The 72,089-nt window shown below is 40.2% G+C and overlaps 1 protein-coding gene across 1 annotated transcript; it reads right to left on the reverse strand.

Annotated features, from left to right (window-relative positions):
• Positions 1 to 9,603: 9,603 nt before the first annotated feature.
• On the reverse strand, positions 9,604 to 44,134 carry LOC134670250 (mediator of RNA polymerase II transcription subunit 1). The gene is made up of 13 exons (XM_063527980.1): positions 43,730 to 44,134; positions 43,524 to 43,657; positions 38,097 to 38,220; positions 35,269 to 35,385; positions 33,980 to 34,118; positions 32,613 to 32,865; positions 20,945 to 21,083; positions 20,557 to 20,679; positions 19,615 to 19,795; positions 18,378 to 18,612; positions 16,844 to 17,031; positions 13,822 to 14,206; positions 9,604 to 13,088 (listed from the first exon to the last, which is right to left on the reverse strand). The coding sequence occupies exons 1-13, from the start codon at positions 43,886 to 43,888 to the stop codon at positions 10,532 to 10,534; spliced, it is 4,734 nt and encodes a 1,577-aa protein (XP_063384050.1). The 5' UTR covers positions 43,889 to 44,134; the 3' UTR covers positions 9,604 to 10,531.
• Between the last annotated feature and the right edge of the window lie 27,955 nt (positions 44,135 to 72,089).

Below are 72,089 nucleotides of genomic sequence, written 5' to 3' on the forward strand. Positions count from 1 at the left end.
TCTTATACATTTCATCTCTTAATGTCCAGCCACAATGTGTTGCATCAAATTTGATGCAAGTGGATTCTGCCGCACACTGCCACATTGAATTTATGAAAGCCGCCCGTAACAAGCCATACGTCAACAGGGTTATTTTAGCTATTATAATCCGTTTGTTTCATTCTATTTTTCGATGTGGTAAATTGTAACTCTCACGTGGTACCACAAAATTGGTCGGAGACAGGAACCTGCCAACACAGGATTTGGCCGACCATTTTTTTTTTACTGTCCTCAAAGGCAGCTATCGTACCATACAAGTTTCATACGATTTTTCGATATAAATTTTTTGATGATTTTTTCATAAATTTGGTCGGACTGCAAAAACTGCCAGGTTAAGGTAAGGCCGACCAAGACATACGTCAACAGGCTTATTTTAGCTATTATAATCCGTTTGTTTCATTCTATTTTTCGATGAGGTAAATTGTAGCTCTCACGTGGTACCACAAAATTGGTCGGACACAGGAACCTGCCAACACAGGATTTGGCCGATCACTTTTTTTTTACTGTCCTCAAAGGCAGCTATCGTACCATACAAGTTCCATACGATTTTTCGATAAAAAAAATTTGATGATTTTTTTATAAATTTGGTCGGACTGCAAAAACTGCCAGGTTAAGGTGAGGCCGACCAAGACATACGTCAACAGGCTTATTTTAGCTATTATAATCCGTTTGTTTCATTCTATTTTTCGATGAGGTAAATTGTAGCTCTTACGTGGTACCACAAAATTGGTCGGACACAGGAACCTGCCAACACAGGATTTGGCCGACCACTTTTTTTTTACTGTCCTCAAAGGCAGCTATCGTACCATACAAGTTTCATACGATTTTTCGATAAAAAAATTTTGATGATTTTTTCATAAATTTGGTCGGACTGCAAAAACTGCCAGGTTAAGGTGAGGCCGACCAAGACATACGTCAACAGGCTTATTTAAGCTATTATAATCCGTTTGTTTCATTCTATTTTTCGATGAGGTAAATTGTAGCTCTCACGTGGTACCACAAAATTGGTCGGACACAGGAACCTGCCAACACAGGATTTGGCCGACCATTTTTTTTACTGTTCTCAAAGGCAGCTATCGTACCATACAAGGTTCATACGATTTTTCGATAAAAAAATTTTTATTTTTTTTTTATATATTTGGTCGGACCGCAAAAACTGCCAGGTTAAGGTGAGGCCGACCAAGACATACGTCAACAGGCTTATTTTAGCTATTATAATCCGTTTGTTTCATTCTATTTTTCGATGAGGTAAATTGTAGCTCTTACGTGGTACCACAAAATTGGTCGGACACAGGAACCTGCCAACACAGAATTTGGCCGACCACTTTTTTTTTACTGTCCTCAAAGGCAGCTATCGTACCATACAAGTTTCATACGATTTTTCGATAAAAAATTTTTGATGATTTTTTTATAAATCTGGTCGGACTGCAAAAACTGCCAGGTTAAGGTGAGGCCGACCAAGACATACGTCAACAGGCTTATTTTAGCTATTATAATCCGTTTGTTTCATTCTATTTTTCGATGAGGTAAATTGTAGCTCTTACGTGGTACCACAAAATTGGTCGGACACAGGAACCTGCCAACACAGGATTTGGCCGACCACTTTTTTTTTACTGTTCTCAAAGGCAGCTATCGTACCATACAAGTTTCATACGATTTTTCGATAAAAAATTTTTGATGATTTTTTTATAAATCTGGTCGGACTGCAAAAACTGCCAGGTTAAGGTGAGGCCGACCAAGACATACGTCGACAGGCTTATTTTAGCTATTATAATCCGTTTGTTTCATTCTATTTTTCGATGAGGTAAATTGTAGCTCTTACGTGGTACCACATAATTGGTCGGACACAGGAACCTGCCAACACAGGATTTGGCCGACCACTTTTTTTTTACTGTCCTCAAAGGCAGCTATCGTACCATACAAGTTTCATACGATTTTTCGATAAAAAATTTTTGATGATTTTTTTATAAATCTGGTCGGACTGCAAAAACTGCCAGGTTAAGGTGAGGCCGACCAAGACATACGTCAACAGGCTTATTTTAGCTATTATAATCCGTTTGTTTCATTTTATTTTTCGATGAGGTAAATTGTAGCTCTTACGTGGTACCACAAAATTGGTCGGACACAGGAACCTGCCAACACAGGATTTGGCGGACCACTTTTTTTTTTACTGTTCTCAAAGGCAGCTATCGTACCATACAAGTTTCATACGATTTTTCGATAAAATATTTTTGATGATTTTTTTATAAATCTGGTCGGACTGCAAAAACTGCCAGGTTAAGGTGAGGCCGACCAAGACATACGTCGACAGGCTTATTTTAGCTATTATAATCCGTTTGTTTCATTCTATTTTTCGATGAGGTAAATTGTAGCTCTCACGTGACCCAATAAATCTGGTCGGACTGCAAAAACTGCCAGGCTAAGGTGAGGCCGACCACTTTTTTTTTACTGTCCTCAAGGTCAGGTATCCTACCATACAAGTTTCATTCTATTTTTCGATGAGGTTTTTTTTGATGAATTTTTGTCCAACGTTTTTGCCATTTGTACAAAATCTGCCAGGTTAAGCCTAGGCCGACCAAGTGCGTTGGAATCTACTAAATGTCAGGTACCTCTACAGGGTAGGTATATTCTATTTTTTGATGAGGTTTGTTTCATGCAGCCGGCTCCCGGACTATATTGAGGCATATTCAGACTTAAAAAAATTGGTTTCTATTTCACTTCACCTCACTCATCATTGGTCATCGTTTACGGTCAAGGCACCATGGTCTAAATCTGGGAACATTTTGAACTTGGGTTTAAATAGCTCCTATGATCTGCTCAATATCGAAGGGAACTGTTGGATGAGGGAGGACAGCGTGCGCCCCTTAGCTAGGCCAATCTGTGCGTGAAGTAGATTATCATGTATTTAATTAACTTAGGTAGTATCTGGACCCTATTATACATATCTGAACGGTCCAATGTTCGTACTAGGGCTTGCAATATCGGACGGTTTCCAATTCCGGAACTGATTTCCGATATTCGGTTCCAATTCCGGAATTCCGGAACTGGTTCCGGAATTAGGATTAATCATATTTTTATTCGATTTTTTAATAAAAAGCAACAAAAAATGTGAAATTCTGATACTTTACGTTTATCAAAGACTGTACTGTTTTGGTGGAATTTAATTTGAAGTACTATTAATCGAAAAATATTAATCAATTGAGTCACTTTTATTCACTTCAATGATACGGCGTATTTATTTGGGGAAACTACGACTGCTGGCAAACCATTTGATGCCTAATTTTATAGTGTCTAAATCCGTTATGGATTCGTAGCCTACCTAGGGGCTCTCTGTTTACGAAGATCAAGGTCCCGATGGGGATTCTGATCTCGGTAAGGGCATAGTTTGTGTTAAGTAACCTATAAATAACGATTATTTGTTGCCGAGTTAAGGTTGTTTTTTATGTATGAAAGTACCTATTCAGCTATACCTATTACATACTTAACCTTTAAGTATATAAACAAACGTTACGCTTTCCAAGTTGGGTTTTTCCTTACTAGTTCCTAATTCAGAATTTAATGTGCTGCTACACGACAAAAGCCGAAATCTTACATTGAGGAAACTTCTTTCTGAATTGAGAATAAAATATCCAACTTTTTAATTTTAATTCATAAGGTTCGTGTAGGAAGGATTCTGGGCAAGTAAATGTATAGCTTTGCTTTAGCATGTATCAAAAGTAAATAATTCGATGGTTAAGTTAATGAGAATAATTAGGCATGTTAATGCAGCATGCTGCTAGACTTCAGACTTTTGTCAGCGAGGGCTAATAACACCAGCATAATGTAGTTTATTAGCAATTTTCATGAGTAAAATCTAATAAAAGTACTTAAATCCAATTCCGGAATTTTCGATATTCAATGGTCTAAATTCCGGAATTTTAATATCGGAAAATTTGTCCGAGATTCCGGAATTTCGAAATTCCGGAATGCAAGCCCTAGTTCGTACTACCACCTACAGTTAATCCCAATAAACTGATAGGGGAGACTGGGGTTGATAGAATGGATTATTTGCAACTAGCTCGGCATCAGAATCTGCCAGTAAAACATGTTGTGTTTTGAAGCACGCCATATTACCCAAAATGTTGATCCCGAAAAGCTAGCCAGGTACTTATTTCGTTTAGTAGTAATGGGTATGTTATCCAAATAAGTACCTACATACCTATACTCGGTATTCTCTGTGCATTATGTACCTACGTACAAACAATGTACAAAAATATGCCATTGTTTAAGTAATTAAATCCCAACTTTTTTGACTGTTCGATCGGGAATTGAACTAGCAGGACTAGAAAGTGCTCGAGTTTTCTCACAATGAGAAAGGTATTCTGTTGTTGTCACGACGAGACATTCGATATTCGTAGAATGACTCATTATTTACTACTAACATATCACTTTCTACTAAGAACCCTAATATTTATCCCAAACACTAAATTGGTGTCGGCAGTAACGGACGCCTTTCTTCGACCCAAATCTTTGGCAATAAAAGCACTATCAGACGACAGATGTTTCCATTGTGTATTTTACATTGCCCGCGTTCACAAACAATTTATATTTTCACAGAAAAAATGAAGCATGCGGTGATTGTACTGTTATCATTGGGACTTGTCGGTGCACTCGCAAATACTATACAATCGGATAATAATAACAAGGCTCTACCTGAGCCCAGTGACTCAGAAACCAAACATGAAGATACTTTAAACAAAACGGAACAAAAGGACCATGTTGTTTCATTTGTTGATACAGGATTGATCAACGACGACGTGCGAGGTGAAGTTAGCATTACGATTGAAGACGATTTAGTACCCCCGCCAGTCGAAATAGCTCAAGATCCTCCCACTGAGGTATACATAACAGATATTCCAGAGTTTCCTATAGAAGACAATAATTTCGACAGAACTTTGCCTGTTGGCTACGAAGATGAGATTATGGATGTGGCAGCGAACTGGGTCCCGGTGCCGATATTCCGAAGGCAAAAGCATAAGGCACACAGACGATTCTTCGGCCCCAAACATTTCATACAGAATCCGTACCGACGGTTCCACTATTATCCGTACCATGCGTTTTACCGACCTAGGCCTTACTTTTTCTAGAATATTTAGTATTCTATTCTTGCCATAGTGTATTAATTTAATAAATTATTTTATTTTGCTACATAACTATTTTGTTATTATTATCAATCCGTCTAACCTTTTATTAACCGACTTCCAAATCTCAAAGAAGGAGGTTATCAATTCGGTTGTATGTTTTGTTAAGTTTTTAAGCCACATTTTTGTCAAGCTCGAGTTCTGATGATGGGATCCATGAGGAATCAAGGGAACTCCTCAAATCTTAAAGGCGCATGCGTATAGAGATTTTTGTATTTACATCAGAAAATCAAGCATTTTCATTAAAAACTGTTGCATTTGATGAAGTGGAACTGCTGATGATGATCAGAACAGAACTCTTAAACGACGCATAGTTCACGTTTGGCGATTTTTCCTTTTCGTTATGTTCGTTAAGCAAGTTAAGTTTTTAAGCCACATTTTTGTCAAACTCGAGTTCTCATGATGGGATCCATAAGGAATCGAGGGAACTCCTCAAATATTAAAGGCATACGTATAGATTTTTTTGTATTTTCATCATAAAATCAAGCATTTACATTAAAAACTGTCGCATTTGATGAAGTGGAACTGCTGATGATGACCAGAACAGAACTCTTCAATGACGCATGGTACACGTTTGGTGATTACGAATTTCGATTTTGACTTGGACTGGGACCCGGACTCGGACTCATACCCGGATCCGGTTCGGACCCGGACCTGGACTCGGATCCGGTTTCGGACCCGGACTCGAAACCGGACTCGGATCCGGACTCAGACCCGGTCTCGAACCCGGACACGGACCCGGACTCGGACCCGAACTCGGACCCGGACTCGGACCCGGACTCGGACCCGGACCTTAACCCAGAAAACCACTATGATACCTTAACTAAATAAACAACTATGATTATACCTACCATAAAATTAATGTAGGTATAAAGTACGATGATGCCAATATTACTTGCCCCTCCCGCTTAAACCCCCGTACACCGCACGGCATGCGCCATTAAGTGGATTAGGTTAGGTTTGAACTGCGATCCTCACAGAACCGAACAAGGATTAGGTTAGGTTAGAACTGCGAGCCTTACAGAAACGAAATGCTACTTGAAAAGTGGGTTTGATTAGGTTCGAACTGCGATCCGCACAGAACCGAACTGCTATCTGAGGAGTGGGTTAGGTTAGGCTAGAATTACGACCCTCATGGCTCCTCTTCACCATGGGCCAACGCCGGCCACTCCAAGGGACGCATTCATGCGTTAGAGGGAGCAAGTGGCTGCGTCCCTTGGAGTGGCCGGCGTTGGCCCATCCTGTACAGGAGCCATTATACAGAAGCGAAATGCTAGTAGAAAAGTGGGTGGTTTTACCTCCTTTTCTACATAGTGTACCATCTACAATAATCTTTCATCGGCCCCCATGGAAGTCGGTTTTTTTTCTTAAAAATTATATATATGAAATACGGTTGACATCACATGATGGTGTTCATGGGTTTAAACCTCGGTTGTGATGTTAAACAGCTAAAAAAATTGTTCTCGAATAAAATCAAAAAGATGAGTATAAATTCTGTCAGGATCCTTATCAAGTTATATCAAATACCTAGATCTAGATAAGAGGTTAATACCCGTTGGGTGCCAAGGATCTTTAGAGGTTTTATACCATTAGGTACATATTTACGTTGTCCTGTATAATTGAGATCTTCGGACGAAACCTTCGTATAATTAGGATAGAACTTCACTTACAGGTAAAGTTCGTTTAATCTATAAGCGCCACTTGCACCATCCCACTAACCTGGGGTTAACCGGTTAAACCGTTAACCCGGTGTCAAATTGTACTGGTAATCATGGTATAGTATGTAGATTTGTAAGTGGAGTGGTTAAGTACCTGTAAAAAAAGGGTGTCATCCATAGTCTAATAAATAATAAATAATAATAAAATATCTTTATTTCGAAGAACACAGGCTTCATAGTTGTTAGTAACACAGTGAAATGAAAACAAATAAATTAAACTTAAAGCTAGAGGTTAGTATTAGGAATAAGTACATAATTATTAATTAATTATCAATAAGGGCTAGTTGCCACCGCTTTAATTTGCCCAATCCAATATGCGAGAATTGGGCTATCATATTTGTCAGCAATGACATTCAGAATACTGTTGGGACTGCTTCTAACTCGACCTAGCAGAGATGCTATTTTCTTGCGCATGATTGCCGTAAAACCGTCTGTTCTAGCTTCGCAAAACATGCCAGATGCACTACATCTACTAGGTAAGCCCAACAGCATTCTAAATGCATTGTTGTACTGCACTTTTAATGCATTGTAGGCTCGTTTTGTATAGTTAACCCACAAGCCGCTCGAGTAAAAGGATTGGCAATATGCTCTAAAGAGCGTTACCTTGACATTACTGGAGCATCGAGCAAACCTGCGGGCCAACATATTTCCCCGAACTGCCAATGCCCTGCGTTCTCGTTCAATATCCTGGTCATCCTTGAGATCATTGGTGATAATATGACCAAGATATTTAAACTTGTCCACATATGCCAGAGTCATGCCATTAAGAATAACAGGCTGTGCGTGGTAAAGCTTGATTTTTCTTGCCTTAAAAACCATGACTTCACTTTTCTTAGTATTGTATTCGAGGCCATGGGATTTGGCAAACGTCTCGCAAATACTCAGCAACTTTGCGAGCGCGCCGACAGCCGGCGCCAGCAGCACCATATCATCTGCGTAACTGATGTTATTGGCAGACACGCCATCAATGTAACATCCCGCATGGATACTGCTGAGGCCCGCTATCAGCTCATTTACATAGAGGCTGAACAATTTGGGAGACGTTATTCCACCTTGCCTTACCCCACACTCCAGCCTGTATTCCCCCGACAGAGTATCAGCCCACCTCACCTGGTTGAGTTGATTGGCATACCAATATTTTAGCAACCCAACACACTCACTCGGCATGCCCGTTTTCCCCAGTTTCTGCCATAGTAAACTATAATCAACACGATCAAAGGCTTTTGATAGATCGAGGAAACGCATACACGGGAGTGTTTCTTGCGGTATAGTACCCGACAGTATGCTTCAGACTTAATATAGCACTTTCCGTAGACAACCCAGCCCGAAACCCGAACTGAGCGTCGTGGATACTAAGGTGCTTTTCTAAAAGCTTAATAAAACATGGTCTTCTCTTCCCAAAGTGACACAAGCCTACGTCACAATTAACATGGCCGCTATATATAGCGCTGTCGCATGATGACTTGCGGCGCGATTCGAACTTTAAGATATCGCGCCGTTAGACATTCACTAGATATGAAATAGTAAAGATATGCGACGTTCAACGGCAAAAGGTACCTTATGGCGGCTGGCGCTTACGCTTATCATTAACGTCGCTCCAATATTCAGTCGGGGCAATGGTACCTTTTGCCGTGGAACGTCACATATCTTTATTATATCTTATCTAGTGCATATCTAATTCATTTCCCGAATCGCGCCGGTAGGCTAGTGTCAGTCAGGTGACCTAGAAAAGACGGGAAGAGAGTACCAGGCGGAGTATATTATCAAGCCCGCTCCACACTCGTGCGCGAAGGCGCGAACGCGAGTCTGGAGTCGATTTCGCATATCAGCGAACTAGACTCCACACTCGCGTTCGCGGCTTCGCCCGCGATTCACGCGCATAGTCTGGAGGGCGCTTTATACCATGGTTGTCATCGAGATGCGTAACGAAGGTGCGTTATCGGAGAGCGCACCCACACTGGTTTTTTGAGCGTTGGACTAGCCCGCGCAAGGATTAGCAGTTCGGGGTCTGTTACGAATCTACGGACTAACTTCTGCAGGTTTAACCGGTTAACCCCGGATTAGTGAATCGTGCAAGTGGCCCTAAGTATACTCAGGCAAACCAATTTGGTCTGTAGAAAAAGGCGCGAAATTCTAATTTCGTATGGGACATCAAGACTTAAGCGCGTACATTTTTGGGGTTCCGTACCCAAAGGGTAAACGGGACCCTGTTACTAAGACTCCGCTGTCTGTCACCAGGCTGTATCTCACGAACCGTGATAGCTAGACAGTTGAAATTTTCACAGATGATGTATTTCTGTTGCCGCTATAACAACAAATACTAAAAACCGGGCAAGTGCGAGTCGGACTCGTGCACGAAGGGTTCCGTACCATAATTCAAAAAAAAAAACGGTCACCCATCCAAGTCCCGACCCCGCCCGACGTTGCTTAATAGTAGGTAGGCATCATTCGGTCGAATACCGAATATTCGGCAAAGTGGCCGAATAGGCCGAATACCGAATAGTTGCCGAATATTCGTGGCATCTCTAATAATTAGACCCAAGATCATGGACAAAATATCAAGCAAGTGAAGATTATCTTAATCAATTTCACATGTTTGAGAAAGTATTTCAGCGTTGTTTTAAGTATAAAACAACTACTTCTTTTTAAATAAAACGATATCCAAATAAATTATTTACCTTTATTTCAAAAAAATCTTTTCCAATTTTATTAATTAGCATCCAATACCGTCATTTCATAATTATTCGTAAACATTAATTATATATTATTACATTGGTTTGTATAACGTATGTACACTAAAGGTAAACAATTGGTTTACTAGTAGGTACGGCTCTTAGTTTAGTAAATGATGTACCTTACGCTAATTGTTTCAGTAACATTAACTGGTTCTTTGATTTGATTGACATTTACATGGACATATCAATTAATTGAATTCAGAATTTAGACGTCTATAATACAGCAAATTAAAACAGCTGAATAACATGTTCTAATTCTAAATATGCAAATCCCAAAATACGTCTCGGTATGATACATATGACATATAAACACGGAACACATTGATTAAACCTACCAGTTAAAGAGATACAATCTCATTATACTCTTACATAAATAAATATAACCTCATAAATTAGAAGGATGAAACAATAATTACAATTAATTTCTTAACAATAATATCGTTGAGTAAAATCAGCGTAGCAAAAGAGATTCAAATGTGAGGGAAGTTTACCTTAGGTTAAAATTTATGGCATTAGAAATTTGGAGAATACTAGACCGATTCTTCTGCATCATTTGCCATGAATCATTGAATCTCTTTCGCCAAACCGTTAGAAGCATGAGTAACAGGCGTCAACCGTCATCAAATAAAACTTTGTATATTCTGCCTGAAGTCACAGAATAAATAATAGTACTTACTAGGTACAGAAGACTCACTCTCTAACAAAATGTGTCTGTTACGATCAGGACAGATATGGCCGCTAGGTGGCGTCCGCGCCACGCGTGGCTTATGGCTAGCCACCAAAATTGGTGTGGAACGGATGTAATTGTAGTAAAGCGACGAAATCGCGGAGTGAGCCACGCCTGCTGAAGTGTACCGAGTTACTTGCCGGGCCCGACCAGGGCTTCATCCATGAGTTCGTCGTCGGTGATACAAGGCGAGTTGGAGTGCGGCGAGGGCGCCACCAGCGGCGACGGCGCGGGGCTCTTGGCCAGCAGCAGCGCCGGCGACGCGGGGTACACGGGCCGCACCGCCACCAGCCCCGACACCTTGCTGCCCGACGACGACGAGAAGTCCAGCAGCATCTCTGCAGCCTCCTGTGGCGTTGTCGCCCCGCTCCGCGCGATAGCCCCGCTAGCCGGCGGCTTCATACACGAATCCGCACCTTTCCTATCCTCCGAACCCTTCGGCGCGGCGAATCCTTTAGCTATCTCCGTTTTAAAGTCTAATGGCATCAGCGGAAATGTTCCCGCGTAGTCTTTCTCGTCTTTGCTGCGCTGGGGACTCTCGCCTTTTGATATACTCTCGGATACCTTGGAGTATTCTATGGGCCGTTCGGGTTCAATTTTACCGGGCGTAACTGTTTTCGGACTCAGAGAACCCATGTTTAGTAATGGTTTAGGGACGTTTAAGGGGTATGCTGATTTTTGCATAGCCTCGGGGGTTCTCGCGTTCGGATTGTCGTAGTGTGGGAACGGATATTTGCCCTGATCCAGATTACGAGCAAAATCGTTGACCAGAGATCGGCTGTCGTACTGGGAGACGGGGCTGTTTTTATCGGGAGTGTTCTGATTTTTTAACTTGGGTATTTGGAATTTACTGGTGTCGAGGGGCTTGATCAGACCTTCGACTAGAAAGTTAGATTCTTTGGCGGTAGCTTTAAACCTGTCGCCGTCAACGTCGTCTCTTGAACCGCTCGGACTGGAGTGGCGCTCGGACTTAGATGAGAAGATGGATTTTTCGGAATTGCTCATCAGTTTTGTCCGCGCCTTTTCTCGCTCTCGGTCTCTGATGATCTTTGCCATGTCGGTGCTGCTACTTTTAGGAGAGCCGGAGCTGGTTTTCGAAGCGGACTTGGATAGATTCATACCAGCGCTGGAGCTGGAAGATTTTGAATAAGGCACTTTTGGCACGCCGCCGGACCCGGCCGAGGAAGACTCGGAGGGGCTCGTGTTGGCCTTGGGCGGGGTGGAGCCAGGCGTCACGTTGCCCGATTTGGTGGATTGCATCACTTGAGTCTTCTTGGAGGCGGGACCGCTCATGACGCCAGGTTTCAGCCCTGTGTGCGTTTTCGGAGAACCCTGGCTAGGAGGCGTGAGTTGCGGCGAAGACTGTTTACTGGAACTCGAGCTACTGTAATTTAATTTAGAACTATTGCTAGAAGAGTCTTTAGTCCTCGTCTTGTTGATAGTGATCTTCATACCGTCTAAACTAGGCTTCACCATGTACTCCTGATTTTTATTTTCACTGATTTTACTACTGCTACTCGAACTGTTTTTTGATTCTGAGAATTTACTAGACGTACTAGAAGAGCTGGACTTGCTGCCGCCCATTTCGGTTTCGGCGCCGCAGTGCTGGGCGGATTTCAACTTGTCTATCACAGCGCTGAGAGAGCCTTTTCTGTTGCGCGCCTGACTTGGCGCGTTCGACTTGTTCACCTCGACGTTCGGTGGGGAAATGAGAGGCTCACTGACTGGTGTATCACAGGAGATCGGGGTTATCTCTAGCGCTTTGAGCTTCATAGGATTTTTTAATTTAGGACTACTTCTACCTGAGCTAGAAAAAGATAAGCCGGAATGTTTCTTCTCTTTGTCCCTGGAGGTGGACGAGCCGGAGCCGTAGCTGTCTTTGGATATCTTTTTGGAGAGATCGTAGCCCGTGGTGCCGGATTTTCCGGAGGGCGAGCCGCTGGTGGCGGACTTGAGGGCGGACATGCTGGGCTTGCCGGAGCCGGACGAGCTGTGCTTAGGGGACGATATGCTGTGGTTTTTTGGACTCGAATAGCCGGAGAGATGTTTGGGGCTGTTCTGCACCGGCGAGTGCCTCGGGCTGCTGTGGTGGCTCGAGGTTCCGGACGATTTGCCCATGCTCTTCACCGTGCTGGGACTGGGCGACTTAGTTATGGATACGGATCTACCGTGGGTGGGGCTGGGGCTAAATTTTCGCAGGAGCGAGTTCGGGGAGGTGGCGCGCATGGGGGACCCGTCGGTAGGCTTGATGCTCACCGACACCGGCTTGGTCAAGGGGTCCTGCTTCGGAGGGACTTTTTCCGGCGGGCCCATAGAGTCGTCCCGGCGTCGTTTCTTCTTTTTCTCCTTGCCGCGCTCCTCGGACCTGCTGGATTTCTTCTCGGAGCGTATGTCGAGCGACTTGAGCTGCGAGTTGGTGATGGGCGTGATGGTGATGGAGCTGGGCAGCGCGGCGGGCGCGGCGGCGGAGATGGGGATGATCTCGATGCCGGGGCGCCGGTCCAGGCACAGCACGGACGCCAGCGGCGCGGCGGCGGCGTTGGCGGCGCCGATGGGCGTGATGCTCACCGAGGACGGCATGTACGACTTGCCCTCCGTCAGGTCCAGCAGCAGCGACGACGCGCTTCGGCTACGATTTTCTTCTTTTTTCAACTTTTGCCGTTTGTGCTCAGACTTGTGAAAAGAATTCCTGTAAAACAATAATCAGTTTTAATTCTCTTGCATCTACATATACCCTATGATTGATATACTAGTATTTTTGGTCTAATCCAGCGGTCGGCAACCTGTTAGTAGCCAAGGGCCACATAGTAGTTAACGGAGGTGACGCGGGCTGTACTTTGTTAATATTTACGACTTTAGGAGACATTTTCGTTTGTCACTATTACATACAAAATAGCCCAGGCGGCACTCGGGCCGCAAGGGACAGTTTCACGAGCCGCATGCGGCCCGCGGGCCGCAGGTTGCCGACCGCTGGTCTAATCAATTGGTAACAAAGCACCATTAAGATTCCCTGTATCAGTTTTCTACAATGTATAATATGTAACGCAACGAGCTTTAGTAAACTGAATAAGACTTACTTGAATTACACACGCCAATTTCATTGATTTAATTGACTTACATACCCTATTAGGTAGGTCATATTGGACAACGTATACTAAGCAACATAAGAACGTCTTTATAACTTAATTGATCGAAATTAAACTTTCGTGAGACATTCAAGTGAGTGAAACCATTGTCATCTAAACAGTTTCAAAAATGTCTTTTCAAGTGAGTGAAACCATTGTCATCTAAACAATTTAAAAAATGACCTGTCACCTGTCGCCAATAGCAACTAAAAATTCAAGTGATGACCATTGTACTCTAAACAACTTAACTGATATATGATATTCTAAACGATTCGAAACGAACTATGACAAACATACCTCATGATATCCTCCACATCCCCATCATTCGAGTTATCCATATCGGACGACTGCCTCGTATCGGTCGCGAGCGTGTCCGTCGCGTCTATCCCCGACATCTCCACATCCGACGCGAACTCGTTCTGCGACACCGACGACTGCTCATCATTCGTCGAGTTACTATTCATCGTGTTATCATCCTCATTCACATCGGAGTTCTCACTCTCGCTATCCGAGTCTTGTAGTTCCCCCATATTGCCCGGTTTTCCTTTCTTAGGCCCCGTGTGCCAGGGGTCGGAGTCGGATTTTCGCTTCTTCGATTTTCGATCGTCCGCTTGGCTCTTTTCGCCGGAGTCTTGGCACATCATGGAGAGGTGGTGGTGTTGTTGCTCCGAGAGGTATGCACCTAGGAGAGAGAGATAAGATATTTTATTTGAGATAGTCGTATAATTTAGTTCTCTAAACAATGTTTGCGATTGTTTCTGGACCTCTACACCCTTAATTTAACTCGTCTAAGGTTGTTATTTAGGTTGCAGCTAGCTATTTTGAACTTTTTAGTTACTTAATTGATTGTAACATTTGTAACTAAAAAGTTCAAAATAGACGCAGACGCCTTAAACATCAATATTACAAGCGTTTAATAGTTTCAGAATATTAATAAATAAATTAGCAAAATTTAACTATCGAAGATCATCAAATATTGTCGTACGATCGGCCATGGTTCCCGGTTCGTGCTTGACGACGCCCCCAGTCGATGCCACAATAGTCTGTAACGCGGGGCAGTAAGGTCGAGTCTCACCTCCCTGGTGCGGATGGCTGACGTTGGAGGGGAAGAGCGCGCGGCCGGCCATGGTCCCCGGTTCGTGCATGACGTCGCCCCCGGTCGATGCCACAATAGTCTGTAACGCGAGGCAGTAAGGTCGAGTCTCACCTCCCTGGTGCGGATGGCTGACGTTGGAGGGGAAGAGCGCGCGGCCGGCCATGGTTCCCGGTTCGTGCTTGACGTCGCCCCCGGTCGATGCCACAATAGTCTGTAACGCGGGGCAGTAAGGTCGAGTCTCACCTCCCTGGTCCGGATGGCTGACGTTGGAGGGGAAGAGCGCGCGGCCGGCCATGGTCCCCGGTTCGTGCTTGACGTCGCCCCCGGTCGAGGGCACAATAGTCTGTAACGCGGGGCAGTAAGGTCGAGTCTCACCTCCCTGGTGCGGATGGCTGACGTTGGAGGGGAAGAGCGCGCGGCCGGCCATGGTCCCCGGTTCGTGCTTGACGTCGCCCCCGGTCGATGCCACAATAGTCTGTAACGCGGGGCAGTAAGGTCGAGTCTCCCCTCCCTGGTGCGGATGGCTGACGTTGGAGGGGAAGAGCGCGCGGCCGGCCATGGTCCCCGGTTCGTGCTTGACGTCGCCCCCGGTCGATGCCACAATAGTCTGTAACGCGGGGCAGTAAGGTCGAGTCTCACCTCCCTGGTGCGGATGGCTGACGTTGGAGGGGAAGAGCGCGCGGCCGGCCATGGTCCCCGGTTCGTGCTTGACGTCGCCCCCGGTCGATGCCGCAATAGTCTGTAACGCGGGGCAGTAAGGTCGAGTCTCACCTCCCTGGTGCGGATGGCTGACGTTGGAGGGGAAGAGCGCGCGGCCGGCCATGGTTCCCGGTTCGTGCTTGACGTCGCCCCCGGTCGATGCCACAATAGTCTGTAACGCGAGGCAGTAAGGTCGAGTCTCACCTCCCTGGTGCGGATGGCTGACGTTGGAGGGGAAGAGCGCGCGGCCGGCCATGGTTCCCGGTTCGTGCTTGACGTCGCCCCCGGTCGATGCCACAATAGTCTGTAACGCGGGGCAGTAAGGTCGAGTCTCACCTCCCTGGTCCGGATGGCTGACGTTGGAGGGGAAGAGCGCGCGGCCGGCCATGGTCCCCGGTTCGTGCTTGACGTCGCCCCCGGTCGATGCCACAATAGTCTGTAACGCGGGGCAGTAAGGTCGAGTCTCACCTCCCTGGTGCGGATGGCTGACGTTGGAGGGGAAGAGCGCGCGGCCGGCCATGGTCCCCGGTTCGTGCTTGACGTCGCCCCCGGTCGATGCCACAATAGTCTGTAACGCGGGGCAGTAAGGTCGAGTCTCACCTCCCTGGTGCGGATGGCTGACGTTGGAGGGGAAGAGCGCGCGGCCGGCCATGGTCCCCGGTTCGTGCTTGACGTCGCCCCCGGTCGATGCCGCAATAGTCTGTAACGCGGGGCAGTAAGGTCGAGTCTCACCTCCCTGGTGCGGATGGCTGACGTTGGAGGGGAAGAGCGCGCGGCCGGCCATGGTTCCCGGTTCGTGCTTGACGTCGCCCCCGGTCGATGCCGCAATAGTCTGTAACGCGGGGCAGTAAGGTCGAGTCTCACCTCCCTGGTGCGGATGGCTGGCGTTGGAGGGGAAGAGCGCGCGGCCGGCCATGGTTCCCGGTTCGTGCTTGACGTCGCCCCCGGTCGATGCCACAATAGTCTGTAACGCGGGGCAGTAAGGTCGAGTCTCACCTCCCTGGTGCGGATGGCTGACGTTGGAGGGGAAGAGCGCGCGGCCGGCCATGGTCCCCGGTTCGTGCTTGACGTCGCCCCCGGTCGATGCCACAATAGTCTGTAACGCGGGGCAGTAAGGTCGAGTCTCACCTCCCTGGTGCGGATGGCTGACGTTGGAGGGGAAGAGCGCGCGGCCGGCCATGGTCCCCGGTTCGTGCTTGACGTCGCCCCCGGTCGATGCCACAATAGTCTGTAACGCGGGGCAGTAAGGTCGAGTCTCACCTCCCTGGTGCGGATGGCTGACGTTGGAGGGGAAGAGCGCGCGGCCGGCCATGGTCCCCGGTTCGTGTTTGACGTCGCCCCCGGTCGATGCCACAATAGTCTGTAACGCGGGGCAGTAAGGTCGAGTCTCACCTCCCTGGTGCGGATGGCTGACGTTGGAGGGGAAGAGCGCGCGGCCGGCCATGGTTCCCGGTTCGTGCTTGACGTCGCCCCCGGTCGATGCCACAATAGTCTGTAACGCGGGGCAGTAAGGTCGAGTCTCACCTCCCTGGTGCGGATGGCTGACGTTGGAGGGGAAGAGCGCGCGGCCGGCCATGGTCCCCGGTTCGTGCTTGACGTCGCCCCCGGGGTCGATGCCCCCCAGGCCGCAGCTAAAATTTGAATCCAACGCAGAGTATCCTCCGTTCATGTCCTTCGTTGCAGCTTCACGCTCCCAGATTTTCGTCAGTGACCTGAGGGAATAACAAGCGAACATTCGTTATCTGTTTGTTAATTCGGAAGATGGCGCGTCTACCAACTCTGTTTTAAACATCGTCATACTCTTTTCTATTAGGTACATCGAGACCACATCGATACAGAAAAATGTTTCCACAGAAATGTTGACTTTGACCCAGAGACGTATCCACATGTTCCCTAGGCGCGGCGTTGTGTCCGTCAACACAGTTCTACAGTAACCATATTCTCCTAGTACTTTAAACGGCGATGCAACCACAACTGAACCATATGTAGCTTGAGACCTTGTCCGGGGATGAGGCAGCCTTCTTCATCTTGGCGGGTTTTCTCGCGGCAGCTGAAGATTTCGCGCCGGATTTCTTAGCCGCTGCGGGCTTCTTACCGGTGAATGATGACTTTGACTCAACTTTGTATGAGCCGGACGCGCCTTTGCCGTTGGTTTGAACGATTGCGCCGGATTAGACTGCGCTCCTCAGATATTTCCTGATGAACGGAGTCAGCTTCTCGGCGCCAACCTTGTAATGAGCGGCGAAGTACTTTCTGATAGCCTGCAGGGATGAATTGCTTCTCTCCTGATAACTCCTGTTAAGGGCTGATTTGGACGGCGCGCGAACTCGCATGCGATTTTAGTTACATTGCGGACTGTGGATTACGTCCAATTCAACCGACCTATCAAAATCCGCAATGGTATGAAACTCACATGCGAGTTCTCGCATCGTCTAAATCAGCCCTTACGATCTTGGACGTCGTCGGGTGGGTGGGCTTCGCCTTAGGCTTCTTAGCGCCGGCGGATGCGGACGCCTTAGGCTTCCTCGCGGCCGTCGGCGGCGCGTGAGCATCGGCAGCAACTGCGGTATCGGCCATATTTAAACCCGAAATAAGCAAATATGTAAGAGTTTAATAGGAGGTATTACTGCAATGTTCTGCCGCCAGAGTACAGCACTAAGCTAGTAGAGCACATACACTGTGCCTTAAACTGTTTTTAAATAAGTTTTCACAGACAATAAAATAGTATGACATTGATACATCAAGGCGATTTGTTAACAAGGGCCTACCGGGAAACGCGAAAATCGTAGTTTAGCTATCTTAGCCTCTTTATCGCTCGAATATGCAATAGTGCTGTGCAAGAGTGATAGAGGCTAGATAACGAAATTTCGATTTTCTTGACGCGGAGATTATGATAGATAGTGGTAGTGGCGCCCCCTACGCAGAGTTTTGCGTAATATTCCCTATTAATACAAAATATTCGTCGCACGAACGGCGCAAAGAGAACACGAACGCACGAACGTACAGCTCAACTGGGGATGATTTTCTACTAAAAGCTTTAAATTGATTGTAGGCGTACCTCAATGTGATGGGTATAGAGTGACTCTTCTGCAGCACCCTCGTGACGTATTCGTCCACGTGTTCCCGCGGCGGGGCTCCGAGCGTGTGCACGCTGGCGCGCGGCGCCGCGGCGTCCGCCAGCTCCAGCTCCACCGTCGCCATGCTCTCCTCCAGCGGGTGTTCGAGGGAGACGGATATATGCTCCCAGGTTAGCGCGCTCACTTCGAACATCACCACATTTTCTAGGTCCATTGCTGAAAGAAAACATGTCGCATTAGCAATGCCGAACTTAAAGTTGGTCAAGCAGATCTTGTCAGTAGAAAAAGGCGGCAAATTTGAAAAATGTAGGCGCGAAGGGATATCGTCTCATAGAAAATTTGAATTTTGCGCCTTTTTCTACCGACAAAATTTGCTTGACCATCTATATAATGTTTCACTGATTCACTCGCTTGAGCGGTTTTTTTTATAAATTTTAGTGTTATTAAGTATAAGCCAAGAGAATTTAGTATAGACGCGTATTGTCAGTTTTGTAGTGACAGTAAATTTACTGCCGAAAACGAGTGGTCAATACTACTAGATTCCCAATTTCTATCGCTTGTATTCAAAAAATAGCACTCCGCCGTTTTCCACAGATTTTCGAGCGACGAAATCGAGTGCTCGAAATACAAAAATCGGCCTGGAGCCATAGGCTTAATAGACTAGGAATCCTCTAGACGGAGCTTAGAGCAATTATTTCATAAAACCGATGCTGCCAAAAATACTGGGGTGCGGGGGACGAGGTGAGCGAGTCCTGTGCCGTGATGGGTCCGTTCAAAGACACGGACGTCACACAAAGACACTTGACTCGAGTGAAACTACCGTATATTTGTGACAGAGGGGGTAGCGCTACTATTCTCAGTCTGGAGGATGCATAGACTAAGAATCAACTAGACCGAGTTTAGAGCAATTTTTTCATGCAACCCATGATGCCAAAAATGCGGGGGTGCGCGGGGCGAGGTGAGCGAAGTTCCGTGTCGTGATTGGTCCGTTCAAAGACACGGATGTCACACAAAGACACTTTCGACTCGAACATGGAGTAAAATTACCGTATGCGTGACAGAGGGGGTAGCGGGACTATACTCAGTCTGGTGGATGTCTTGTCTGTGGGTTCCCAATTTCTATCGCTTGTATTTCAAAAAAAAGCACTCCGCCGTTTTCCAGATTTTCTTGTGCTCGAAATTCAAAAATCGGGCCGTAGGTGGTCGTCTGGAGCTCACCGTGTCTCGGCTGCGGGCGCACACAGCTGGCTATGAGCGCGTTGAAGAGCGCCTGCTGGCGCAGCGCGGCGAGCAGCGTGGGCACGTGCGAGGGGTGCGTGAACGGCACGCTGCGCACCATGCGGCCCGTCAGCGCGCCGCCCGAGCACAGGAAGTAGCACTGCGTCTGCTCCGGCAGGCTCTGGGGTAACGACCAAATTAAGGGCTGATTTAAGGTGACAGTCCATTTCCAACGACAGCTGCATTACTGTTCATTTTAGTATGGAAATTGACAATGACAGCGACGCGTTCAGTACGGGGAGTGCAGCTGCGGTTAGAAATGGAATGTTACCATTAGACGGCGCGCAAACTCTCATTCGATTTTAGTTACATTGCGGACTGTGGATTACGTCCAATTCAACCGACCAATCAAAACCCGCAATGGTATGAAACTCGCAGGCGAGTTCTCGCATCGTCTAAATCAGCCCTAAAATTATATGTCAATGGAAAGATACAGGATTTAATAATTGGTTACCCCTTTGAACGTCACGCCTTTCGTGCGCGGCGCGTCATCGTGAACCTTGTCGGAATGCATGAAGGTTGATATTGGGCTGTAGCTGCGCGCTTCAGTTGACGTCTTTAGCGGTAAAAGGGTTGAGCAAAAACATATTTCTTAGTTGTGATAAACTAAGAAATATGTTTTTGCTCAACCCTTTTGTCAGTGACATGCAAAGGCGGAAAAATCTGCAGCAGGACATTCTATTATGTCGAGTTGTTATGGGAGCACATCGGAATTTTTAGAGTTGTACCAATAACGTAAAAATTAACAGAATAAGGACCAAATGAATTAAGAAGCATAACTTTGGACTCTAAATGAAACCTTTATTGTGCAAAGCTTTGTGGTTGATTGACATCCTGGCCTGGTAACCTAGAGATAAAGAATACGTAGTAATTTCTGCTCACCACAAAAAGTCCCTTGCTGAGGTTAAGCTCGATGGTTTTTCCTGGCGTGAGTTTGTTGTACGCTTGCTGCGCCACCAGACCCAACATCGGTATCGGATTGGCCCAATCGCCCGCTATTTCCACCTGAAAACACAGCTTCATCAATGGAACTCTTATCTCTCTACAGAAAAAAAACAAATTATTAATTGAGTTTGCTGGTTTGAAAGGGTAGGTTTTGACATATCACAGCTTGGCTTGCATTAAAACCCTCAGAAAACTTTCGAGGGAATGCTGCTTGGAGTGTGTGGGTTAGTTAGATCGTTAGGCGTTTTCAAATAGGCGTGTATAACAGGGAATGTTGGTTGGTTGGTCCGGGGGTTACGTAATTTAAAAAATATCATGTAGTCACCTCCGTTGTGGCATGAATAAGCTTGGCTAAGCCAGTGCACAGCGGTGTGGGCTGAGACAGCTTGAGAGTAAAGCAAGCTGGCAACATCGCGCTGTTCTGAGGCACCAATTGCGCGTACATCGCGCCGTATGCGTTATTTCTGCAACAAATTCAAGTATATTATATACATACATATGTGCCAGAGGTATGGTACGGAGTCCTTATAGCTCTACTGCAAAGTCTCTATGGTTCTGGTTATAGAACGGTGACCATTGGAGGCGTCACGTCCAAGAACTTTAAGTTCCAGAAGGGGGTACGACAGGGATGCATTATATCTCCCATACTATTTAATATATATGGGGAGTATATAATGCGACACACCCTTGAAGGTTGGGAGGGCGGTGTGAAAGTCGGAGGAAAACTTATTTCGAACCTTCGCTACGCGGACGACACCACCCTCCTTGCATCGTCCGAAATGGAAATGGCGGAAATTCTCAAACGACTTGAAGAAACCAGCCGCAGAATGGGGCTCGAGATAAATGCAAGAAAGACAAAATCTATAATCGGCATGGCTAAGACAGCAATGACCCAATTCGGCAAAATATGGAGAGACAGGAACATTTCGAACCGAACTAAAATACATCTCGTCCGCACACTTGTCTTCTCCGTAGGGTTTGAGATGGAGCCGCCTGGTGATTTGAATTTAAACTAATCGCTACGACAACGTGTGCACCAGCCGGCTCCGTTCATATTGATCACTGTGATGCTAGTATGTTTAGTAAAACCAATTTATTGAACTTAGTTCATCAAAATATCCAAGGATTTACCTGTAAGGAACACGAAATTGATTTGTTTATACAGTACTCGAATATTGACATTCTCTGTATAACTGAGCACTGGCTTAAAGGTCATGAATTTATGTTTAATTTCAATAATCATAGTATAGTAAGTTCATTTTTTAGGAGATCTTGCAATCGCGGCGGGTCATTGATAATGGTAAAACATAATTTAAAAAGTAAGGAGCGTAAAGACATTGTTGACATGTCTGTGGAACGCCTTATAGAACTTTCTTGTGTTGAATTGGAACAATTTATAATTATATGCGTGTACAGGCCCCCATCGGCAGACTATAACTTATTCGAATCGGTCATAGATGAAGTACTTAGTAGTGTTTTTGGAAGTCACAAAAATATAATTGTATGTGGTGATTTCAATATTAATTTGCTAGAAAATTCGCCATTATGTGGAAGGTTACTAAATACTTTTAAATCCTTCAATTTAGTCAATTTATTTTGTGAACCCACTCGAGTCACAGCAACCAGTGCTACATGTATAGATAACATCTTTAGTAATAATGACGCGATTAGTAAATCTGTTATTAACAACCTAAGTTCTGACCACTGTGGACTAAAAGCTTCTTTCAGCGGGAAAACTGAAGAAATTCCTCAAGACACTTTGTGTAGGCCGATTTCTGAAAGTCGCCTAGGTTTATTCAATCGTAATATTACTAAACAATTATGTTGTCTTTCATGTACCCAGGAAAACCCTGACTGTTTGAGTTCCGAGTTGTTTAATTGTATTAAAAAGGAATTTGATGCCTGTTTCATTCAGAAAAAGGTGCAAGGCAAGGCTAAGACTAAATTTAGCGACTGGGCTACACCGGATATTCACGAGAAAAGACGCCGGCTCTACGACTTATATGATTTAAAGGCAACTGATAAAAGACCGGAATTTCTGGAGTACGTCAAAAATTATTCTAAATCTTTTAAAATGTTGTGTGTCGCCGCTAAAGCCGATTATTTGTCGAAAAAGATCCTAAATTCCAGCGATAAAGTCAAAACTGTATGGCAAGTTATCAGTAATGAAACTGGAAAACGTAAACTGAAGGATCCGCACTACAACCTACGAATTGCTGACACTTTAGTAAGTTCCGACCGTGAAGTGGCAGATCATTTTGAGCGGTTTTTCTCGAATATCCCGGTAGAAACAACAAGATCCCTTAATTCATCGCCAGACGTCGCTGAAGAAATTTTGAAGACAAATGTGGCAGAATGTACAGAAATCTTCAAATTTTCGTATGTCTCATCGAATATAGTTCTTAAGACTTTTAGGTCTTTAAATTTAAAGAAAACAGAAGATCTTTGGGGCCTGTCTGTCAAAGTATTAGATTCCATCATTGAGTCAATTACACCATACTTAGCTGAGATTTTCAACAGATGCATTGATGCTGGAATTTTTCCAGATATTATGAAACATAGCAAAATTATCCCTCTGTTTAAATCAGGAACGAGAACAGATCCCACGAACTTTAGACCGATTTCAATACTACCGGCATTAAGCAAAGTGTTCGAGAAACTTATTCTGAATCAACTATTGTCACATTTCAACAGAAACAAACTGCTTGACAGCAATCAATTTGGTTTCACCAAAGGTCGATCAACTACTGACGCCGGTGCGGTACTTCTAAAACACATCTTTGATGCTTGGGAAAAAGCTCAAGATGCTGTTGGAATTTTCTGTGATCTGTCAAAGGCATTTGATTGCGTTGATCACGAAAATTTAAAGAGAAAATTAAGCCGCTATGGGATAAAAGCTAGTGCCCTTGACCTGGTCTCATCGTACCTTTCGGATAGAACTCAGCGAGTAGTTATTAATGGAACTCAATCGGCGGGGTCCCCGGTAGCCCTCGGAGTGCCTCAAGGTTCAATTCTTGGTCCCTTCCTGTTCTTGGTATACATTAATGACTTACCAAAAGTTGTGCAAGATAGATATGATATAGTGTTATTTGCAGATGACACTTCCCTTATATTTAAAGTGGACAGAAAGGAAAATAGCTTCGAGAGCATTAATGACGCGCTATCTACCATTGTAAACTGGTTTACGGCAAACAATTTGCTTTTGAACGCCAAGAAAACCAAATGCATCAAGTTTACGCTACCTAACGTCAAGCAGGTAAATAACAGCAAGATTAAAATAAAAGGTGATACGCTGGAATTTGAGGACCGAACTGTTTTCCTGGGAGTCACTCTAGACTCCAAACTGCAATGGCATGCACATATAGGCACTCTAGCCGGAAAACTTAGTTCAGCAGCCTATGCAGTGAGGAGAATCAAACAGCTGACAAACGTAGAGACGGCCAGGCTGGTATACTTTAGTTACTTCCATAGTGTTATGTCTTATGGAATTCTGTTGTGGGGAAAAGCGGCAGATATTCAGACAATATTTGTGCTGCAAAAACGAGCTGTACGTTCCATCTATGGACTGGGCGCTCGAGTATCCCTAAGAGAGAAATTCAAAGAAGTTAACATTCTTACCGTTGCATCTCAATACATACTAGAGAATATTATGTATGTTCGGAAAAACATCCACGAATTCAAGGTTAACAGTGATATCCATAACTATAACACTAGAAACAAACATAAACTTGCTGTGCCCGCCCACCGCCTCCGTAAGGTTAGTACGTCTTTCGTCGGGAACTGTACACGTTTTTATAACAAAGTCCCCACTGATGTAGTGAATTTACCACTTCATAAATTTAAGTCGCACATTAAGCACTCCTTGTTACGTAAGGCGTACTACACTGTAAATGATTTTATAAACGATAGAGATGCTTTTAAGCCGGTAGCTTGATTTCATTAGTATAATAAGAATTAAATAAATATTGTTTTTTTTTACATTGTGAATTAAATATGCTAGTGTCCAGTAGAATTGACACATGAGACAATGATGTTCTCGCTTGATTATATTGTTTAATTTAATTTTAGTTTTGGACACTTGGAGACCTTATACATCTCTAAGTACATATTTATTTATTTGATTTTTATTTTTGATTGTACATACTTACCTATATTTTTAATGTTTCTGACACTTAGAGACCTTTACATCTCTAAGTCAACTTAGGCTAGTAATTATGTGAAGCTATATTACTGTCTTTTTATGTAACATATGAGCACAAAATGCCGTGTCTTACAGCTACATGTTATTACTATTTTAATATTAATATAGGCCGGTAGCTTGAACATGTCATGCTCGCTTAAAAGTCTTTGCTTACGGTGGCGTTGTTGATCGGGTCGCCACTTTCCCGAATGAAGGTTGAGGGAGGCGATGGCTGAGATACGCGTCATACTCGTGAACGGGTGCTGTTTGTGGAGACTGGTCTGTTAAGCTAACACGAGCTATTATACTTAGTAACTTTTATTAATTAATTACAGTGAGACGCCTCATTCTGTTCTCGTATGTTTCTTTTCTTTTAATGAATGTATTAATTATACAGGATATTGACTCTTGGAGACCTTATACATCTCTAAGGATAACTTGATAAACTATATAATCTTATAGTTCTGACACCTAGAGACATTTACACCTCTAAATATTATAGATTTTTTTTGTGTGTTTTTTTATCTGTATTTTGTATGTAATTCGACATTAAGAGACCATATACATCTCTTAGTAATTGTAATACGTTAGATTGAATTGTTAGTTTTATTTTATAAAATTGTTGATGTTATTATTTTTGCTTTTATGTAAATTCAATGTTGACGTGTAAAAGTGCCCTTGTGGCCTATTTGCTGAATAAATGTTGATGATGTTGATGATCATATTTCTGTATGGGGCCGAAACCTGGACGCTCAAAGCCGCTGATAGGCAGAGGATCGATGCTTTCGAAATGTGGTGCTGGCGCCGTATGTTAAGGATTCCTTGGACAGCCCACCGCACAAACGCTTCGGTCCTCAAAGAACTCAGAATGGAAAACACCCAACGTCTGTCCTCTATATGTCTACACCGTGTTGTTACCTACTTTGGCCATATCGCACGAAGAGGGGCCAACAATTTAGAAAAACTAGTGGTGACGGGAAAGGTCGAGGGTAAAAGACCTAGAGGACGAAGTCCAAAGAGATGGTCGGACCAGATCTCCGAACAGCTGGAGCTACCTGTTACCACCGCCCTCCATCAAGCATCAGACCGCAACAGTTGGAGGCAATTTATAATTCGCAAGCGGAGTCACGATCCTCAGCAATGGGGGGGCGATTAAGAAGAAGATGTGCCGGAGGTAGAAGTCTTAAAACTTGAAACAATCTTAAAGGCGTGTCTCCATATTGCGCGGCAAACTATCGAACATTGGCTTGCGAGGCCTTCAGTAGTACCGTAGCCGAATGCCCTATAGGCGTGTGTGAGGGCGCCACTAGCGACGCTAGACCGCTCGAGGCCGAAGCTTGCCCATACAAGTATATTCAACTTATTCTTCCGAGCGCTTATTTTAGAAATTACTTTAGGTGTCACACTATTAATATTTGACAAAACATACCCTACTACGCCTTTGCTCTCCCATTCGTAATGATAGGTGTTCACGCACCTACTAGCGACACCTAGCGGCGCTGCGACGACAACTGCCATACCGCCCCTCTTCGCGCTCATCTTGTCTCATTCATTCGCCTTGATATACGACACGATATACACGTACTCGTTACATTTAAATTTTGAGCTGTATAAAGCCACTTTTCATAATAAAATTAATTTTCTATAATATTAAATAAACGTCTTCATTGAATGGACCCTGGAAAACCACCGAATCCTGCACATAAATTGATCCTCGAGCCGGATACTGCGAGAGAAGTCAGCTCGTCGGGAAGACGAAATACCCTTGCGAGACGACACCAGCACCTCGGCAGCGTCTGCAGCAGTGAACGGTCAGGTCTACCAATCCCGTCTATTCCTTTCCTAATCGAACTGTGTTAAAACCGAGTTTTTTTGTGCATTCCAGTGCCGCTCGTTACGCAAGTCACGCAGCAGCAGTTTGCGATCTACCGTACCAGTTTGGAATTTGTGCATGTGAGTAGTTCCAATTTCTCTTAATCTTTCGAAATGGGTGAAAAGGATGAAACTAAATTGACTATTCCTTCTGGATCAGGGTCACCTAGAAAAAGTCAGGCCACAATTTCAGACCTTCGCAAGCTAAGGGGTAACTTGAAAGGCCGGCTTACGCAATATAAAAAATTCGTTGATTCTCTTTTATTGGTGACTCCTTCTAAGGTACAAATTGCTGAATTAAAATTACGTATGCAAGCAGCTACAGAGACTTTTAAAACTTTTAATGATATTGAAAGCCAAATTGAACTTTGCTCTCCAGAAACAGACATGTCTGCCAATTCTGAATATGTAGAAACTCTCGAGGAGTTATATTTTGGTACTATGGCTAGCGCTAATTGTTTAGTCGATAGTGTGGAGACAAATAACGTTGCTATTCCAAGTTGTGACCATGCCGTGAACAGACCGTTTTCAAAATTTAAACTACCCGAAATTAAATTGCCCTCATTCGATGGTTCGTATGATCGTTGGCTCGAATTTAAACATTCTTATGAAACAATGATCCATAAACATTCCGATCTCGACGCGATTCAAAAGTTTCATTACCTTCGATCATCACTAAGCGGTAGTGCATTACAAGTAATTAGTGCGTTAGAATTCACGGCTGCCAACTACATTCAAGCATGGGAATTGCTTGAAATTCGCTTTCATAACCCTAGGCTTTTAGTGCATAATCACATAAAATCGTTGTTCAATATTTCAGCCTTGAAACAAGAATCTTCGACTCAAATACGTAGACTGATAGACACCGTGTTACGTAATTTACGCGCTTTAAAAACGTTAGATGAACCTACCGACTCGTGGGATACGTTAATTATTCATTTTATTGTGTCAAAACTCGATACGACCACGGAGCGTAAGTGGGAATCTCACATAGGGTCTATCTCGGATAAGTCAATCAATAATGAGTCTAAGAAACTTAAGCTGGAAGATCTGTTATCGTTTCTCAGAAACCGGGCGGATACGTTAGAAATGATAAACTCGAATCATTCCAAGGCACCGACCGCGGTTAGTACTAAGCCTAATTACACGTCCAATAAACCTACGCAAGTAGTTAGTTGTGTCTCTGCTAGTGTCAGTGCTAATAAATCAAAGCCTTTAAATAATAAACGTTTTCGAAACTGCGCGATGTGTAACGAGAATCATGCACTTTATACGTGTCCTAAGTTTTTAAATTTATCTGTCCAAGATAGGTTAAACTTAGTTAATAATAAAAACATATGTAATAATTGTTTACGCGAAGGGCATTCCTTAAACGAATGTATATTCGGTCCGTGTAAGCAGTGTCAACAAAAACATAATAGTTTATTGCATACGGATAGTACTCGCGATGATAATGTGTGCGTGAGGCCGTCGAGTGCGCCTGCACACAGCGCGCCGTTATCAGTGCCGAGTACATCTAGCTACTGTGTATCAGCTGACCGCGCGCCTATGGCTGAGTGCGAAGGTGGCGCGGTAGGTGATCGGTTCACTCCCAGGCGAGGCTTACTTACTACTGCGTTAATAGAAGTAGCCGATGCGAACAATCAGTTCCATACGTGTCGTGCGTTTTTAGACAATGGAAGTGAACAATGTTTTATAACGGAAGAGTTACGTAATCGATTAAACGTGAAAAATATACAGTCCACTATTCAGATTTCGGGTGTTGCAGAAATAGTTACACAGACAAATCAGTCATGCGATGTAACTATAAGATCTAAATATTCGGATTATTCTATGTCATTAACGTGTTTTGTCTTGAAGCGCATAACGTCCAGTTTGCCCTCGACTTACATAGACTTAGATAGTATACGTATTCCTGATAATATTCAGTTAGCAGATCCCAATTTTAACGTGCCTGCAGAAATCGATATACTGATAGGTATAGAAATATTTTGGGATCTTTTAGACGGTGAAAAGATTCGATTACCGACAGGGCCGTACTTAATAAATTCGAAATTCGGCTGGTTAGTATCTGGTCCAAATAATATACGGAACTTGCCCATTAATAATCAAGTCCATTGTTATTTTACTCAGACGATTGACTCTCAACTTAGAAAGTTTTGGGAGATCGAGGATATCCCTCAGGTAGATAGTATTCTTACGCCTGACGAGCAGAAGTGTGAGGATATTTTTATCAATACGACTAAACGCGAAGAAGACGGTCGGTTCTCCGTCCGAATGCCGCTAAGAGAATCAGCTGATACGTTGGGCGATTCTTATACGTTAGCGAAAAATCGATTTTTATCCTTAGAACGTAAATTAGAACGTTTGCCGGAATATAAACGTTTATATTGTGATTTCATGCGAGAGTACGAAAAAATGGGTCACATGACTCGTGTTACCGATTATGGTACACCCAATTACTTCCACCCTCATCATGGTGTGTTTAGGGAGGGGAGTGCCACCACTAAATTGCGCGTCGTGTATAGTGGTGCTGCCCCCACCACCACGAATAAATCGTTGAATAGCATTCAGCTGCCGGGTCCAGCACTTCAAAACGATATATTTGCTATTCTAATGCGTTTCCGTCAATACAAGTACGTTGCTTGTGCTGACGTGGAGAAAATGTTTCGGCAGGTTTTGATCCAACCAGATCAGAGATCCTTGCAAATGATCCTCTGGCGTGAAAAACCTACCGATCCATTATACGTTTATGAACTCAATACGGTCACTTATGGGCAAACTAGTGCGCCATATTTAAGTCAACGTTGTATACGACAGTTAGCGTCGGAATGTGGTGATGACGTCATCGCGCGCGTTATCAACCAAGATATATTTGTAGACGATTTAATTACAGGAGATGATGATTTCCAAAATTTACTTGACATATGTCAAAAAACGTATAACGTTCTGCAATCAGGATGCTTTCCTTTACGTAAATGGACTTTTAACTGCGACGTTACGCAGGACAAGTCCAAGGAGCATTTTGTTGGTGAGCACACCCAGAACAAAACGCTCGGAGTAGGTTGGGATAATACGCACGATGAATTGTATTACACTACAAAAATCGCTCCCTTGCCTAACTCGTCGTACTTAAATAAACGAATAATGTTGTCGATTATTTCACAGATTTACGATCCGTTAGGCCTACTTTCTCCTGCGGTGATAATTTCCAAAATTTTGCTTCAAAAATTATGGTTAAGTCGTATAGATTGGGACACTCCGGTCCCAGAAGACATTAAATCAATGTGGAATAATTTCATAAATACTTTGAGCCGTTTAAACGATTTACGAATTCCGCGTCATGTAAGGGGTGTACACACTGGACATACGGAATTGCATATTTTCTCAGATGCATCGTTGCATGCTTACGGCGCGTGCGCTTATATACGAACATATGATGAAAGGTCAGATGTAACTGTCAGATTATTGTGTGCTAAAAGTAAAGTCGCACCCCTGAAATCTCTAACTATCCCCAAACTCGAACTTTCAGGAGCGCTCGTTGCTGCTAAACTTTACAAGAAAATAACTGATTCCTTAAGGTTAGTGTTCACTAAAGTTTACTTCTGGTGTGACTCAACTATCGTTATTTCGTGGCTAGGCATGTCTCCGCATTTATTGAAGCCTTTTGTTCAAAATCGCGTTACGCAAATAAACGATCTCACCGGTAATGCGACATGGTTGCATGTGAGAAGCGAAGACAACCCTAGTGATTTATTGTCTAGAGGCGTTGCTTTAGATAATTTAATTGATTGTGACTTATGGTGGTTCGGACCATCATTTTTGCGCGACCCAAAATCGGATTTTATTAATGACAATACGAGTAAAAATACGGCAATTGAAGATTTACCCGAGTTACGATCGACCGCGGTAAGTTTAGTTTGCAATCAACCAGATGAATTATTTAATTTCGATAGATGTTCATCTTACATTAAATTAATTAGAATCGGCGCGTATGTACTCCGCTTTATATTAAACTCACGCATCAACTCTGAGCGTAAACAACTCCGCCAAACCGGTTCATTATCGGTGGACGAGCTCAGTGCATCACGTCTTATGCTAGTTAGATTCGCGCAGATGCAATCATTTCCGGACGTTTACGATAATTTACTTAAAAATAAACCGCTTAAGACGAATAGTAAACAATATAACCGTATATCCGGTCTTAACGTGTTTTTAGACGATCGTAATAAGTTAAAAGTGATTAGAGTCGGTGGTAGATTGTGTAATTCCACAAGTTTCGATTACAACAAAAAACATCCCATGTTATTGTGCAGTAAACATAAGTTAACGGTGTTGTTATTCAATTACGAACACAAGCGGCTGCTCCACGCAGGACCGCAGCTATTCTTATCTACTTTGCGTGAATGTTGGTGGCCTTTAGGTGCGCGAAATTTGGCAAGGAAGATAGTTCGAGAATGCGTTACCTGTATTCGAATGAAAGGTAAAGTACTTAGTCCTATCATGGGTAATGTTATTTTGGATCGTTTAGAGCCTGGTTTCCCGTTCATTCGCACAGCCGTTGATTACGGCGGGCCAATTTTCATACTTAACCGAAAGGGGAGAGGAGCTCTGCTTATTAAATCGTATATTTGTTTGTTTATATGTATGGTCACACGAGCCGTTCATTTGGAACTTGTTACGAGTCTCACCACTGATGATTATTTATTAGCGCTTAAACGTTTTATTAGTAGACGAGGAAAGCCTCATATAATTTATTCTGATAATGGAAAATGCTTTGTTGGGGCCGAAAAAGAATTTTCCACATTTTTAAAAAACAATTCGAAGGATATAGTCGATTTCGCTGCCAATGATGGCATCAAATTCAGTTTCATTCCTCCTTATTCTCCCCATTTTGGCGGATTATGGGAGGCTGGAATAAAAGCGTGCAAATTTCATTTGAAACGTGTAGTAGGTAATGCTAGATTAACTTACCAGGAATTCAGCTCGGTTTTGACACAGGCTGAAGCCATCCTGAATTCCCGGCCCATGTCACCCTTGTCCACAGATCCTACTGATTTATCCCCGCTCACGCCTGCCCATTTCCTAATTGGTCGGCCGTTGACCTGCCCTGCTAGCGAGGACCTGACGGATGTGCAGCCTTCCCGCCTGTCTCGCTACGCCAGGATCGAAGCCCTACGTCAACACTTCTGGCGTCGTTGGTCCACTGAATACGTTACGGAGCTCCAGCGGCGAACAAAGTGGAAGACTCAGAAGGACGACGTAGCGTTAAACAGTCTCGTTCTAATCAAAGACGATAGACGACCAGCCTCCTCTCAAATGGCGGTTAGGCCGAGTCACGCGTCTATACCCTGGGAGCGATGGCGTGAACCGTGTCGCCGACATCCTCACGGCGACAGGAACAATACGACGCAGCTTTTCAAAGATCTGCCCGCTACTACCAGAGCCGGCAGACCTAGACGGATGAAGACTACTTTGGGAGATGGTGCTCCCAAGGCCGGGGGCATGTTCACGCACCTACTAGCGACACCTAGCGGCGCTGCGACGACAACTGCCATACCGCCCCTCTTCGCGCTCATCTTGTCTCATTCATTCGCCTTGATATACGACACGATATACACGTACTCGTTACATTTAAATTTTGAGCTGTATAAAGCCACTTTTCATAATAAAATTAATTTTCTATAATATTAAATAAACGTCTTCATTGAATGGACCCTGGAAAACCACCGAATCCTGCACAGCGACTGCAACTTGTTAGCCGTCGAGCCCTCCAGTAGTACCGTAGCCGAATGCCCTATAGGCGTGTGTGAGGGCGCCACTAGCGACGCTAGACCGCTCGAGGCCGAAGCTTGCCCATACAAGTATATTCAACTTATTCTTCCGAGTGCTTATTTTATAACTACTTTAGGTGTCACAATTAATATTCGGCAAAACTTACCCTACTACGCCTTTGCCCCCTCTCCCATTAGTAATGATAGGTGCGAGTTGCAACTTGTTAGCCGTGGAGCCTTCCAGTAGTACAGTTGCCGAATGCCCTACAGGCGTGTGTGAGGGCGCCACTAGCGACGCTAGACCGCTCGAGGCCGAGGGCTTGCCCATGGAGAGGAGCTCTACTGTGAGAGGCTGAAGACCGTTCTCTTTGTCGAGGAGCTCGTATGGTGATACGAAGTATGTGAGGCGCATGGCGTGCCCTGAAAATATATGTTGGATATAGACGAGTATTTATGACCTGGGTATGTCCTTAAACTACGTCCAAGGCCACCGGTGGACGGGCAGCAGCGTCCCTCAAATTCGGTGTACTCGACTGCGATCGCCAACCCGCCTGCCAAGCGTGGGGATTATGGCATTCACCCCCCCAAAAAAAGGGGGAGGCCAATGTTCAGCAGTGGACGTCTTATGGCTGAGATGATGATGATGATGATGAGACGAGTTTTTGAAGGAATAATATAATAATTATTACAATGGAATAAGGTGTTCTATTTCATAATTATTTATGAACTATTTACTATTTTATAGATAGATTGTGATGATGAATATTAAATAAATTGTGACACTATTGTTGTAATCTATGAATATTGTAGGTACTTCAAACTCATCTCAAGTACCTAGACTTTAGTTTTCTGGAAAGGGTTGCAGTATAAATATGTGGAAACTAGGCTATATGGTAATGTACCACTTTAGTCTTTACATAATATGTAAGCTTCACTTCAGGTCTCTAGAATAAAATAATATTTTTTATTATTTTTGTTTTATTTAGCTATAACATTATTAGGTCCCCAAATAATGGGAAAAGGGATGGAAGAAGAAGAAGATCATATTATCAGGTAGTCTATTTTTAGGGTTCCGTACCCAAAGGGTAAAACGGGACCCTATTACTAAGACTTCGCTGTCCGTCCGTCCGTCCGTCTGTCCGTCTGTCTGTCACTAGGCTGTATCTCACGAACCGTGATAGTTAGACAGTTGAAATTTTCACAGATGATGTATTTCTGTTGCCGCTATAACAACAAATACTAAAAACAGAATAAAATAAAGATTTAAGTGGGGCTCCCATACAGCAAACCTGATTTTTGACCAAAGTTAAGCAACGTCGGGCGTGGTCAGTACTTGGATGGGTGACCGTTTTCTTTTTGCATTTTTTTCCTTTTTTTTTTTGCTTTATGGTACGGAACCCTTCGTGCGCGAGTCCGACTCGCACTTGCCCTGTTTTATTTGTTTTCATTAAGTTAATGTTAGTAGCCATGACTATTAAGCCTTACAAGGCAAATTCATTACAACATAAGTTGTATTTGAATCAAAGTTTCTTACCTCCCCTCCTCTTTTGCAGAAAGCCTGTAGGACTCTTGTGGACCTGAGCCCACGGGTCCTTGTTCACACTCTGCAGTTGACGAAGGGTGCACAGGTCTTCTTCTAAACTCTGGAGTGCACTAAATGCTTTGCATTTTACCTGTAACCAATAAAAAAAATAAAGATTTTGCTGACAGACATTTAGAGTTAAAGTTAACTACTCAGTGTACTACTCAACAGCACAGAATAAATAATAGTACTAGGTACAGAAGACTCACTCTAACAAAACGCGTCTGTCACGATCAGCATAGATATGGCCGCTAGGTGGCGATAGCGCCACGCGCGGCTTATGGCAAACCCCAAAATTGGGGCCGAACGGATGTACTTTTAGCTACCTGTAGCAAAGCGACGAAATCGCGGAGTGAGCCACGCCTGTCAACAGTTGGAGGAGGCTTTTACCCAAAAGGAGTCTACAGAAGAGTAATAAATGAAATGTATTCTTAACATTTTAAAACATTCGTGAGGTGTGTCAAATTGTAAATAAAATAAATAATGGTTTATATCTATTATAAACTGAAATAAATGTCATATACTAAGAAAAAGTGACCAAGGCCTCCAGTGCCCCAGGCTGGAATCGAACCAGCGTCCTCTGCTATCGCGGCAGGTGCCTGAACCACTCGGCCACCGGGGTCACAGAGACGTTAGTCAAATTTTCCAAGTATATGCACTTTTTTTTACTGAAGGCTTGTGGCGCCCCCTAGAAATAATATTTCCTGGAAATAATTTAATTTGTTCAAAATACTTCATTGTATATCTATTATAGTGGAAAAAGCTCCAGTAAGCATTTAAGTTTGTTCCATACATGGAAAATTGGCAATCGAAAATGAATCAATGGTATTAAAAATAGAGTTGAATTTGTTTTGTCTTAAAATCCTAAGAAATTTAATTGGAGGTAATTTGTACTAGTATTAGGACATTGAACCCCAAGGGGTTAAATGAGGTACAGTCAGTGGGGAGACACTCCTGACTTCGGTCGAACTCGGCTCCGTTCGGCTCAGCATTCTCTGAGCAATTATTAGGGTTGGCACCACTTGACTTCCTTGTGCATGCACGACCACAGATAACATAATCACTTGAATTTTTACAACCCTAAATAGCCGAAACGGATAGTGCCATATATTAGAAAGGGATAGCATGATTCGACCCTGAACCGCTGTCAAACTTCGGGTTTGTAGGAAGTGTCCTTTCTGTACGGTAGTACTATTATTTCTTCTGTGGTACAGTATAACGTGGTTGTATTCATTACTGACCTTTTTCTCTGCATTTAGTTGATAAACTGCGGTGAGGCCTTCCAACTGAGCTGTAAAATCAGCGAAGTCCCCTCGAGATATGCAAGCCACCAGCTCTTCACAACTCTGTTGCTCTATCTGAAAATTCAATGATAATTATTATACTGCTGGTAGGTTGAATGCAAGTACACTTTGATAATTTTTAAGAAAAAAAAACCGACTTCCATTGGGGCCGATGAAAGATTATTGTAGATGGTACACTATGTAGAAAAGGAGGTAAAACCACCCACTTTTCTACTATCATTTCGCTTCTGTATAATGGCTCCTCTACAGGATGGGCCAACGCCGGCCACTCCAAGGGACGCAGCCATGCGGTAGAATGAGATAGCAATATCACTTGCTCCCTCTAACGCATAAATGCGTCCCTTGCAGTGACCGGCGTTGGCCCATCGTGAAGAGGAGCCATGAGGGTCGTAGTTCTAGCCTAACCTAACCCACTCCTCAGATACTTAGCAGTTCGGTTCTGTGCGGATCGCAGTTCGAACCTAATCAAACCCACTTTTCAAGTAGCATTTCGTTTCTGTAAGGCTCGCAGTTCTAAAATAACCTAATCCTTGTTCGGTTCTGTGAGGATCGCAGTTCAAACCTAACCTAACCCACTTAATGGCGCATGCCGTGCGGTGTACGGGGGTTTGAGCGGGCGGGGCTAGTAAGATTGGCATCATCGTACTTTATACCTACTTTAATTCTATGGTAGGTAATCATAGTTGTTTATTTAGTTAAGGTATCATAGTGGTTTTCTGGGTCAAGGTCCGGGTCCGAGTCCGGGTCCGAGTACGGGTCCGAGTCCGGGTCCGAGTCCGGGTCCGAGTCCGGGTCCGTGTCCGGGTCCGAGACCGGGTCCGAGTCCGGATCCGAGTCCGGTTCCGAGTCCGGGTCCGAGTCCGAGTCTGGGTCCGAATCCGGATCCGAGTACAGGTCCGGGTCCGAACCGGATCCGGGTCCGAACCGGATCCGGGTATGAGTCCGAGTCCGGGTCCCAGTCCAAGTCAAAATGGAAATTCGTAATCACCAAACGTGTAGGATGCGTCATTGAAGAGTTCTGTTCTGGTCATCATCAGCAGTTCCACTTCATCAAATGCGACAGTTTTTAATGTAAATGCTTGATTTTATGATGAAAATACAAAAAAATCTATACGTATGCCTTTAATATTTGAGGAGTTCCCTCGATTTCTTATGGATCCCATCATCAGAACTCGAGCTTGACAAAAATGTGGCTTAAAAACTTAACTTGCTTAACGAACATAACGAAAAGGAAAAATCGCCAAACGTGAACTATGCGTCGTTTAAGAGTTCTGTTCTGATCATCATCAGCAGTTCCACTTCATCAAATGCAACAGTTTTTAATGAAAATGCTTGATTTTCTGATGTAAATACAAAAATCTCTATACGCATGCCTTTAAGATTTAAGGAGTTCCCTTAATTCCTCATGGATCCCATCATCAGAACTCGAGCTTGACAAAAATGTGGCTTAAAAACTTAACTTGCTTAACAAACATAACGACGAGGACAAATCGCCAACCGTGAACTATGCGTCGTTGAAGAGTTCTGTTCTGATCATCATCAGCAGTTCCACTTCATCAAATGCAACAGTTTTTAATGAAAATGCTTGATTTTCTGATGTAAATACAAAAAATTTTAAACGCATGCCTTTAAGATTTGAGGAGTTCCCTTGATTCCTCATGGATCCCATTATCAGAACTCGAGCTTGACAAAAATGTGGCTTAAAAACTTAACTTGCTTAACAAACATAACGAAGAGGACAAATCGCCAACCGTGAACTATGCGTCGTTAAAGAGTTCCGTTCTGATCATCATCAGCAGTTCCACTTCATCAATTGTCACTTTTTTGGGTGTATATGCTTGATTTGTTGATAAAAACCCAAAAATCACTATATGTATGCCTTTAAGATTTGAGGAGTTCCCTCGATTCCTCATGGATCCCATCATCAGAACTGGGTTTTGACAAAAACGGGACCAATCTGTATGCATATACATTCAATCAAAAAAAAGAATTTTCAAAATCGATTTAGTAATGACGGAGATATGGAGTAACAAACATAAAAAAAAATAAAAAAAAAATAAAAAAAAACATACAACCGAATTGATAACCTCCTTCTTTGAGATTTGGAAGTCGGTTAATAAGAAAATACTGTACTGACATTCATTAAAAATTCAGTTTTTCCTTATAGAGATGTTTGAATTGTCACAAAGAAGAAAAAAATCAGTGAGTGAGTAACACTTTATTGTATGGAAGAGAGGAATACAGGTACATCAGATAGAACATAAATATAGGACAAGGGCGAACTTATCCCAAACAGTGTCTGTTGTCATAGTGTGATGGCTCCTCTACACGATGGGCCAGCGCCGGCCAGTCCAAGGGACGCAGCCATGCGGTAGAATGAGATAGCAATATCACTTGGTCCCTCTAACGCATAAATGCGTCCCTTGGAGTGGCCGGCGTTGGCCCATCGTGTAGAGGAGCCATGAGAGGTAAACCTTCACATAAATACCTCTGGTGTTGCAGGTGTTCTCGGGCAACTATAATCACTTAGGGCCCCCTCACATCTGGCGTCTTTCGAGCGTCGGCGTCTACAATTCTACGGCCGGCGTCGACGCAACTGCGCAGCGACGTCATTTTCCATAGCGCTGGACCGACGCCGACAGACGCCGACGCTCGAAAGACGCCAGATGTGGGGGGCCCTTACCCTCAGTCAATTTGTCTACATGCTTGCCTCCTATATCATAAAAAGCTTTAAAAAATAGTCTATAATTTTCTTTGTCTTTTACCTTTCCTTCGTGATGAATCTTGACATCCTTCACAGATCCCGATGACTCCACGAGTATTTCCAAATAAAACATATCTGAAGATATAAACATGTTGACACCTGAAGTGCCGACAACTAATTTTAACCTGCAAATTAAAAATGTTATTGATTTAACAGAAAGCAAAGAAGTGAAAGTATAATTATTAAAAATATAGGTTTTTTTCGACACACTTTCGACTGTGAAAAATATCTTCTTAAGGCTTAATCTATAATGATTGTATTTCGTTGTGGATAATTAGTAAATACTACTTTAACGGCCTCCTACCTTAGCCGGTAGTGACCCTGCCTATGAAGCAGGAGGTTCCGGGTTCGAATCCTGGTAAGGGCATTTATTTGTGTGTTCATCACAAAATATTTGTTCCTGAGTTATGGATGTTTTCTATGTATATAAGTATTTATATATAATAATACTAGCTGACCCGGTGAACTTCGTATCACCTATCTATACTATGTCTCCTTTTGGCACGTCACGGATTAGCCTGGCCGCACACGCTCGGAATTTTATGTAGGTACTGATTGACATGGTGTGTAAGCGAGACAGCACCATGCATTTGTAGAGCGACGTCCCGTTCCCACCTGTCATTCCGTACGGAAACATAATGAACATTCCGAACGCCTGCAGCCAGGCCTGAAAAAAATTGTTATCGATTAGTCCCTCTACTATATAGGGTGACTTCAAATCGGTAATACAAAATGAATGTTTTACATATATCTTCCCTTCATTAAGCCCCTCAATTAAGTCTCATGCTTTTAAAATAATTAAAAGTATTTTTTTTTTGTTTCATCCAATTTTTTTAGGCTTCACATGGTTATCCTAACAAAATAATTAACGAAGAAGGTTAAATAATTTCAAATGAACAATTGAACACTTTCCTCTTTGGTTATCAATCACCTGTCACAGTATTTATGAAGTAAACGTGTTTTGATCAGTAATTGTCACTTGTCAATTGAATATTAGATTTTCCGCAAAATTTGATTTTACAATAAATTTTTAAATAAAACAATACCTGAGAAACGTGTTTTCTACAAAAGGTGCAGGAGCAAAATTTGGAGAACCTCCATTTCCAGCAAGATTGTGCACCAGCACAGTTAACTCTAAGTGTGCGATATTATTTAGACCAAGAGTTCCCTGGCAGATGGATTGGACGCAACGGCCCAGTCGCATAGCCGCCTCGAAGTCCCGATCTTCGCACGGGAATTAAAAAGCTAATTGAGGTGTTCAATTCTGTGAAACCAATGAATTTATTCTTGGCAGACTAAATAATCTCAAGAGTATTCATAAGAATCAGAGTTATGTATCCAGAAAAGCGGTGGTCATTTTCAATACATATTAAAATACGTTTCGTTAAAGTAGGTGCACACTGATCTACTTATTGAAAGTGTTGAAACGTAGGTATTTTAAGATTGTGTTACATTCGGTAGATTACGTATATTAATAAATGATTTCATTTAAATTAATTCGCTTATTATTTACCATAAATTGTATCAGGGTACTTAAAACTAAACCGCTTAACTTAATGCCAGTCCAGACGGGAATAGTTTTACTCCAATCTGATTAAATTGTTTGATCAAATCAGGTGGTGTGGTGTGGTTGCAAACTCCATTTTGCTCGCTGATTCCCTTTTATTCGATTGTAAGATTATGACCGATAAAATGGAGGTGCTAACTTCAAAATCTGTTCTTATTTCTTGTACACATTACAAATGTAACCTGTAATGGTGTACTGATGTCAACTTTCTAGCATTAATTGTAGTTTCGGCTCTGCGTGATGATGATGAGTCAGTCAGTCAGTCATCCAGAAACGTAAATTTAACGCTGTTTTTTAGGGTTCCGTACCCGAAGGGTAAAAACGGGACCCTATTACTAAGACTTCGCTGTCCGTCTGTCTGTCTGTCACCTGGCTGTATCATCTCATGAACCGTGATAGCTAGACAGCTGAGATTTTCACAGATGATGTATTTCTGTTGCCGCTATGACAACAAACAGAATAACATAAATTATGTAAGTAAGGTCCTATACAACAAACGTGATTTTTTATGTTTTTTGCGTATTGGAACGGAACCCTTCGTGCGCGAGTCCGACTCGCACTTGGCTGGTTTTTTTAAATCCTGTTGGCACCTCAGACAGTGGCGAGACACTCCTGACTTCGGCCAAACTCGGCTCCGTTCGGCTCAGCATTGCTGCGAGCAGTTATAAGGGTTGCTACCATTTGACGTCCTTTTGCATGCACGACCACAGATAAGATAATGACTTGAATTTTGACAACCCTAAATAGCCGAACGGGATAGTACCATACATTAAAAAGGGATAGCAAGATTCATCCCTGAATCGCTGTCAAACTTCGGTTTTGTAGGAAGTGTCCATTATGGTACTTACGGTAGTACCAAAGAGTAAGGTAGTACTATTATTTAGTATGTATGTATTTGTTGGTTGTCATTTTGTTTATGGGTGCGTTCAAAACTGTTTGCATATTGCTGGCTTTAACAGACTACCGCACCGGACCGCGAACTTTGTGTGTCCCGGCGTACTTTCAATCGTGTGTCAGAGGGCCTACCGCGAACAACGTAGTTCGCAAATTTTACTCCTATTCGCGGTAGACCCGCAGTACGTTCGTTAAAGACCGTAACACACTATCGCACCGCACCAAGGTCATTGTGCGACGCACCAATAAGTAAGAGCGAGAAAGAGATATCGCTTTCTCGCTCTTACTTATGGGTGCGTCGCACAATGACCTTGGTGCGGTGCGGTAGTGTGTTACCACTTTAAAACCATACCGCCGGGCGCGGTGCGGTAGTCTGTTACGGCTTCATGACATCGGGCAGTTATATTCCGTTTCTGAACGCATCTATAAAGCTTGACAACCAACAATGACAATCTTTTGTGACAGGGACACTATTTGGTGTCATTTATGTGTCATTGCTCGCAATAATGTGGACATGACTCCAAATTTGATTAAATAATTAATCATTTAATTATTTTTTTACCTGAGATTTGATTTTGTTCTCTAGTCAATAAATAGCACTGAAATATATTTTTGATATTAAAAAATGAGTACCTACAAAAAATTTGAAAAACATACTGATATTTTAAAAATAAATTTGCATTATAAGAAATCTTTGTGTTATTTATTGATTAGAAATCAAAATTAAACCTCAGGTAAGAAATTAATTAAATGATTAATTATTTAATCAAGTTTGGAGTCATGTCCAAATTATGCTAGCAATGACGCCAATCTGTCCGATTTCTGTTATTTATTGCTTGCATTGTTAAAATCTAAATACGCGATAATTCGAATGTTGTGGATCTATGTTATCGACTCAAAACCCTTGATTTAATATAATCTTCAATTTGCGGAACTCCAGTGTACCGTACCGACAGGACAGCTATCATGTTTGACAGGTACGTTGGTAGGAACATTTTGTATGGGAATGATCATTCTTTCATTATTTTGTTTTCGTAAATTTTTTCAATGTTTTTAATAGTTATTCTGCTATTCTAGGCCGAGACTAATCCAACAAATCAAAAACCATGAAAATCGGTCCAGCCGTTCTCGAGTTATGGATGCTGGAACAAACACGACTTTGTTTTATATATATAGATAAGCCTTTTATTCAGACAAATTTTAAGTTTAAGAGTTTACATATTATTGTACATAACTTATCAAAATATATAATTTAACTTATTACTATTTCAGACAACATCGGTTTGGTCTGTATGCCGTTTGGCAAAGGCCTCTTCCATCCCTTTCCATTTTTCCCTGTCTCTCGCTAGTCTAGCGATTTATATATATGTGTATATTATATATATCGTCGTCTAGTTACCCACAACACAAGCCTATTGAGCTTACTGTGGGACTAGTAGGCCAAGCAATAAGAAGGTATAGAGGGAAATGCTAGGAACACAATTTTTGACTCCGTAACTTTGTTTGGAATAGTTAGGAGGTGAACATATCAAAAGTCCCCGGCCGTAGCCCCGGTGCTGGGGGGTAGAGGGGGGTAAGAAGGTCGAATTTTTCGGTTTTTCATTGATATCTTGGAAACTTTGCGTCTTAGCGACATGACTACTAAGACAAACCGAAAGCTTATAAAATTAGTTACAAGTTTTATCCAGTCAAGTTTTTCGATATCTTGAATGGTTTTTGAGATACCCATTCTTGAAAGTTTATTTAGGGCTTTCAATTTTATCTTGATATCTACATTAGTGAAGCTGCTAGGCCGTGTTTGGTATCATTTTCGTATAAATCGGGGGTGCTGAATTTATTTTTGGTATCACATTGACACCATTCCTAAGAAAAAACATATAAACTTTAAACAAATACCTTTTTCTTTTCAATTCCTCTTCACGCTTAAACCGCTCAACCGATTTAATTGAAATTTGGTATACAGATATTTCGAGACCCATGACAGGACATAAGATACTTTTTATCTCAATAATCATCCTTTAAAGTTGTGAAATGGAGTAGGGGGGAATTCAACTTCGTCGACGAAACTGAATTCCTGAAGTTAATACTGCTTAAGGTAAGGTTTGAAGTCATGTTTGGTATCATTTTCATCTAAACACAGATGTATACCATCCTAAATTTCATCTAAACCGGTTCAGCGGTTATTGACTCCCCATACAAACTTCCACCCCACTTTTCACACCCTCAAAAGATGCTTTTGGTTGTAAAAACTATCCTATGTCCTGTGTCGAGACTGAAACTATTTCTATACCAAATTTCAACGAAATTGGTTCAGCGGTTTAAGCGTGAAGAGGGATTTAAAAAAATATTTTTTTTTAAATTATGGTTTTACTTCGGAATAGTGTCAATGTGATACCATAAATGAATTCAGCACCCCCGATTTATACGAAAATGATACCAAACATGGCCTAACAGCTTCACTGATGTAGATATCAAGATAAAATTAAAATCCCTAAATAAACTTTCAAGAGCGGGGATCTCAAAAACTATTCAAGATATCGAAAAACTTGACTGGATAAAACTTGTGACTAATCTTATCAGCTTTAGGTTTGTCTTAGTAGTCATGTCGCTAAGACGCAAAGTTTCCAAGATATCAATGAAAAACCGAACAATTAGACCTTCTTACCCCCCTCTGCCCTCCAGCACTGGGGCTACAGCCGGGGACTTTTGATATGTTCACCTCCTAACTAGTCCAAACAAAGTTACGGAGTCAAAAATTGTGTTCCTAGCATTTCCCTCTACAACGTTTTTTGAGCATTCATTTCCTGACCTATAGGTCGATCTGTGTAAAATTGTCCTTGTGTAATATTTATTATTATTTATTTATTAGGATGGTGTGATGCTCGAGGCTAGGAAAAAAATATGGATGAGTTCAGCAAAACCCAAAGGACTCTAAAGCTTATGACTGCTACAAATTAGGCTACTTACCCTAGCTGTCTTGATAGACATTCCAGCCTCTCTATAAGACTTTGCAAAGAGCTGATTTTGATACAATGTTGCAGGCTATCCAGGCATTTTTGGAGGATCATTCTGTCTTGACTGTCCACTGCCCAGCGTTTGTCCTACACAAAAAAAATTACCAAGTTAAATTGCCAACAATAAATCTCAGATTTAATATAGGAGACAACACATACCAGCAGTGCCATCCGTACAGCTTTGGAAGTTTCAGACAAATTTTTGTACTGTGAAGTTTTTGATCTAAGTTTCTCCATCAAAATCTCCTTCTGCAGTTCTTTTGACTTGTCCACTAGGCCATTTACTGGCGCCATTATCTGCGGCTTGATGTCCGTCATTCTTATATGAGTAATAATCACAAAACTGAATCAAAATACGTGCGATTGCTGTTGATAACAACTCTTGACATACAATGGAACATCTGATACTTGGTTGTTTTGGTTAGTATTTGGACCTATGTTAATGTGATCTTCATTAGGAGCTTTTTAAAATGAACACATGAACTGGACTTATTACTATTTAATGTACTTAAATATAATTAAAATTAGATTTCACTTTGAGCAACTTTGCTGTCATTTTCACGCGATGCCATTTGCCATAAACCTAATAAAAAAAGCTAAATTGTTTCTTAACTTTTACAATTTTGTGGCGCTAGTGATCCCTTGAAATGCTTCAAGAGTAAAAGAGATAGTTATATAGTTTGATATATTTCGGTTCGACTCTTTAAATAAGTGGGATTATACCTAAAGGCGTTTTTAGACTTCTTAACTGTGCTTTTAATTTGGAGCATAAGTGGACATTTAGGCGAGACAATCTAATTAACAATTTGATTAGGAACATATCAGGGGGCCTCTGCGAAAACCGAAATTCGCAAATTGCGGGGATCTTTCGTTTTTATTCTAATGAAGGCGTAATAAGAGTGACAGAGAAAGATGCCTGCAATTTGCGAACGAACAACTTCGATTTTCGCGGTTATAGCCCATAAAATAGAAAACAACAAGCACACGTATTACACAATTTAGTCGTGATTTAATCAACGATATGAGGTTTATAGAACAGAAATAATATATATCTGTGGCTCATAGTGCTATATATCTGAGTATTAGGTTCTTTGGTACTATCGGTACCACAAAAATGCTGCAAATTATGGTTTTATAAGCATGCACGATTGAAGAAGCGCTGGTGGCCTAGCGGTAAGAGCGTGCGACTTTCAATCCGGAGGTCGCGGGTTCAAACCCCGGCTCGTACCAATGAGTTTTTCGGAACTTATGTACGAAATATCATTTGATATTTGCCAGTCGCTTTTCGGTGAAGGAAAACATCGTGAGGAAACCGGACTAATCCCAATAAGGCCTAGTTTCCCCTCTGGGTTGGAAGGTCAGATGGCAGTCGCTTTCGTAAAAACTAGTGCCTACGTCAAATCATGGGATTAGTTGTCAAGCGGACCCCAGGCTCCCATGAGCCGCGGCAAAATGCCGGGATAACGCCAGGAAGAAGGAAGAAGAAGCATGCACGATTGATTGGCTATGTGAAGAATCAATAAAATTTGACCCGTAGCATAAAAAAATTGGCTAAGAGCATGTAGGGCCATACTCAGAGTAGGGTTTCGTAGTTACCATTCTGATAAAATAGGCTAAACGGGGGCTATTAGGTAGGTATCATGTAGGTACATTACAAGCATAAGGTTACGGTTACTTTGTAGGTCTTTGTACGTCTTTTTACTAAGAAGAGAAGATATTTTGCAATAGGTAACTCAAAAACGGCTGGACCGATCATGTTTGCTATAGTTTCATTGAAAGCTTTTTTTTCAAGACTTCAAAAGTTAGAGGAGGGGGAGGAATTTTCTTTTCTTTCGAAGAATTTATTTTCGAAAATATTGACTTAGTCAAAAATGGTTGTTAGAAACCCTTATTCATTTTGAAAGACCCATGCAACGATACCCCACACGATAGGGTAGGTAGGTACGTAGTTTTGTCCACCACTATTTTCAGTGAACTGTAACATTAATAACAAAATTATACTTTTGCTTGCAATAATAATTTACGAAAAAATAGAGAATTTAATTATTATAAATTTACAAGCGCGTTATAACTTCTTACAAACGGCTGAGGGAGGCAACGGCAACCGGCGACCCGTCGCGCGGGCAGCTTTCTCGCGCAGAGAATTGCCATCGCAATCCAGCGGGGGAACGCTGCCCGCAGGCAACACGCATGTTGGGCACCCTCCCGAGGGCACCAAATTTTGATAGGTATTTTTAATTTTTAGTTTTAGTTATTTTAATTGTAATTCGTTTTAGTTTTATATTCCTGTTTATGTCTTTTAGTAATTTATATGAATAAATGCGTCCTTATGCTCTTACCAGTCGTTATTTCTTTTTCCAAATCATTATTATTCAGGTCCTATTGACGGTTTTTTGTAAGTAACTTTATTGCGCCATTCGCGACCGAACGCGCGAATGTCATTCGTTTTACATTCAATACATGAACTTTATGAGTTTTGTTATCGTCCAACTGAGCTTCGTATCGGGCTGTTAAGTAGTGTACATACTAAATGATTTATTTGGAGTTTTTATTTGCAAGATATAACTGTTTCTTTACGAATTGTTATCAGTATTTTTTACTTTACACCATTTAGGTACTACGCCTTAATAGCTAATGTTAAATACCTAGAGTCAGTATCAAGAGCTAAGTAGTAAGTTATATCAGTTGAAACAACGCGCCAAAAGTATATTTTGACTCTTTGACACCCTGGAATATTTTTTCAAATAGAGGTATACAGATTGCGTACCTATGGGCCGATACAGACGGACTGCAACCCGACTGCAATTTGTATGGGCACTGCACGCCGACTGCACGCCAACTGCAACGTCGTCGTAGCTTTAATGTCATCTATATAAGAAACGTCGACTTGTATGTTTTCATCTCTCTCTTATGAATACAATTCATAATATCGTACAAATCACGCGCGCGATATACTTATGGTGTCGCGGCGCACAATATGTCAGTTGGTAGGTACAGTCAACGGTAAAAATAAGGGTGTAGACAACTTACTCAAAAATATAGCTGTGGGACATATTTTTGAAACCGTTGACTGTACTACGAGATGACTACGAGTATGATAACCTCGTAGCGCTACGCCATATTATAGGTGTAGCAAGTACCTATTTCCCGCTTTGAGGCGAATATTTTCGTTAGAGGCGGAATGACTCTCGGTGCGATTCGGGAAATGACAGCCGTATTCGAACAATGAGATACGTCAAATACTAGATATTGAAATGTTATGGATTAGATATGTCAGTGTCAAACAAGTGTCAAAAGTGACGTATTTGACGTACTTATCTGATTGTTCGAATACAGCTGTGAATTAGAGATTCACTAGTCACGAGTCTCTGTTGTCACCGAATTTAGGAAGGTACCGACCGTAGTGATTTAATTCTCTTTGGGCACTGAGGAAATAATAGTACTAGGTACAGAAGACCCACTCTCTAACAAAACGCGTCTGTTACGATCAGCACAGATATGGCCGCTAGGTGGCGACAGCGCCACGCGGCATGGCTTTCCCCAAAATTGGGGCGGAACGGATGTACTTTTAGCTACCTGTAGCAAAGCCACGAAATCGCGGAGTGAGCCACGCCTGCTTTGGGTACCAACCAGGCAGGCACCAGGCCCCTATTTCACCACCGTGACAGGTCCGACAATTGTCGACATCACTGTTACTGACGTCACAGGCCTCCATAGGCTACGGTCACCGTTTACCATCAGACGGGCGGTGCAGTGAAATAGGGGCCAGGTATTTGTTTTTCCAATTTAACTTCAGCTTATTTTGATTGCGAGTTAGATAATACCTACCTACTTTCTTACAAAAGCTTGAAATGAAAAAAGTCACCAAGGTATAAGTACCTACCTACGTGAGGGATTCACAATGAGATGGTAGATATAATACATTTATACAGGTTGGCTGTTTTACGGAGTTATATTATTGCCATAAAAGCTTCATAATATGAGGTCTCAATTCTCAAAGTACATACGAATATAATTTACGTATTCCATACGCCATGTGACGCTCACGCCACTCAGTGTCATGTCACGCTTCGTACAAAGACCTTCGGTAACTGAGTCAAATGTTAACCAATTGGATTAGGTGGCGTTCACATGTCCTTAGTTCTTTCAAAAACATACAATTTAATTTTACACTTGCCCTAACGTACTTAACATTTTGTGTCAACCCTTAGGTACCTACATAAATACGAGTATGTCGTGTATAAAAATAACGAATTAGGGAATTGTATAACGATAGGTATACAAAATTATATTAAGTCAAAAATAGTTAATAATATGTAGGTAGTTAGTTAGTTAGTAATAGCCGCGACCACGACCAGTGAAACCTGTGTCCAAACGTCGGTAAATCAAGGTAATTGAATAAAATTCGCGTTAGACCCGTCTATAAATGTGAGTCAAAAATAGTTGTTCAAAGGTTTCAGCGGTTAGCGATCAAAATGTAAATTCCTAAAGATTAGCGTAAGAATAATTTATACTGTAATTTATCATTACGAAATAAATAAACAAAACTATCTGAAAGAAATTCGTTAGTATGGCCATTCGAGCTGTAAATTATGCAGCTTGTTTTGAGATATATTTTAATTTACATATTTTTAAATGTATGAAGGGTTTGTAATTTAACATTTTTGAGCTTTACCGATACAATTTCAATATTCTTTGATTTTAGTAAATTATACTTATTAGTAGGTAGCGAAGATATAAGGGTGCTATATTATCGTTATAGGTATGACGGGTGCTGTTCAAAGAAAATACAGGGTGATTTCGGGGTCATGGAGCAAGAGAGCCAGACATCATACAGAATCCAAAGATGAGCCTAATGATGTTGTTAATTATTGTTTATCACCAATAATGATGATTATTTTCCAGATGACATGTGGAAAAAACATTTTTGCATAGGGTCACCAAATTTGGTGACCCTACTCAATGTGACGTCTTGTCGCTTTCCATACAGCGTATGTCAAAAGACATAGGGTGACCATAATTACTTAGTATAACATTAATTTTACTTGAAAAATAAGAATAATTAAAGTAATTATCTTTTAATCAAATACTACCATATGATAATGTGGATCATTTACAGAGTCAGAAAAAGTGGTTCTGGATCACGACCCAGAAATCACCCTGTATATTAAATACTACTTTATTATCAAACTTCATGACAACAGTCTTCAAAATGTCAGTATTACAGACAACTATTATCAAGACGTTTTGTCTGATCATAACAAATAACAATTTGTTGAAAAACGCAAATATTTAAAAAGATAAATCCACTCCGGGTAGGGTAAAATCCCTCCGGTCCATATTGTTCAGTGTTTAAAAACGTCCAGTTCCATCCGAGTGTTTACTCATGACTCATGAAAAACCGGGCAAGTGCGAGTCGGACTCGCGCACGAAGGGTTCCGTACCATACAAGTACTGACCACTCCCGACGTTGCCTAACTTTGGTCAAAAATCACGTTTGTTGTATGGGAGCCCCATTTAAATTTTTATTTTATTCTGTTTTTAGTATTTGTTGTTATAGCGGCAACAGAAATATGGGGCATTATCTATGAAAAGGGACCTTATTGTCGATGGCGCTTACGCCGCTCAGCGTCGCGCGGCATTGTATTAATATCGGAGCATCGTTAATAATGGCGTAAGTGCCATCGACAATAAGGTCCCTTTTCATAGATAACGTCACATATATCATCTGTGAAAATTTCAACTGTCTAGCTATCACGGTTCGTGAGATACAGCCTGGTGACAGACGGACGGACGGACGGACAGCGAAGTCTTAGTAATAGGGTCCCGTTTTACCCTTTGGGTACGGAACCCTAAAAACTATTGTATTGTTTATTCTGTGAGTCATGTGAGTGTGTGTATGTTTGAATAGATTTTTTTGAGAGATTTTTGTGTACCTAATCAAACTTCAGCATGTCTGCTGACCTAATACTAGCGTCAGTATAAATACGATAGTTTCCACGTCAGTTCGCTAACATTGAAAAACACTCATTTGAGATGGCCTTGCTGAAATGTTATAGGTACGTCTATAGTTTAAGAGGTGGTTGGTAAGAAGTTATTAATAGGTGAGGAACAACGGGTTAAAGGCGTAGCTGCATTTAGCTGATTTGTATCATGTTAAGTAAGTAAAAATGTTATATACTAACTAGTTTTACTGCCGTATTCTTACTTCAAGATATTCACAAGAGACGACACGTACTAGATCCATTCTAGATACGTTATAGTTTAGATATCTTTTGCAGCGCAATTCGGGCAACCAGTGTCACTTTTACGTTAGATAGAGTAAGATATCTATTAGATGTGAATTGGATGTCTAAAAGTCATATCTTGTGGAAATCGTCCAAGAGTATCTCCAGAATCGCGCAAATGTCAAATTTGACAGGTTAGACCTTAAACATATCGTTATCGTATCTTGGTGATGTCTAAAAGATATCTAATAGATGTCTATTTCAAAATCCGAATCGGGCCCTTAGTCCCGAAACTATATTAGAGCGAGATTGTCCAAATCGATAGACATTAAAATCGCACTGTCAGAAGAAATACTAAATATAGGTAGGCAAGCCCCTGCGTTAGTAGGGCACAGTTTTTCGCTTCCCCGCACTTGTCTTGTGCATGAAGATATGACGAGTGCTTGGAGCCTAAAACTTTATCTAGAGTTACTGGAAGCGGCACCAAGCCTGCGGCATGGAAATCGGGTTAAAAGTGGTTACAACTTAGGGCCAAAAAGTTGTTTATTATACAATACAATACAAATACTCTTTATTGCACACCTCAATAAAAGAAGACAATACAAAAGAAAGCAGAAATACAAGCAGAGGTAAACAACAGGCATTATCTTTATACCTACTACTTACTTCAATGGTAAACAAACTTATGAGGCGCATAGTAGGGTCACATGTTCCGTTTCCATTTTCTTTGATTGAAATTAAACATAATGTAGGTACATCTATCTATAATCGGATCGGATATAAATCGGATGACATGCAATATTAGAATGACATGGAGCTGATCTGATGATGGCGACAGGAGGTGTACATGGGAACTCTGTGATTTAGTAGCCGGTGCAGAAACAAATTTAATTTGAAATCAAAACAAAGCTACGAGTAGGTATATAAGTGTACATTTCTAAGTAGGTATCTTGCCAAGTCCATTTCCTTTAATTCTTGGTTGAGGCATAGGTAGTCTGCGAATGACACATTTAAAAATGCATCTTTTTGCTTTGTCAGTGCATGCGTCTGTGTAGGAAATATCTAGGTATGAATAAAACTAGAATCTAGATCGTAGGTACACCGGTAAGCACCGTATTCTGATTGAAATAACAAGTTTTTAATTTGATCTGTATTATTCTGTATTTGTTATTGATATGACCTGTCAGTAGCAAAAGTGATATTTCTTTAACCAGAAACGTCACTTTTTACACCGACAGCAAATCCAGGTAGCAAATCCAGATCAAAGTCATAACCTATTTAAACAATCAGAATACGCCTCCAAAATTTTTTTATGCTTCCAGGTCTACAACCAAATTTTCTCTTTTATTCCATAAAATGGAGCGCTATTCAATAAAGTGAAGCGCTTAGCGGTAAGAGCGTGCGACTTTCAATAGTTTCAATCCGGAGGTCGCGAGTTCAAACCTCGGCTCCGATTTTTTCGGGATTTCGGAGTTACTTAGTCACCTCCGTTTCAAATTTTTTCGAGCATTTTTAACCAAATTATACGAAACCTTCAGTAAGCATTAACCTTAATCCAATTGGTAAGTATCCTTTCCTCAAAATCGATTTACTTTAAATGTATTATAGAAAGAGCACTCCAAATAAAAGGCACAAGTCTAAATCAAAATAAAATTGTCCCCGGGTATAACGATATCAATTTGCTGTCGCTTAAATTTTTAGCCGTAAAATGCGGGAAGGACTACACTTGCGAGCAAACAAAACGGATCGCTAAATAGACAATTTTCTACAGAGTGATCCGTTTTAGTGAGATTAATTCATTTCAAAATAATTTATTTATCTATAAAAAATACTTTTACACGTCACATCATAAAAATATATGACAATTACTAATAGTAAATCACACACATTATTAGATAGGTTTTAGATTAATAAACGTATATATATAGTTTTTAGGAAGACGAGGGACAATAAATGACACATAGAACTCAGAATTTACTTTGCGGTTTTTCTTTGGGAATTCCATTCCAAAGTTTTGTGCGCAGAGTTTCGCAAGGCTATAATATTATTCTATTACGGCTCAAACTCAAATATTATTTGAGTTTTAATCATTCATCCGATTTCCAGTGGTTTAACTGTTATTCAGAAATTAATTTGTATAAAGCCACACCACAAAGCCAATTTCAATTGAACTTTATTCACATTCCGCCATCGCCATTGTGTATATTTTGTTCAGTGAAGCAAGTATTCGAAGTCCAAAGTCCGTTTTCACCTGAAATGGAATGTGATGAAATAGCTACCTATAAACCCTCGTTATTTATTGACAGATGTTTTCAGACCATTTCAGACAGTCCACATTCTCGTATGTGTATTTTACGCATCGAAATTATAATAATATCAATATTATGAAGGTTTCGATTTACTCGCTTGCTTTAAGGCGCGGCTATGTGTCTAAACCGTTCTAAATGAATTGGCACTACATTAGAGGTTTCTGAAGGCTTCTGAGGTTTTATTACCTCTTATGTTACAAGTAGACCACGTGTTACGAGACTCGTGGCATTTTTGCAACGAAACGAAGGCAAGATCGTCAATATACGGGTAGATACGAACTTCCTTATTAAGGGGTGGTTTAGGTATAATAATTAGTATGTTAGCGTCTCTTTCGTGGTCGTCTTAAAGGACAAGGATAACTATAACTACTTTAAACTACTTTATTTAGCAAAGATTATATAAGATTCAAAAGCGATATTTAGCCGTGTAAAATTAAAGTGTACCTAGGTAATGACTAATGACAGTCAGAACAAGTGCGTCCTACGTACCTATAACGGTAGGTACCTTTGCCTTTTGTACCTTTTAATCACTACACCTTATTTAATAAAACAACGTCCCCCGCCGCGTCTGTCTGTTTGTGTGTTTGTATGTTCGCGAATTTTAATGCGGTTTTCACCTATCAATAGAGTGATATGGACACAGATTATATACGGCCCCGACACTATCATTAGCAATGACATGAAATATCATAACGCTCCAGCGTTTGGTCCAGTCAGGTCATGACATTCCTAAATCTCCCCACACACTTATCAGTATTTCTATCAGTATTTTCATCATTACCTTTCACGGGGAATTTTAAGTTATTATTTTCCTAACCGTTCTTAGTTATGTTGTAGTGTACGTTTTGAAGAACACAAAATCAAGACATTATTCAATCATCGATTCAAATATTTCTAACCTGTCGTAATTATACTATGTACTGTGGCAACTCTTTATTCTTTATTCTTCCATAATTGCATACATGTAGTAGGTACAAAAGATATTAAATATTATATTAGGATCTTACATGCTACCCGATTCGGGTGTTGCAATATTTACACTAATTACTTATTCTAACATTATACACATAAAATATACATATTTACAACTTATACTAAATTTAACTACAACTATCCGCTACAAATTCATCGACAGAATAAAAACATTTTTCTATTAGATACTTTTTAAGTTTCTTGATAAATATTATTATACTTTCCTCGGACTTAATATAGGCAGGGATTCTATTATATAAAGTAGCCGCAGCATAATTTGGGCTGCTTCGAAACAATTGGGTACTAGATGCTTGTATTACTAGATTAAGTTCTCTTCGGCGACTTTGAATTCGTCTGAATATGTGTGAATTTTTGCGCACGAAAGTTGCTAGTTCTAGAATGTACATGCTAGATAATGTTAGGATTTCATATTCTTTGAAATATGGCCTACAGCTGGCTGGGCACCTAATTTTAGCCAGTATACGGATGCATTTTTTTTGCATAAGAAACAGTTCATTTGCATCAGTGCTGTTCCCCCACATTATGATTCCGTAGCGCAAACAAGAATGCGCGTAGGCGTAGTAGGCTGACATAGCCGTCTTAAAACTTGTTGTTTTTCGTAAAGTATTTAATACAAAAAGAAATTTTGCCATTTTAGTTTTAATTATTGCAATATGATCTTTCCAGTTAAGACAACTGTCTAAAGTTAATCCTAATAACATACATTTATCCACTTCTTCTATTTTCTCATTATACATGGCTAACTCTATATTTAAAGGCGTTCTCTGACGAGGGTGAAATTGAATTAACTTGGTTTTGCTACTGTTTATTATGAGGTTATGGTCCAACATCCAACTGTTTATTTCATTAAGCGTATCCTCTAGTCGAGCGTTATAGTCATCTTTAGCATCAAACTTAAACAAAAGGGAAACATCATCAGCGAATAGAACGCTCGTAGTATTTATAATATTGGGTAAATCATTTACATATATAAGGAATAAAATACATCCAAGGACGCTACCCTGGGGTATAGAGCCCTGCAATTGTATACAGTCCGATAGTACTTTTGTTATTTCCTTAGTGGAATGATTATGGTGTTCTACCTGCACGTATTGAGTTCGCTGATTTAGATAAGACTTAAACCAGTCGTGCACTACGCCTCTGATTCCTATTCCGTATAGCTTCATCAACAGAATTTGGTGTGATACTCTGTCATAGGCCTTGCTGAGATCCAGTAGCAGTCCCACGGCGTTACTTTTCCCATCTATTATATTTAGGACTTCTTGTACATAATTATAAAGGGCAAGTTCGGTAGACCTGTTCTTTCTAAAGCCATATTGATTATCTTTTAGCAGGTCATTTTTTTCTAAGAATTTGTATACACGCTCAAACATTACTTTCTCGAAAACCTTTGAAAACGTCGGTAGCAGAGCAATAGGCCGATAATTATTGGGATCTGTAACATCCCCCTTTTTGTACATAGGTTTTACTACTGAGATTTTCAGTTTACTAGGAAAGTTACCTTCAGTGAATGATTGATTAATCAAGAAAGTGAGAGGTTGTGCTAGTTCCCGTGCACAGGTTTTCAATAGTGTCGAAGGTATTTCATCAGCACCACAACTTCTTTTATTTTTAAGGCCTCGAATTGTTTTATATATCTCATGTTCAGTTACTGGAGTCAGATACATAGACGTCATTGGTTTGTTTTGGACTTGTCGGCCACAAGGTATGGGCACTAACGCGGCTTGTGAAGATTCAGAGTTGTCAACGCTTTTTGACAACGTATATACACCAGAGAAAAAATTATTGAAAGTGTTTGCTACCGTTTTTGGCGTCTCTGTGACGATGTTTTCCGACTCGGTCCTTATCTTGAGATTGCATCTTTTTCTCTCCCTCGATTTACCCTTTACTTCATTAATTATTCTCCACATAGTTTTAGCTTTATTATTAGCTTTTTGCATTTCTTCGATATAATTTAATCGTTTTGACATGTCTACACTCTTTTTTAATATCCTGCAATATTGCCTATAATGTGATGCAAGAATAGGGTTCTTTTTAATGCTGTGAATATGTGCTTTTAGTAGCCTTTTATGCTGACAAGACTTTTTCAGACCTACCGTTAGCCATCTTTTTTTATTTGTATTTCCTATTTTTACACGCTTAACTGGAATAGTCTTATCCAAAATCTGGCATATTACGTTATGAAATGCTATATAGTTGTCTTCCAAGTTTGAAAACAGCATAATGTCACCCCAATTTACACTACTCAGTACTTGCTTAAAAGCAGATTCATTTTTTTCACTATGTATTCTTGTATGCATAAAATATTTACAATTGGACTTGGTTTGGATTCTAAATTTAAAAAGAATACTTCTATGATCCGAAAGACCGTTCTCTACAACGGTAAGCTCAAAATTAGTTTGATTGCTGAATACTAAATCAATACATGTGGCTGAGCTTAAAGTTACTCGTGTCGGTTCTTTTACTAACTGGGTGAGATTTCGTGATATCATTAAATCTAACAGTTTTCGTGCATGCTTGCTATTTGGCTCCGCCATGTTTATATTAAAATCTCCCCCTACTATAATGCGCTTTTTGTTTTCTTTGTGTTCTAATGCCCTTAATATGTTTTCTAAACTGACATAGAAATCTTCAATTTGCTTATCCGGCCTATAGATACATATTATTATAACATTCAATTTCGGTATTTCAATGCAACAACATTCTATAACACATTCAATAGATTCGCTTACAATATCATTTCTTACTACATATTCTATTCCACTCTTAACAAATATACACACGCCTCCGCCATTGTGTTCACTACGGTAGAAAGCAGTGGCTAATTCGTATCCTGACACCTGTAAGAGGCTCGATTGCAAAGATGACACCCACGTTTCAGATATACATAATACGTCAAATTCACATTCATCTAGGAAGCTTTCAATTACATGTAATTTGTTTTTAATACTCTGCATATTTTGGAACAAAATTGAACACTCTGGCTGCGCTGTTCCGTTTCCTGGAGAGTCTTTTAAATTTTGTTGCGACATTGTCAGGTTATTCAGTTGATTTGTCTTCTGATCCACGAAAAAACTGTGAATTCCCTTTTTCCTCTTCTTGCTCATTGTCGTTACAAGTTTCAATGTTGCGTCGTTGTACCTCCGTTATAAAGTAGTCGATTATTTTCTTCTGCTTAGGTTTTCGACTTTGTGCTTGTGGTTTCACCGTTTTGAAATAGTTTGTTATTTTGGTCTGATTATTTTTCTCTTGGTAATGAGTGTCAATGGATTGTAAATCTGGTATTATATTTGAAGTTATAAAATTCCCTATGTGGTGTAATATATTTTCCATGCCTCTGTTGTTAAGTTTACCAGTTCTTACTGAAAACATGTCTAGGGACAGGTTTAAGTTTGAGTCAAAGGAATAGTGCCGTGCGTGGAAAGTGGCATTGTTGCGCAATAGCTCATTGAAGTTTTCTACCTTTGAATTGTAGATCGGTTTACCACAAATGTAAGTTGGGAGAGTCATTATCATATTTGTGTGCGTAATAGAGTTCAAAGTCTTATTAATGAGTTGGATTATCTTTTCATTATTAGTGATTCCTTGAAAGTCTTCTTCTCCAACCATGATCATACAGTAGTCACTCTTTGTTAGATTAGATATTTTAGTTCTAATATTTTCTAGCATAATGCTAATTCCGCCTCCAGGAGTGATAAAATGACAGCATTCCCAGTTTTTTAAGGAGGGCTCATTTCTTACAATATTTGTTATTTTGTTTTCATTATTACTGCTGAGTATTATTAGTCTATTACGTCTGAAATCAGTTTTTGAAGGTTTACCGTTTTTGATAGGAACTCTGTGTGATAAAGGACTCTGAGAAGTCTCAGCCGCTATATTAGCATTTCTATTTACAGATTCTATTAATATTTCCTGAATCTGAGACGATTCAGCCGGTCCAGCATTGTTTTGATTTCCCTTTACAGAATCAGTTATTGTGTTAAGTTTGGAAAGTGGTGAACTTATTTCTTGGTTAGGACCCACGGCTTGATGTTTACGTTTTTTCAATGGACTCGTTAATAGCGAAGGTGAGGTTTCAGTAAGAAGTGCTTTATAAACGTTAATTTTCTTTTGCTGCTCCTCGTTCTTTTTTTGCAATTGTATTATGTCCGTATTAAGACGAGATATTTCTTCGTGAGCGCTTGCTAGTTGTACCGATAGGCTCTCAATTTCAGACTTTAATTCTTGTACTTGTAAATTACCAGAAACAGAAATATTTGGTAAGCTTTGAGGGCTATCCTGGTCCGAAACGGAACGCGTATCGTCATCTACATCTATCTCCGATTCTATATCTGACAAAGCCTTTGCCACGGGCAGCTTATCATTGTTATGGGCTCTTCTAGTTTTAACGTTAGTGACTGGTTTTTTATTTGCATTATCTTTACAATTCAGTGGCTCTCTAGGTGAATTGTTTGATGATGATGTGCTAGGTATGCTATTTGAAGCTGCATCTTTGTTTTTTAATGTTATTTTCAAACATTTCTTGCATGTCCATGACTTCCGGTTTGCTGGTGTCATTAAGTCATACCGCTGGTTGGATACCGTCGTGCATGTAATGTGCAGTGTAGATGAACATTTTGAACAAACTAAAAAATGTTTTTCTCGTATTTCTTCCTGACAAGATTTGCATAGCGTACATTTCACACTTGATGACATCTTCAGGTCGTTATTCTAATATATTATTTTCGTTGTGAATAAAAACTTCTAAAGGTTTAAACGCGTTTTTTCCTTAGCGTTTCTGAACGAAACTCAGGCAGCTGTCACTGTCGTCCAAACGTCAGAATACCAGTGTCACTTGTCAATGTCAGCGTATGCTCGCAACAGCTGACGAATTACCTCTTTATTTTAATATTTATCTTATGCAAATAGCAGTTATTTTAAAGTTATGTATGTGTGCGTGTGTTTTGAAATCTCAAACGTATATTACCATTTTAGTTTTGGTGTAATAAGAAGTGTAAGTTGCTTACCAAAAGTTGCAATGTTCGGTTTCCAACCAAAAAGTGTTTCTGCTTTACTTTTCCACCAGTTTTATGTAGGTACGAGTGAGTTTTTTAATTTTTATCTTGATAATTTGGCTAGCAGTTTGCGTATAGTGTCACCTTGTCAACTGTCTGTTTGAAAATATATACTCTATGCCCGATGAGCCAGAAAAATGCAGAAAAAGAAATAGTTAATTGAAAATAGTATTTATTTGTTTCAACCTTTTCGTGCGTGCGTGCGCCATGACTGTGTGAAAGATTGGTAGTTAAAAAAAGTATCCAAATATTTTTTTTTATTCTTACTACGAACCGGGAATCAAACTATTCTTAAAGTACAATCAGCATCATATAGTAGGTAGCATCCAAAGTACCTATTCAAATAGTTCGGTACGCCATACATACCTATTATATGGTGTACCGAACTATTTGAATACTTTGGATGCTACCTACTATACGACGCTGACTGTACCTACTGGATTCTTCTGTTATGTAAGAATGTATAATTTGGTTAAGAAAAAAGGTACCTGATATGTAGGGATTGCAATCCGGTCCGGCGGATCCGGTAATCCGGCCGGATCTGGCACATTTTTCAAGATACCGGATCCGGCAAAATTCACCGGATCCGGTCTCGGATCCGGTAAAGTGAATCAAAGCTCTAAAATATAAAATAACAGCTTAAAACACTGCTAAAATTTAAAAGTTCTCGCCAATATTCGAATTTTCTCGCTCGCAAACAGCAACACAACAACTTGTTTGTTGGTTGACGCAAGTCTTCTAGCCGACGAAATATGTGTAGTCGTAGCGTTGAGATTTCCGTGCGCCGTAAGTACTGGATTGGTTTATATTCAATTTATTATGTAGTTTCATTGTAATTTAATGTACATGTTCTTTCGTTTTATTTTGTACAAACCATTACAGCCCACTTTAAGACAGGTTTTTGGGGTATCCGAAATACTAATACAGTGAAACCTGGTTAAGTGGGACCTGGATAAGTGAGAAACCTCTATAGCTGGGACTCATGGTGCGGTCCCGACACTTTAGCACTGAATTACCTCTGTTACTGAGAAAAAACGAACCTCTATAACTGGGATTCGTTGTTGTGATTTTATAGTCACATTTACCTCTATAATTGAGACGGAGAGTGTATTTTACCTCTTTTACTGAGACTATATTTATAAGATTACATTTTCCTAATTGTTTTTTAGAATTTTATAGGGAATTGACTTCTGTATCTGAGATAACGTCAATCTATGACCTCTCTAACTTAGATTTCATTGAACTCTTAATCTATCCACATATTCCGCATTTGCCTAATTGTGTCCAAGCAACTTCAAGTTTGATTTAGTTAATTTATGTAAGTAGTTAAAACTATCGAAACGAAAGCTGAAATTTTGATTGAAAGCTGAAATTGAAAAAATAAATTTTCATTTATTAAATTATAAAATATACTAATACGCAATGAAGTCCGTATCAAATTTAATTTAATTTTGAAATATCTATCCTTTGGAGAATCATTCAAAATAAATTCAAAGAAATATTTAAACAGACTTAAAAAATATTTAGGGACAAGGATTATTTTACCTTATTTATTTTAAAAAGATAATTACTAAATACCTTATTAACCACCTCTATAACTGAAAAAATATACTCTATTCTCACCTCTATTAATGGAAACCTCTGTAAATGAGACATAAATTTATTTGTACCTGGCTAACTGGGAGCCTGGGTAAGTGGAAAACCTCTTTAAGTGAGACAAATTTGCTGGTCCCTTGAGATCCCACTTATCCAGGTTTCACTGTACTTGTACATAATTATATTAATTATTAAAAAAGTGGTTAGGATTTTGCTGATTAAAACTAGTCGGGGTTTCTGCGGTTGACCTGACGTTTAGTAAAAACAATATCTGTGGAGGTTCGAAGTAAGGAGGTATAAAAAAAGAGTCCGTCATAAAGCAAGTTCGAACGGGATAGTCTTATATGGAACATTCAACCATAAACACTAACTATGCATTCTCAATTAGTCATAAAACTTTTTAAGCTTTACAGGCCTGATTTAGTTAATATGTTTTATCCTTCTTACAAATACATAAGTCAAAATGAGGGATAAAGACCAAAACGAGAAGATCAAAACTATTCATAGCTAATTCAGGTCAGTAACGCGTTTATAAATAATGCCATAAACCAGAGAGTTTACTTATAAGATAGATGCATACTTACAACATGTTATTATATAAGAATAACTATACAAAATAGGTATGTTGACCATATTTTAAAAAATATATTGAACTCTATGCACGAAATAAAACGCAAAAGGGAATATTACACAAAAGTCGGCGTAGGGTCCACTAGCAAATTCAGAGGGTCACTTCGAAATGCGTAAATCGAAATTTCGTTATCAGTCTCTAACGCTCGAATACGCAAGAGTGATAAAGAGGCAGAAAACGAAATTACGCGGTAAGCCCTCAGTATGTGCTAGAGGCGCCCCCTACGCAGAGTATTGCGTAATATTATTCTATTTCCCTGAATAGGGAATATTACTCGAAACTCTGCGTAGGGGGCGCCACTATCACAATCTGGGGGTCTACCGCGAAACACGAAATTTCGTTATCTAACCTCTCTATCACTTTTCATCATCATCATCCTTACTTTTGCATATTCGAACGATAAAGAGGCAGATAACTAAATTTAGATTTTCGCGTTTCCCGGTAAAAATATAATTAAATTGTTGTAAACAACATAAAATAAAAGGTTTTTAATTTTTATTTCATGTATGGAAACTTTTAGAAAGGGACAGAGATTTTCTTTGTGCATCGTATTCTGCATGTTTTCCTTTTTTCTTAAGAGTCAAGGGAAAATAAACTTTAGAGCAATGATAATAGAGTAGGTATACTTCACTTATTGATTTAAATGCCAGTAATGACTCTTGTTAGTATAAAACCTTTTTCTATAGTACTTTAAATGACGGAATGAGGGATTAGAGTGATGCGCTCCACTCACTATCAGTATAATGTCATTATTTTGACATTTCTTCAAAAATATTAAAAATGTTTAATAACTTCATTATCGTCCATCATTCTTTCTGTCATTTCTGATTCCATCATTCTAACCAATTCACTGTCAGTATAATGTCATTTCTAGTATCATTACTTTGACATTTAACTCCAATACTGACGGAAATTATTAAAATAAGCTTCATTACTTGCCGTCATTCCTTCATGACACTCCCTACACTATCACTAAAAACGTCATTCCGTCAAAGTAATATCAGTATCCATGATAGTGTCGGGGCCGTAATATAATAGTTCTTACGAATATGGGTGGGATGGGATACGGGGTGGGTCGCTTGTTCAAGAAAATTAAGTACCTGAAAGAACCCTTTTATTACCTGATTTTAAGTACCTGAAAGAATCAGTCTCTTTCACCGTGATCACAGTTTTTCCGGTAAGGACAGGGATTATTTACTTACCATTTTATATCCAGGGTAGGCGCAGTTGACCCAATCGAAAATAAAAGAACGCTGTATACTTTATATGCGTCAAACATCAAATATTTGCCAACTTTTAAGCTGGAGGTTTTGCTTCTAATCTTATTGCCTTGACGGCATTTATAATAAAGGCCGAGTCGCCAACTTATGATCACATTAGGTTTAAAAATATGTTGCCTAAGAATAACTACCGATTGTTATAGATATTTAAACAAAAGTATTACGTTCCTGTAAGACGCATAGGTAGGCACTGCATCATAGTTTCCAAAATGCAACACAAAATAAAACTAAACAAAAAACGCACCTATAAATATAATTATAATTAAAATACCTAAAATATTGTTTTTTGAGGAATTACTTGGACAGTTTAGGTTAGTATTTAACTAACCATTATCTAAGAAGGTAAGTTCTTAAGTTTTATGTATGATTCTTATTATTCTTACAATATCTACAAATCTAATGTTAAAAAAATTAAGAACAACAACGTAAAGCCAAAACAACAAAAAAAGAAATATTCATAAAGTTTATGAAGTTGGTGAGAAACGAAATTAATCATTTCATGTTTATTTGTGCAATAATTTTCGTAATAAAAGTTTGATATGTAGGTACTTATTCAATTTATAAGAGTCATAGAGTTAAATGGAATTTGTGCAAGTAAAATTTCCGATAACGGGACTAGGACATAGTATAGGGAAAACAACAGTAACATATATCTCCGACCGTTTAGAAAATTTTGTTAACTTTCATGTGACGTATTATGTGGTGGCGGTGCTTTGCTGGCACGCTTCTTCATCATACAATAACAACAGTAATTAAATTTTCTCGATTCCGGGGTTGGTCCCATAGTAAAAGATGCTCAGTATAATCCCAAAACCTCCCTGGCAACGGGAATACAGTATTTTTTAGCCATCCTGTTTATCCAAAGAGTATAGAGTTTATGCAAAAAGATCCAAGAAGAGTCGTGCAATGTAAAGGAACCAATACATTCTATGACTCTTCTCTTTCCGCACAGAATATTGAATATGCTAACTAATCCCGAGAATTGGCGTATAGTCAGACGCATCAAGAAAAGTCTGCAGCGATTTTGATAGCCCACGCAGTGCAAGTGTCATTTTAAACGTCAAACTTACAAACTTACAAAGCGTGGGCTATCAAATCCGCTGCAGACTTTTCTTGATGCGAGTCTAGGCACTATACTGCAAATCGTAATTAGATTCCAAAAAATGTTGCCACTGCAATAATTTGTTTGTAAAATAGTAAATTCCTATTTATAAATAAACACGCTAAGATAATTTATTTATTGGTAATTTTACTCGTAAGATTTAAAAAACCGGGCAAGTGCGAGTCGGACTCGCGCACGAAGGGTTCCGTACCATAATGAAAAAAAAAACAAAAACAAAAAAAAGCAAAAAAAAACGGTCACCCATCCAAGTACTGACCCCTCCCGACGTTGCTTAACTTTGGTCAAAAATCACGTTTGTTGTATGGGAGCCCCATTTAAATCTTTGTTTTATTCTGTTTTTAGTATTTGTTGTTATAGCGGCAACAGAAATACATCATCTGTGAAAATTTCAACTGTCTAGCTATCACGGTTCGTGAGATACAGCCTGGTGACAGACGGACGGACGGACGGACGGACAGACGGACGGACAGCGAAGTCTTAGTAATAGGGTCCCGTTTTACCCTTTGGGTACGGAACCCTAAAAAGTACTTTTACTTACTTATTTTTACATAAATACAAGAGGCGCTAGTAAAAAGTGGCAACATTGTTCCACTTTTTTTGGAATCTAATTATGATTTTCAATTTAGTGGTAGGTTTGAAAATACTACTCTTTATAATTACACTCTGATGAGGGATGAGGGTAGGCGTGTAAAGTTTTGACTGCTGCGACCAAATTACCTGTCACGGGGCTATCAAACTATTATAAATGCTCCATGGACGGGTGCCTAGCGATGAACGAATCTTGATCTTATAGCCGGAGAGCTAGCCACGTCAATAGGTATGCAATTTATAGAGCCACGAAATCCCTCTAGTTAGTGTGCCATACTATCATTATTAATTAATCCGGGCGCCTGGCAGCTGTTCAGCGGTGGGTGTGGGAGTGGATGGGCAACAAAGGAGTTGTAAAATCAATTGAAGGTATGCATTTTATAGAGCTCTGAGTTTGGTGTGATAAAATAGCTAATTATGTATTTAATTAAAATATAACAATGCCAGGCGTTTTATTTGGTGGAAAAGTAGTGCCAGGTGATAAAAATACACAATCACTTGTGCGCCTGCAGGAAGATCACGCCTATACTTAGTTTTTTTTAGCATTAGAAATTAGGTAAACAATCTTGAGGTGTCTTTTAATTGAAAAACACATTTTAAAAATAAGTGACGGCAAGTAACTATTATGACTCTAATACGATCATTTATATTCTTCTGCTTTCGTAAGTAATAGTTTTATATTTTTCTAAAGCGTTTTTTAATTAAAAGACATGGCTAGATCGCTTATCTTCTTGCAAGTTCTTTCTAATGCTAAAAAATACGAACTATAGGTAAGTGTTAGGAAAAAGTAGAAGACATACAGACAGTGCAATTTGCTCGTGATCTTCCTGCAGGCGCACAAGTGATTGTGTATTTTCATCACCTGGCACTACTTTTCCCACAAATAAAACGCCTGGCATTGTTATATCCGAATTAAATACATAATTAGCTATTATACCACATCAAACTCAGAGCTCTATAAATTGCACGCCTTCAATTGATTTTACAACCCCTTTGTTGCCCATCCACTCCCGTACCCACCGCTGAACAGCTGCCAGGCGTCCGGATTAATTAATAATGATAGTATGGCACACTAACTAGAGGGATTTCGTGGCTCTATAAATTGCATACCTCTTGACGTGGCTAGCTCTCCGGCTATTAAGTAATTCGGCCTTATAAATACTAAAATACCCCGTCGAAGTCTGCAACGAAAGTCTGTATAGTCTGAATTCAGGACGTACTCGTACAAGGTTCCACACGAGGTACCCATCACGAGGTTCATCATATCTTGCAAACCTGTGAAGCTAAGCGCCGTACTTCCGTTTCTGGCTTCAGTAGGTAAGATAATTTAATGGTGGTATTAATTAGTGTCACTGTTCTATTTCACAACATAATACTTAACTTTTTGACGAGCATAGGCTAAATGGAAATGATTCCCTTTGGGAGCGTAAGTTCGTATCCTACCGACTGCGCCAAATGATATGTATGCAAGTGGCGGTATAAAGAAACACGATGCGACTTTATTCTAAACTAAATGACATGGTCAAGCGCGAGCGGCATACCCACATATTTATATCTATAACTTATTAGTTATGTCTACCTACATGTAGTATTGTGATATACTACAATATACAGGGTGAAATTTAAATCACTGGCCATATTCATTCCCGGCACTAGGTTACACTTAAGGAATCTATTTAGCGAAAAAAAAGAGTACACTTTTTTTTAATTTTCATTTTTCAATTTTTAAATATTTTCCACGAGTCGTGGTCACCCTATTACCACAAATGTAAACAAACCTACTAGTAGGTTTTAACAACAACATCAGCAAAACCCTTATCTGACCTTCTCTAAACCTTATAATCGTTGCAATAGGGTCCACCCAGTTATTGTTGGCGATGGTAGGCAGGTTTATCAATTTAGTAAGGGTAGTCTAAACTAAACCATTCCGCGCTAGCGGTAAACATAACGGTAAGCATAAATGATTAGTCACTCGTCACTCGCCAACCTTAAAATAATAATCGCGCGCGTAATACTAAGGTTAAAAAAAATGTTTTCGAACCGGGAATATTACGAAGTGGTACGGTGTTATTTATTAAGTGGTGAGTGTTTACGTGGTGCACAAAGATTATACGAAATGGAATCCGTTCCACGCCTTCGCAGACAAGGATTGAATCCAAGAGTACCATCTCGTGGGACTTTCGTTAATTGCGTCGATTTTTAATCAAATGTACGTAAGTTGATTCAATTTTTTAAATACGCCTGAATGCAAAGATTCCTGACCTAGTTTTTACTCATTGTTTTTAAGCCACGGACGTTTTGTTAATAATCATTAGTCAGAAATAACATTTTAGATTAAAAATGGGTTGCCTTTGCATTTTGACGGTTCTAAGCCCGTTAATATGAAAGGAAAAAGTAGCAACTTATGTAGGTAATCTCGCTGCAATAGGGTTCATAATTGGTGACGCGATTGCAAACAGCGGGAGGGGCGGGGTGTCAATGACCTTAACTGATAAGAGAGAAGCGGGTGTAGCGGGTAGTTGTCGGTTCACCATAACGTACGAGGTTTTTAGGACAACTTGATGATGAGTTATTTCGAAAAAAATGTACTGAGCGGTATTAAAAGAAAAAACACGTGTTTAATATTTTTTCGAGTTCTTTCGGTTGTTTCAATTTGGCCAGTGAATTAAATTTCACCCTGTATATATGACTTGAAGTAAATGAAACTTTCGCAAATTATGACAGAGAGTAAAATTGGAAACTTCCAATCATTCTGGAAAACTTGTTCAACAATAAAACAATAACCAATATGCTTTAACTACCTGAAAGACCCCAATCGTAAAAGCATCCTCAAAATGTTCCGACAAAAACTCTCTACGCTATCGCTCGCCACGCTACAAACGTATGCATTGTTAAAGTGCAGTTATTCCGATACCAAAGTGATTCGGATACAATTGGATTTACAAAAAATACAAAGATAGTTGGGTATCAATATTTCATGTCTACTTTTGTAGGATTATTAAGATTTCAAACTGATCATACCGACATGATATCCATCTCAACATGCCTCTCTTGTGCCGCCGACACACCTGAGTATGTACCTATCACGTTGGCATTATAATTTTAAAATCTGGAAATGCCTCTCGTTCTACATATTTGCCTCGCTTATCGAGCGTACGACTAGATGTTCAATTAGTTCAAAAGTGATCTCGAGATCCGTAACAATATTTGAGTAGTTGAAGATCACGCTATACTGGTCAGTCTGTCAGAGAAAAAATCTCGTGAAAATCGAAATTCGAAGATCATCTATCTCCAATATTAATCCAGTAAATTTGTCGACTTTTGTAACCTGGCTATTTTGCGTCAAATCCGGTAGTTCTGATTTTTTGCAGGCTTGTTTATGATGTTGGCCCAATGAATAATCCAAGTTTGTGACTTCGAGCGCCGAACGCAACTTTGTCAAAAATCGAATAAACCGCAATTTTTTTTAGATTTGGGCGATTATAACCCTAAAGTACTAGTTTTTGGTAGTAACTTCCTAGGGCGTTTTTAAAGTAGACTAAATTTGCTACGATAAGACACTAGAATTGTCTTTGTACATCTAATATTTTCCGAAAAAAAGCCATTTAAAATTTTATAATTTTACATCAATTCTTAGCTATAATATAAGGGTTAGGTAGGTAATTTATATGGAATTCATCACCGCCACGTTGTACAAAATATTTATTTTTAATAAAAAATATTTTATTTTTCGAAATAGTCACTCATAATTTTTTTTATGGGATATAAATATTTTGTAGAACGTGGCGGTGATGAATTCCATATAAATTACCTACCTAACCCTTATATTATAGCTAAGAACTGATGTAAAATTATAAAATTTTGAAAGGCTTTATCTCGGAAAATATTAGATGTACAGAGACAATTCTAGTGTCTTATTGCAGCAAATTTAGTCTACTTTAAAAACGCCCTAGGAAGTTACTATCAAAACTAGTACTTTAGGGTTAAAATCGCCCAAATCTAAAAAAATTTGCGGTTTATTCGATTTTTGACAAAGTTGCGTTCGGCGCTCGAGGTCACAAACTTGGATTATTCATTGGGCCAACATCATAAACAAGCCTGCAAAAAATCAGAACTACCGGATTTGACGCAAACACAAAATGTATAATTTTACTGTATTAATAAGAACCCCTTGCACTTTCATGAATTGATTAGGTACACTGGCGTTCAAAAGTGCATGGAGATATTTCAACCGTAATATTAAGGCATTACGGTCGACATTTATCAATGCATTTTTGAATGCCACTGTACGTGTTTGCAATTATACATCGAGGAGTTTCAATGGCCACCATCCGACTGCAGCTTTAGATATTATTGCATTGTCATCTGAATTATTTATAATTGAAATCGTAGATATCTCATTTAACCGTTTGATTTTATTATTGTAAAAACTGTACGTAGTTTAAAGCCCACGCATATATTAAGACAATTTAATTTACGAACACGAATAATATCAAGTATGTGATAATTAAAAAAAATCATTCCTATCTACTAACAAGGCATTGTTCACTTCTATTTCTGTTTTTTCATTGCCACTGAAAGCGGAAAATTTTAATTAAAACTAGAGGTACAAAGAAAAGCAATTTGTTTAATTTATTAATTGGCCAGTCCCAAAATAGGGATTGAAATAGAGTACGAATATGCTGACTTTTATTTAAATGAGTACCCACGCGTGGGGGTGTTAGTGTTACGCCTTAATAAAAATGTACCTACATACCTACCTATTGTTAAATAATGGCCGGCGATTAATAACTAAGCAAGTATTTATTTTCGCCTCTTTTTATTGAGGGAGTTAGTTTTGTTCAGATACGTCCAGGCCAATTTGTGGTAGATTGGATTCTATCGAACAATATTTATTTATTTAACCATTTCGTTAAATTAAATTAAGTAAATTAAATAATTATTTATTTCAGAAATTAAAATTCCAATTATTATTTTTAACCTATGTTAGTGACTATCTATGTTATGTACTTTATTTAGCTTTTATAAACATGTAGGCTATTGCACACAAAAAACTAATGTCATAAATTTAAAGTCCAAACTAGTGACATTATAAATTTATGTATTACAAAAAAAAAAATCAGCCTATACACGTCCAACAGCTGGTCACAGCAGTATATTACAATATTGGTTCGAAAATTTGAAAACTACTCTGTTGAAATATTGATAGCCAATAAACGACTAGAACCGAATATTCGTCTGACCTAACCCCTTGAGCTCGTCCGGTTCCGAACGATGCGATGCTCTAGAGCCAACTTTTGTTTTTTCACATTGATTACGAATTCGTTTCTGCATGGAATTGACTTGTTGCAAGCTCCCCAACTCGGATTTGTGTTTTTCGCTCTGCGAAACATTTCCACAGAGTATCATGGAAGATTTCGAGTTAAGAGTCATACGTACCCCAAATAACGTAACGTACCCCAAATAAATAACGTAACGTAATACGTACCCCGAATACGTACGCCAAAAAGACCCAGAAAAACCAGACGTAGATATATTATTATGTGACTTGAATGTACAGTTTCATGTTTTTTCAGAAGGCCGTTGTAACATGAAAGCGTAACTTCGGTTGTATGGTGGCTACTAGGTTCATTGTTAATTTATTGGTTAAAGAATTTATTTTCTCAAAAATAAATTTATCATTTCACTTAAATAGAGAAAATACATATTTCATAAAATATAAGTGACCATGCAGGTTATTAACAAATTAAAATAACTAATTAAAATTAGAACATGTCATTTATTACAGTATTACCTATATAAATATTTTTCGTACGCACTTTTATCGATGGCTGTACTTCCTTCCCTATGCACGATTGCACGTCTATCCTTCTTAAGAAATGTTCATAAGCCCAAATTTGTTATGTTGGGCATTTAACGATTTTCGTCTGTTTCGTTGTTATGTCGTACCTAAATTTTTTATATATCTTTAAATATAGTAAGGACCTGATTTTGTTACTAAAGAGGCTATACATATATAGAGGCTCTTGAAGTCAAAGATATAAAGCTTAATGACAAGTACCTAGTTAGTTTAAGTCGTAAAAACACGTTTATTATATTTTTGATTTATATTTTCAACATAATAATAAATCTTCGACATGAAATTCCCCGAAACTAAACAGTAATAGTAAAATACGTTTACATTTACAAGTGAACAAAAGCATTGGTACTTAAACAGAAAATGTGACCCACGCTATCTAATTAAAATCTCGTTACGTTCAAAAGCCGTACTATGCGATTAACTTCGAAGAACCTTGATACTTAATCCTCTTTCGAAATAAATTCTATCTCGGATAGTTAAGTATCAAGACCTATAAATACTAAACTGCCGTGCCGAGTTCAAGCAATATCGTAATTTGATTGAAGTCGATTCCATCATAAAACTTTATCTTAGAGTGCTGAAAGGGTCGTTCGATGATATTATATAATTTACGTCACCCTAGGCCCGTAAGTGGGATTTCCTTCCCGCTACGTGAAAAGAAAATCTCACTTCCTGGCCAAAGCTAGACGTAAAACTTTGGACAAACCACGGGCGGTAATTCGTAAAGCCCCAGATCGCATATTTATGCGATACAAAAACATTTGCGAATTTACCTCCCTACCTCCCTAGGTATGTAATGTACAATTGTTGTCTTTGCTACGTAAGGCAACTATACCATACTTTCACTGTTTAAAAATGTAGTTTAAGATTTTATTTTTTTAATAGCGTATACTAACGGAACATGCTGAATGCTTATCAATAAACGCCCTTTCTCTGAAATAAGGTATGCAAAGCAAGAAATCCGGCAACCCGTTTTCGGTATTAGAGTGACATTCCATTTCCAACTGCAGCTGCAATATTGTTCATTTTACTATGGAAACGCGTCGCTGTCATTGTCAATTTCCATAGTAAAATGAACAGTATTGCAGCTGCAGTTGGAAATGGAATGTCACTTTAACTCCCAAGGTGCTGATGACGGTGTTATTCCTTTAGGGGTTATTACATATTTCGGACACTTTATACTGAGACTTGGTATTAGGGTGTGCTCCTGGTTTTCTATATAAAATCATTTCCATAACCATAACCGGGAATTCCCGGTCCTCACTATACAAATTCAGTTCCCAGAGCATGTCCTGGCAGATAAAGGTTCATGTTATTTTCTTGTCCTGCAGCAAAAAGTTGGTGCCTATAAATAAAATGTCAGACGAAATGGTAGATTTATTTGAGGCCCTTTTGCACCACCAGGTTTTGTAGGTAAACAAAACAGCAACGTGTCATGTGGCGACTGCCACTGCTGGACACTGCCTTCATACATTTTTCCAGCATTCTAATAAATAAATGAATGTCATTTCATTTAGTTAGTTCACGACAAATTGAATTGGTAGGTCTCCTGTATTTCGTTTCGAAGGCCTTTATACATTCTGTTCCTACAAATTGTTGATTGTTATTATATTTGTGGTTGTTTCTATTTACAAGAATCGTTAATATTTAATTTTACTCAAAACATAATTTACGAAACTCCGAGAGCAAGTTGTATTGTAAACGTTGAATAGAATACTATTATCCTTTGTAGTCCAAAAAGGAATTACTGTCAATAAAGTTTTGACAAAGGTTTTGAAATACGTGTAGGTCAAGTGTAGGTGTTCTCTTTTGTTTTATATAGAATTAAACCCACACTAAATCGTTCTGCTTACTTACTTACATAGACATAAATAGACAGAAAGTGGACGATTAGCAATTCGCTACGTGCACGACTGTTACGCAATCTAGCATCCGCAAAGCTAGAGGAAAACGGCAATTCACTAAATCTTATAAAACTACTTCAGAACTCAAAAACTACTGAACAGATTTTCACACGATTTTCATCTATCAATAGAGTGTTTGGCGAGGAAAGTTTACGTATATATATAACTTGTTAAGCTTTTCTTTAAAACATTTGAAATATGACGATGTTCTCGGCGATTGTATTTAATTTGAATTTAGTAAACACTGTAAAATCTGTACCTAAACATAATAGGCCTGTTGCAAGTAACGAAGAATCATGGAAATAATGGTTTCAAAGAAACATATATGTTAATATGATTCTAAATAATTTTTAAGAAAAAAAAACCGACTTCTATGGGGCCCGGTGAAAGATTATGGTAGATGGTGCACTATGTAGAATAGGAGGTTTTTTTTTTTCATTTATTTATTAACACAAAATAATACATTTAAAAAATCATGACAGCGAACAAAGCCCCCTGAGGCTTAACTGCCGCTGTAATCGCTCTTATTTACTATTAATATTAAGTATATTAAACTATGGAGTATTTCATTTCACGAAGTCGGCAATCATGTTTCTTATTATGAGGTGTTGTAGTCTAGATTCCCCATCTTCGTGATATGAGACACTCCTATAAGTGCGACGTATACCTATAATTTACTTAACTAAGATATAGGGCTTTCAATATTTGTTTACATTTATGTGGGTTGTTACTGATATTATTATAAGTTACTTCGGGTAGTTTGTTTAGGGTATGTGGTAAAACCAGTACCTACTTTCTAGTAGCATTTCGTTTCCGTAAGGGTCGTAGTTATCTAGCCTAACCTAACCCACTTCTCTGATAGCAGTTCGGTTCTGTGAGGATCGCAGTTCGAACCTAACCAAACCCACTTTTCTAGTAGCATTTCGTTTCTGTAAGACTCGCAGTTCTAACCAA

Source organism: Cydia fagiglandana, chromosome 13 (assembly GCF_963556715.1).
Source record: "Cydia fagiglandana chromosome 13, ilCydFagi1.1, whole genome shotgun sequence".
NCBI lineage: Eukaryota > Metazoa > Arthropoda > Insecta > Lepidoptera > Tortricidae > Cydia > Cydia fagiglandana.

What these genes read in the sequence shown, in the direction of transcription:
- LOC134670250 (XM_063527980.1), bottom strand. Translation starts at nt 43,888, where the DNA reads ATGACGGACATCAAGCCGCAGATAATGGCGCCAGTAAATGGCCTAGTG. An exon ending in GGGGGCAAAGGCGTAGTAGG is followed by an intron (nt 21,084 to 32,612) that starts GTAAGTTTTGCC and finishes AATTTGTTGCAG; the next exon opens with AAATAACGCATACGGCGCGA. An exon ending in CAGCCATCCGCACCAGGGAG is followed by an intron (nt 14,207 to 16,843) that starts GTGAGACTCGAC and finishes TCTCTCTCCTAG; the next exon opens with GTGCATACCTCTCGGAGCAA.